Here is a 70,180-nt window from a genome sequence, read left to right as displayed (position 1 = left end):
TGGAGTACTTACCCTCCTAACTCAGTCCAGGCCAGGGCACCATGGTTGCTTCATCCCCTCCTGAGGAGGCCCTCTTCTATATCTTCCCTATCCAGATTCCTCCAGCCCCTGCTCTTTCAGGCCTAGGGGTGCCAACAGCTTCCTCCTCTTACTAGCCCCAGGAGACTGCACCATTTTGCTGTTTTCCCTTGAAGCTGCCCGTACAATTGTAAATGATCCCATTCAGTAAACTCTCCTCAATTTCCCTGTTTTAGTGTGTCATCTGTTTCCTGCTGCACACTGACTGATCCACTCCCCTGTCCTCCCAGGGTTTCTCGCCCTGGCCTCTGCGTAACTCCACCAGCTCAGAAAACTTTTTTGAGCTTTACTTTCTAAGTTATGTTACAAAATCAAAGGTTTGGGTAACATGATTTTTCAGTTACTTGTGGCCCCTCCAAGATCACGGTACCTTCCATCAGAGATGGCTTTCCTCCTTGTCTAAGTTAGTACTATGGTTTGAATGTCCCCTCCAAAACTCACGTGGAAACTTAATCCCCAGTGTGGCAGTATTGGGAGGTGGGGCATTTAAGAAGTGATTGGATCATAGATTAATCCCTTCATGGATTAATAGGCTAATGAATTAATGGGTTTTCATGGGAGTAGAACTGGTGGCTTTATTAGAAAAGGAAGAGAGTCCGGGTGCAGTGGCTCACGCCTGTAATCCCGGCACTTTGGGAGGCCAAGGCAGGTGGATCACCTGAGGTCAGGAGCTCGAGATCATCTTGGCCAACATGGTAAATCCCGTATCTACTAAAAATACAAAATTAGCCAGTCATGGTGGTGCATGCCTGTAGCCCCAGCTACTTGGGAGGCTAAGGCAGGAGAATCACCTGAACCATGGGAGGCAGAGGTTGCAGTGAGCCAAGATCGCACCATTGCACTCCAGCCTGGGTGATAAGAGCAAAACTCCATCTCAAAAAAAAAAAGAGGAAGAAGAAGAAGAAGGAGGAGGAGGAAAGAAGAAAGAAAGAAAGAGAGAGAGAGAGAAAGAAAGAGAGAGAGAGAAAGAAAGAGAGAGAGAGAAAGAAAGAAAGAAAGAAAAGAAAAAAGAAAAGAGAAAAGGAAGAGAGACCTGAACTAGCACATTAGCACGTTCAGCCCCTTGCCATGTGAAACCCTGCACTGCCTTAGAATATTATTCAGCACTAAAAAGAAATGAGCTATCAAACCATGAGAAGACACAGAGGAACCTGAAATGCATATTGCTAAATGCATGCAGCCCTTGGACTTTTCAGCTTCCATAACTATAAGAAATACTTGTATTTTCTTCATAAATTACCTATTTTCAGGTATTCTGTTTAAGCAACAGAAAACAGACTAAGATAATCAGCATCTCCCACACCTGTTGCAGTGTTTCCCACCAGTTCCTAGCAGTTCAGGGAAGCCACACCCAGAATTGCACACACCAGAGTAACTCGCCCTCTTCCACTGTCTCCTAGGCATAACTGTGGTGGTTACCCCTTTGTCCCTCCACCAGAAGCCAGGTCTAAGATGTCTGTGCAACCTGACCTAACCCAGCAAGAGAAGTGCCTTTCCTGCAATACAGGAGCTGACACTCCCCCTCTTCCCAGGGCTAATACACCCATTCTCTACTCTCAAGGCCAATCACACCTTTTCCACTCTGGAATACAGCTCTTATCCCAGGAGATTCACATGGTAATCAAAAGTTCTCCCAGGTCTAAGAAAGGAGGCCAACTACTGGGAATGCCAAGATGGACATGACATGATGCCTGTGCTCCCACGCTCATGGCAGAAGACAGACAATGACTCAGAACAATGGATTCATGGCTTCAATTCAGGCAAAAGAAGTGACACATTTCTATCAGGGGAAGGAAGATGCATTTGAGCTGAGCCTTGAGCTAGGATAAGTTTACAAGTCATGTAAAACAATGCAACCAGGGCTGTGCTTTTGGCTCCCGATGTCCAATATTCAGGCAAGAACAGCAGGAGCAGCATCCTCTAGCCCAACAATGGTTTGCCGGATGAAATAGAGTGCCCAGAAATTTGCAGAAGGAACCCAGGGCCTCAGAGCAGCCAGACTTCAAAGTCTGGTGTCTGCCCTTAGTCGAGGACCCTGGCCCTGCTTTTGCAGGACTTTTCCTTAGTTCAGGTAAAGACAGGGTCCTTGTCCCATGCCCATGAAAAGTTAGGCTTGCAGGTGATTTGAAGGGTGAGAATAATGGGATTTATTAGGCAAAAAGGTACAAAAGGGGAACAGGGACTCTCCGCCAGGCCAGAGTCCCTGCTGGTGCACTTCCTGCCTCGCAGTTTGAATCTCAAGTTCCACACAGAAAGAGGAGGGACCAGGCTCCTCCCCGCTGCAAATGGCACAAATTTCTGTGGCTCCACCCCAGTGTATACTCCTCCCAATGTGCAGGTCGGGGAGAGGCTCTGCCAGGGAGCCCTTCCTGCCTGCCTGTCTCACTGACACCTTTCACAGGCCTTCACAGAGGGAAGTGGGAGAAAGACCTCTGCTTGAATTTCTCTGGGAAACTGGGAAATGAGCAGGCAGGGTCTGGCACCTCTGTAGAAGAGAGCCATGGAGGGCCTGTGGTGGCCTGTCCTGGGTGTCAGAATATGGCAAACAGAACCAGTGGCCTGGACTCTACTCCCGGGACAATCATAAACTTGTGTGAAACCTTGTCCAAGACACTTTACTTGGTGTTGCATCTGTACGATGGATCCTCCATGGAGAGATCTACCTATGAGTTCCTTTTAAGGTTCAACATCCTTGAAATTTCTCCCGATGGTCCATGAGCAAATAAAATCATTTTGTGGAAAAGCTATATATCCAACAAATGTGATTGTAATTCCTGAGGAGTAACTAAATAATACATTAAATAGTATATCGGTAGCTTGCTTATTTCAGCCACCTGTCTGTGCTAGATGACTTTCATTTGCCCTCCAGACCCACTCTACAGATTGCATTCATGTGCTCTGTCAGAAGCATTTAAACCAGAGCAACTCCATCTTCAGTAGGGAGTGGGTAAAATAAGGCTGAAACCTACTGGGTTGCATTCCCAGACGGTTAAGGCATTCTAAGTTACAGGATGAGATAGGAGGTTGGCACAAGATACAGGTCATAAAGAACTTGCTGATAAAACAGGTTGCAGTAAAGAAGCCAGCTAAATCCTACCAAAACCAGATGGCCATGAGAGCGACCTCTGGTCGTCCTCACTGCTACGCTCCCACCAGTGCCATGACAGTTACAGATGCCATGGCAACGTCAGGAAGTTACCCTATATGGTCTAAAAACAAAAGGCATAAATAATCCACCCCTTGTTTAGCATATCGTCAAGAAATAACCATAAAATGAGCAACCAGCAGCCCTTGGGGTTGCTCTGCCTATGAAGTTGCCATTCTTTTATTCCTTTACTTTCCTAATGAACTTGCTTTCACTGTATTCTATGGACCCGCCCTGAATTCTTTCTTGCACAAGATCCAAGAACCCTCTCTTGGGGTGTAGATCGAGACCCCTTCCCTGTAACACTTGCAGATGGGCTTGGCCAGCGGGAAGGACCACAGGAGATGGGTGGAAGGGAATAAGTGAGGGCAGGTGAGTATTTCCAGCTTTCCTCCTGCTGGGTTGTGCCCTCTGCCATAAGTTGGTTGTGTCCCTTCACCAAATGCCATACCCCTTGTCTAGTGTCCCTCTCCATATACTACACTCTCCTCTTCCATAATCTCTTCCATCTCCTGCCCCTCCTGGTCAAGCTGTTCCCAACCTTGAGGCACTGCAGTAGCCCTTGCTGGAGTCCTTAGGCCCTGCGCACAGGTTTCTAAACAGTCTCTTATCAAAGCTTCCTCCAATTACTCAGTTTGAGTGCATCATCTTTTTCCTGCCAGGACCCTGACTAAAGCAAAGCCTAAAAGTTTGTGGATTTACATCACCCAGAAATCTCATCATTGGGGATGTCTTGATGATGCCAGCATTTCTGAATTTCTGTAAGTGAGACAGACAACAGCTGGTGATGTGGTCACACTGCAGTGAGAACATTTGGGCAGGGCAATTAATAGGCCCCAAGACATCTTTCTTTTTGGAAAAATACCCACCCACCCCCTACCACCTCCTCATACTGCTATAGCATTGCTGTAGCAACAAAATGGTAATTCAAAGAGGTATATTTTTATTTTAAAAGGCTCTCTGTCTGGGAAATTTCTACTCTACGAGCCGATGCTTGTGCTGTGAGGCTGAATCTTCCTTAAGAACAAGACAAAACGGCCGGGCACAGTGGCTCACGCCTATAATCCCAGCACTTTGGGAGGCCGAGGCAGGAATCATCTGAGGTCAGGAGTTCAGGAACAGCCTGGCCAACATGGTGAAACCCTGTCTCTACAAAAATACAAAAAATATTAGCTGGGCATGATGGTGCCTGTCTGTAATCCCAGCTACTTAGGAGGCTGAGGCAGGAGAGTCTCTTGAGCCCGGGAGGTGGAGGTTGCTGTGAGCAGAGATCTTGCCATCATTGCACTCCAGCTTGGGCGACAGAGCGAGACTCCATCTCAAAACAAACAAACAAACAAACAAACAAACAAACAAAAGACAAAACAAAAGAGGAACCAACAGTGCCTTGGAGGGAGTCCAATTAAGGAGCATGACCGAAAGGAGGGAGAACAGCCACAGAGAGCTAAGCCAGGCGGGAGCGCATCTGTTCAGGTCCGGGTGCACACAGCAGGTAACAGGGTATCGGTGAAGGTGCCAGGGGTGTCAGTTCCTAGTCACCTCCTCTTGCAGGTGCCGAGGCAGAGTCTGCGCGGTGGGAGAAGGCAGAGCCGGGCTGGAGTGCTTACTTTCCTTCTGTCCTCAGCAGCTGCACGTGGAAGGCGAGCAGGGCTCAAGGTGGATTGGGTGCATGGTGGTGTCCCAGCCGGGTCAGGAGGAACACTCAGCCAGGCTTGCTCCCCCAAATTCACATGGGCTATGCCACGGGAGGCCTCAGACCGCACCTTCGTCTTCCAGCCTCAAGGCGAGGGCCTTGCAGGTGTTGGCAGAGAAGGTGAACATCTCAAAAAAAAAAAAAAAAAATGCAAATATGAGCTGTCAGCTACAAGGGGTTGGGGGTTGTGTACCATCCTGATAAAGAGAGTCTAGATACCAAGACACCAAAAGCTTCACTATAATACCAGAGGTAGTAAATGAAAGTAGCATTTTAAGTCTGTGGAAAGGATGGATATTCCATAAATATTATTGAGACCATTGACTATCCTTTTGAAAAAAGAAAGTTTGGTCTACACCTCACACCTTGAATGAAAACAGGTTCCAAAATGGGTCCAAGATTTACCCACTGTAACAAACAAAAAAAATGACAAATGAACTGTATTACTGTATTAGTTATCTATCTCCGCATAACAAATTAACCCCAGATTTAGCAGCTTTAAACAACAAACATTTATTATCTATGGTTATGGGGGTCAGGAATCCAGGAGCAGCATAACTGGGTTCTGCCTCAGTATCTCTCATCAGGTTGCAGACAAGATATTGGCTCAGGCTGCAGTTTTGTTGTTGTTGTTGTTGTTGTTTTAAGAGACGGGGTCTCACTCTGTTGCCCAGGCTGGAGTGCAGTGGCTATTAACAAGCACAATCATAATGTCATAACTACAGCCTCAAACTCCTGGGCTCAAGTTATCCTCCGGCCTCAGCCTCCTGAGTAACTGGGACTACAGGCATGTGCCACCAACGGGCTGCAGTCATTTGAAGGCTCAACTGGAGGAGGCTCCCATTTCAAGGTCACTCATGTTGTTGTTGGCCAACCTTAATTCCCCGTTGGCTGTTGGACTGAGACCTCATTTCTCACCACTGGTTCATGCCAAGTCCAACCCAGATGTGCCCAGTTAAGCAGCTCTCCTGCAAGCAATGAGTCAGGAATTCAAGCTCTCTATCCAGTAACTCCACTGTCCCCAGGAATCTTGGACTCTTCTCCTGCATCCAGCCAGCTGGTAGGCAAGGGGAGAACATGGATGGTTGCATGAAAAGTTTGAAGAGCCACCCCTGAAAAAGGCACACATCACTTCTCCCCGCATTCCATTGGCCAGAATTCGACATGATGCTAGGGGGCTGGGAAACATAGCTCTCCTGTGTGCCCAGGAGAAAAATAAATCGGTTTGGTGAGCACATGGTATTGTGTCTGCCATGGGCCTGTAGGTAAGGATATCTGCTCTTCACCAGCCAGGGCTTGGCTGTCCAATGGAAGAACTCCTTCTTTTCAGCTCTTCAAATCACAAGTCAAGTGACTCAATGACTGAGTCAATAGGGAGAATTAGTGCACCCCAGCACCTGAACTTTATGAGGTCTCCAACTTGGTTTGGTTTCACTGGCCCCCTCATTCCTTCCTTTCCCAGGGAGGCCCTGACTTGTATCAACAACTGCTGAATTACATTACATGTACAGTGTCAGTGTGTCAATGTTACTAGAAACTTCTAAAATGCTACCCAAGGAGCTTTACTGAATATCCTTCTATTTATTTCCCCAGGTGTACCCTTGCATTTCTCCACCCTGCCCTGTCCCTTGGGAGGCAGATCCAAACACATTGTGTGTCAGTGCCCTGACCCAGGTGCGTTCTGTCAGCAGGAGGCACCAGCGGGTATCTGGAAAGTGGAGTGGGAGTGGGGCTGTCAGGTGCTTATTTCCCTGGCTCCTTCTTGTCAGGTCACCATGGATTGTGGTGTCTTTAACTTTTTTCAAAATGTTGAGATACAATTTAAGCTGGGCAAATTTAGCACTGTCTGTAGTCCCGGCTACTCGGGAAGCTAAGGCAGGAGAGTCGCTTGAGGCCAGGAGTTCAGGACCACCCTGGGTAACATAGCAAGACTGTGTCTCAAAAAACAAAACAAAACAAAACCAAAACAGGCAATGACAAAAAATGAGACAAAATTCACAAGTTGGCTGGGTGCAGTGGCTCATGCCAGTAATCCCAGTACTTTGGGAGGCTGAGGTGGGCAGATCACTTGAGGTCAGGAGGTCAGTGGCCTACACAGTGAAATCCCATCTCTACTAAAAATACAAAAATTAGCTGGGCCTGGTGGCACGTGCTTGTAATCCTAGCTACTTGGGAGGCTAAGGCAGGAGGATAGCTTGAACCCGGGAGGCAGAGGCTGCAGAGAGCCAAGATTGCGCCATTGCAATCCAGCCTGGGCAACAGAGTGAGACTCAATCACAAAAAAAAAAAAAATTCGCAAGTCATAAAATTTACCATTTTAACCATTTTAAAGTGTACAATTTAGAGATTTTTAGTATATTCACAATCTTGTACATTACAGGGGTGTCCAATCTTTTAGCTTCCCTGGGCCACATGGGAAGAATAATTGTCTTGGGCCACACATAAAATACACTAACACTAACGATAGTTGATGAGCTAAAAAGAATCACAAAAAATCTCCTAATGTTTTAAGAAAGTTTACACATTTGTGCCAGACCGCATTCAAAGATGTCCTGGGCCACATGTGGCCTGCGGGCCTCTGGTTGGACAAACTTGTCATAGAACCATCACTGCTATCTAATTCCAGGACGTTTATGTCATCCTCCAATAAACTTTGTATATTTCAACCTCCCTCTGCCCCTTTTCCCTGGCAACCACAACCTCCACGGACTGTTGCATCATGTCCTCTCCTAATGCCATGACTCTGCTGAGTTGTCCTGCCTAGGAAGCTTGCTTTTCCTTTCCCTTGCCTTCCTAGGAAGCTTGCTTTTCCCTTCCCTTCCCTTCCCTTCCCTTCCCTTCCCTTCCCTTCCCTTCCCTTCCCTTCCTTCCCTTCCCTTCCCTTCCCTTCCCTTCCCTTCCCTTCCCTTCCCTTCCCTTCCCTCCCCTCCCCTCCCCTCCCCTCCCCTCCCCTCCCCTCTCCTCCCCTCCCCTCCCCCTCCCTCCCCCTCCCTCCCCCTCCCTCTCCTTCCTTCCCTCCCTCTTTCGTTTTCTTTCTTCTTTCTTTTCCTTTTTCTTTTCTTCTTTCCTTCTTCTCCTTCCTCCCTTCCTTCCTTCTCCCCCTCCCTCTTTTCTTTTCTTTCTTCCTCCTTTTCTTTCTTCTTTCTTTTTCTCTTTCTTTCTTTCCTTTCTTTTTCTCTTTCTTTCTTTCCTTTCTTTTTCTTTATTTCTTTCTTTTTCTTCTTTCTTTCTTTCTTTTCCTTTCTCTCTTTCCCCTCCATCCCTTTCCTTCTTTCATCCTTTTCCTTCATTCCTTCCTTTTCTTTCTTTCTTCCCTTTCTTTCTTTCCTCTCTTTTCTTTTCTTCTTTTTTTGAGACAGAATCTCACTCTGTCACCCAGGCTGGAGTGCAGTGGCATGATCTTGGCTCACTGCAACCTCTGCCTACCAGGTTCAAGCAGTTCTTCTGTCTCAGCCTCCCAAGTAGCTGAGACTACAGGTGCCTACCACCATGCCTGGCTAACTCTTGTATTTTTAGTAGAGATGGGGTTTCACCACATTGGTCAGGCTGGTCTTGAACTCCTAACCTCAGGTGATCCGCCCGCCTCGGCCTGGGCCTCCCAAAGTGCTGGGATTACAGGCATGAGCCACTGTGCCCTGCCCCTCCCATCCCCTCCCCTTCCCTTCCCTTCATCTCACTCTGTCACCCAGGCTGCAGTGCAGTGGTACAATCATAGCTCACTGCAGGCTCGAACTCCTGGGTTCTGGCAATCCTCCCACCTCAGTCTCCCAAATACCAGGGATTATAGGTGTGTACCACCATGAGCAGCTACATTTAAAAAAAATGTTTTGTAGAGATAGGGTCTTGCTATATTGCCCAGGCTGGTCTACAACTCCTGAGCTCAAACAATCTTCCTGCCTCAGCCTCCCAAAGTATTGGGATTGCAGAAGTGTGCCACCACGCCCAGCCACACAGCAGGATTTCAAAGAGCCTTTAGTCTGTGCATGTGCACTGTGGTTCTCTGAAGGAGACGTGATAGGCAGGGGAGCCCAGGGTCACTCATGGAAAAATGCTGTTTAGGGAAGGACTTGGCCAGCATTGCTCCAGAAGCCTGCTGGGCCACCAAGTCCTGACATTGTCCTAGCTGGAGGTCTCTATCCAGGGTGTGGATGCTGAGCTATCAGTGTGCACAGGAGCAGGGCCCTGGGCTGCCCCTCAGGGCCCAGCAGGCCTGTCCCAAGGGCCTGACATCACACCCCATAAACAGGCCCCACTGCCTTCACCTGAGCACAGCCTCTGTCCTGCATGGTACCCCCCAACTTCATGTGCCTTCATTATCCAACGCCCTCTCCTGTCCCTTTAGATCCAAGTTCACCATTGAGCTTCTGGAATTCTCACCACTTCCCTGCTTCCTGCCAGAGGTATACTGTCTGATTTTGACCTTTGGTTTCTGTCCATGACTAAAATTCAGACATTCCCTCCGGTCATGGCACTTTTGGAAAGAGATTGGAGGTAGAGATACCACTGGGAAGATGACATCTGCTGCGTATGGTCTGGTGGTGTTGTCAAGCCTGGGCTCAGGTACTGAGGGAAAGGCCAGCAGAGAGGGTGGGCTAGCTGGTAGAGGTGGGGCAGGTGAGGGCAGTAGGTGTGCTGGGCTCACCAGAGCAGCAGTGGGCCCACTAAGCCTGCCCAACCCAGAGTCCACCAGAGCAGTGACTCAGGGAAGGGCCACTCCCTGCTCCTTGTCTCAAGAAAGATTCATTTGGAAAATCCCCAGTGCCGTAAGGCTGACATCAGGAAAAAGGGCATTTACCTGTGCAGAAGCAAAGGTTATCAAGGGACTTGTGCTTCAACCCAGGGGCCTAGCGCTGGACACTGTGGACACCTAGAGGTGCTGGGTAGGAGCGCAGGGAGCAGTCTCCCAACCCAGCTCCGAGTGGGCATTGACTGACTGCAGGGCATGCTCCCACCTTCCTGCTCAGCTTGAGGTCAGGGGAGGTTCTCAGGGACTGGAGAGTGTACAGAAAAGGGGATCTGAGGAACAGGGTGGTGCCACTCAGACTTAAAGTCCCCTTCAGAGGTCCATGAGCATCTCACAGGGTCCCTTCCCTGCTCCCACTCTCTGTGAAGGGGCATGTGCTTAAATTCCTCCTGCCAGAACCCACAGTCTCTGCGTCCCCAGAAGAGCCCTCTCAGGAAGGGCCGGTAAGGTCTCCAGCTCTGTCATGACTGTCTTCAGTGAGAGCATGCCTCTCCTCCTGAAAACGGTCAGCGTCGGCTGGGTGTGGTGGCTCATGCCTGTAATCCCAGCACTTTGGGAGGCCGAGGCAGGCAGATCAGGAGGTCAGGAGTTCGAGGTTAGCCTGGCCAACATCGTGAAACCCTGTCTCTACTAAAAATATAAAAATTAGCTAGATGTGGTGGCATGTGCCTGTAATCCCAGCTACTTGGGAGGCTGAGACAGAAGAATTGCTTGAAACCAGGAGGCAAAAGCTGCAGTGAGCTGAGATCGCGCCACTGCACTCCAGCCTAGGCAACAGGGCAAGACTGTTGTCTTAAAAAGCAAGCAAACAAACAAACAAAAAACTGGGGAAGGGACGTGCTATGCAGTAGAGAGTGGAGAGACTGCTGAGCACACTGTAAAGCACAGGACAGCCCCCGCAATAAAGCATTATCCAGCCCCACCTGGGAGGAGTGCCAGGGCGGAGAAATCCTAAACAAGACCAACTGCTAGGACGTGGCAACTGCATGATCTGCATGCAGGTCTCCCTCCAGCCCCCAGCCCCTCACCACCTCCCGGGGCATTCCCTAAGCGGTTTTCCAGCCCACAGCTTCCCATGGAGGAAAGGGTACACAGTCTCATAGACAGTGACCAGAAGTGAGATAAGAAGTGACTTGTCCAAGGTCACACAGCCCACAAGTGGCAGTGCTTGGATTCAAAGGTGGCTACCACAATGGGGAAGCATGGGTGGGTGTATATGAGTGATGAGACACAACAGTGTCAACAGTGGTTGCTTTAAGCATTAGATTGTGTGATTTTGCTTTTCTCTATTTTTCAGCTTTTTGACAATGTGATTATGTCATTTGGATAATTTATAAATATTTTTGAAAATTTAAATGAAGGCATCAGAAATGCTACTTTGCATTATTTCTGTGAACTCTGGTGTATTAGTCTGTTCTCACATTGCTAGTAAAGACATACCTGAGACTGGGTAATTTATAAAGGAAAGAGTTTAATGGACTCACAGTTCCACATGGCTGGGGAGGCCTCACAATCATGGTGGAAGGCTAAGGAGGCACAAAGGCATGTCTTACATGGCAGCAGGCAAGAGAGCATGTGCAGGGGAACGGCCCTTTATAAAACCATCAGATCTCATGAAATGTATTCACTTTCATGAGAACAGCAGAGGAAAAACCTGCCCCCATGATTCAATTACTTCCCACCCAATCCCTCCCATGACATGTGGGGATTATGGGAGCTACAATTCAAGATGAGATGTCGGTGGGGACACAGCCAAATCATATCACCTGGTTTCCAGGCAACACTTGGCTTTTCCCTTGCTGGCCCTCTGGAGTGACTGGGCTTTTGCTGGGAAGGAGTCCCACCCGTTTTCATTTTGCAGGGTGTTCACTTCTCTCAGCTAAGCCAATATTCCCAGTGTCTTCTCTCACACACTTAATTTTACTGAAGTCTGAAGACTGTCTAGGGAAAAAAAATTGAGATGGGTCCCAAGGGTAGTCACTCTGTTTTTAGTTATAGAGCCACCTGTCTCCTTCTACTTTGTCCAAGTCAAGCCTCTCCTCTTGCAACTTTAAATAGACATTTTTTTTTGAGACAGAGTTTTGCTCTTGTTGCCCGGGCTGGAGTGCAGTGGCATGATCTCGATCTCACTGCAACCTCCGCCTCCTGGGTTCAAACAATTCTCCTGCCTCAGCCTCCCAAGTAGCTGAAATTACAGCCCACCACCACGCCCAGCTAATTTTTTCTTTTTTTTTTTAGTAGAGACGGGGTTTCACCATGTTGGCCAGGCTGGTCCCAAACTCCTGACCTCAGGTGATCCACCCAACTCGGCCTCACAAAATGCTGGGATTACAGGTGTGAGCCACCGCACCTGGCCATAAAGAGACGTTTTTAACATTTACATTATTTTATATCAAGCTGACCTCTCATTAAGACATTGATATAGTTTGGATATTTGCCCCCCCTTAAAATCTCATGTTGAAATTTGATCCCCAGTGTTGGAGGTCTGGCCTAATGGGAGGTGTTTGGGTCATGGGGGTAGATCTTTCATGAATGGCATGGTGCCATTCTTTTGGGAGTGAGTGAGTCTTCCCTATGAGTCCCTGTGAGAGCTGATTGTTAAAGAGGGCCTGGCCCCTCCTCCTCTCTTGTTCCTTTCTCGTGACACATTCCCCCATGAATGGAAGCAGTCCGAGGCCTTCACCAGATGCAAATGCCAGCACCATGCTTCTTGTATAGCCTGAGAACTGTGAGTCAAAGAAACCTCTTTTCTTTATAAATTACCCAGCCCCAGTGTTCCTTTATAGCAACACAAATGGGCTAAGACAGATATATAAATATAGCCTGTGATGGGGGAAGAGTAGACCAAAAAGAGGATAGATAGTGATGGATTATCTTGCTTCCAAGCTAGGAAAATGCTTCATGATATTCGAATGTGCAAGAATGGCCAGGCGCAGTGGCTCACACCTGTAATCCCAGCACTTTGGGAGGCTGAAGAGGGCAGATCACTTGAGGTCAGAAGTTTGAGACCAACCTGGCCAACATGGTCAAACCCTGTCTCTACTCAAATACAAAATCAGCCAGGCATGGTGGTGGGCGCCTATAATCCCAGTTACTCGGGAGGCTGAGGCAGGAGAATAGCTTGAACCTGGGAGGCAGAGGTTGCAGTGAGTCAAGATCTTTCCACTGCACTCTAGTCTGGGTGACAGAGTGAGACCCTGTCTCAAAAAAAAAAAAAAAAAAGAAATTTGCAAGAATAACACATCCTGATGGGCAACTCTTGGTGCCACACCTAGGATGCCCCAGCAAAACTGCCCAGGACATTGTGGGAAAGGCCCTACCGAATATGCTTGCATCATGCTCTAGGTTCTTCTTGTTCTCCTGGAATAGTCCCTGATGCACCCGAGCTCTTCTAACAAACAAACATCTCCGCTGCTCCAAATTTCAGGTCAAAGTCTTTTTTTTTTTTTTTTTTTTTGAGACAGAGTCTCGCTCTGTCACCTGGGCTGGAGTGCAGTGGTGCGATCTCAGCTCACTGCAAGCTCTGCCTCCCACGTCACGCCATTCTCCTGCCTCAACCTCCCAAGTAGCTGGGACTTCAGGCCCCCGCCACCATGCCCCGCTAACTTTTTTGTATTTTTAGTAGAGACAGGGTTTCACCGTGTTAGCCAGGATGGTCTCTATCGCCTGACCTCGTGATCCACCTGCCTCAGCCTCCCAAAGTGCTGGAATTACAGGCATGAGCCACCGCGCTCGGCCGAAGTCAAAGTCTTCTTCAACACCTTGGCCAGAGTTAGTGTCTCTTTCACTTAAGCTTGTCATGTAACCTTGGCCAAGTCACCACCCACTGAGCCCGGGACCTCATTGGTACACTGGGGATAATAATACCAAACTTAGGAGTATGGTGAGGATGAAAGGAGACAGTAGAAAACAAGTTGATCCCCTAGGATGTTCACAGGCATTCATTATATCTGAATCACAAATGACTTACTAATAAGCTTTTTAATGCGGCTTCATTTGATTCTAGATTGGTTGATCTTAAGCAAAGGTAAATTCTTTAAAATACTTATTTGCCTGTTTACAACAATTATTTATTTTTATTGTAGAAAATTTGGAAAGGGTACAAATAATCAAATAAAGGTGACTAGTCACTCTACACAACCACATTCAAACTCCCCACACAATTCTCCGTCACCGCCATTTTAGTGGCTGCCCAGGATATGGTTCCATGGATCTAGTGTCCTGTCCTATTGCTGATGGCTTAGGTTACTTCCAATTGCTCAGTGTTGCCAAGAATGCTGTGATAAATAGCCTTATAAATAAACTGTGGTGCACATTCAGTGCTATTTCTTTAGGATTCTTAGAATTATTATTATTATTATTAATTATTATTTTGAGACAGGGTCTTGCTCTGTCGCCCAGGCTGGTGTGTAGTGGTGCGATCTTGGCTCATTGCAGCCTCTGTCTCCCAGGTTCAAGTGATTCTCCTGCCTCAGCCTCCCGAATAGCTGGGATTACAGATGTGTACCACCATACCTGGCTTATTTTAGTATTTTTAGTAGAGACAGGGTTTCACCATGTTGGCCAGGCTGGTCTCGAACTTCTGACCTCAAGTGATCCATCTGCCTCAGCCTCCCAAAGTGCTGGGATTACAGGCATGAGCCACTGCGCTCGGCCTCTATTATTTATGCATTTAAAGACCAGGTTTCACTATATTGTCCAGGCTGGTCGCCAACTCCTGGCCTCAAGCAATCCTCCCACCTCAGCCTCTCAAATCATTTGAGATTTACAAGTGTGAGATACCACACCCAGCCAGAAGTAAAATGTCTAAGACAAAGCCCAAGCATCATTATAGAGGGCCACTTCAGAGAGTGATGGGAGTTTGGACCCTAAGGTGTAATCACAGCCTGCCCATCTGCAGACATGGCCTGCCCCCACCATGATCTCCACAAACAGGGCCCACAATAGCTGGCAAGGAGGTCCAGGGCCCTAGTGACAACTCTTTTTTTTTTTTTTTTTTTGAGACAGAGTCTTGCTTTGTTGCCCAGGCTGCAGTGCAATGGCAATATCTCGGCTCACTGCAACCTCTGCCTCCCAGGTTCAAGCGATTATTCTGCCTCAGCCTCCTGAGTAGCTGGGATTACAGGCGTGTGCCATCACGGCCGGCTAATTTTTGTATTTTTAGTAGAGACAGGGTTTCACCACGTTGGTCAGGCTGGTCTCGAACTCCTGACCTCAGGTGATATGCCTGCCTCGGCTTCCCGAAGTGCTGGGATTACAGGCAAGAGCCACAGCGCCCGGCCTATTTTTAGTTATTTATTTATTTTTGAGACAGAGTTTCCCTCTTGTCACCCAGGCTGGAGTGCCGTGGTGCGATCTCGGCTCACTGCAACCTCTGCCTCCCAGGTTCAGGTGATTCTCCGGCCTCAGCCTCCAAAGTAGCTGGGATTACAGGCGCCCATCATCAAGCCCGGCTAATTTTTTGTATTTTTAGTAGAGACGGGGTTTTGCCATGTTGGGCAAGCTGGTCTCAAACTCCTGACCTCAGGTGATCCTCCCGCCTTGACCTCCCAAAGTGCTGGGATTACAGACATGAGCCATCGTCCCCAGCCTCTTCTCGAGATTTAAACCAAGGCTCCTACTGCAACACTCTCTCACTCCAGCTTTTGTGCATCTCTGAGAGAACTGGCTGAGCTTTGTATTTGGTTGTTATTTTTATTAAAATCCTAGATTTATTGAATGTTTCTTTTTATCTTTAAAAGCCTCCCAGCCCCATTTGATATTCTGGCATTCCTCCCGGAGAGCTGGGCCGCCCTCCTCCCCAGGTGAAGAATCACTCCATTTACTCATCTTTGAAGTCACTTCCCTCGCTATTGGGAGCAATGCCACACATTTGTTGGCTGGACACAGGATGCAAATGCTGAAAGCTCACTTTGTGTCCCTGCCACTCTCCCCGCCCACTGTCCATCTCCTCTAGTGTGTAGTGGTGGCCCTATCCCCTTTTGGCACAGCTGGGGCCCCCTTTCTGTTCTCCATCTGAATCCAGGCCTGAGGCATCTCTGCTCCCTGGCATCACCCTGTAATAGACACATCCTTCCTAGGAACACAGGATCCTCTCCTCCCTTCCCCATGCCCCAGGGCTGCTCCTCTGCTCCCAGGCCAACTGCACTCCTTCTCTGGAACACAGCTCTTATCTATCTCCCAGAACAAGGAAGTTTCATCCTGTAACTAAGTCTTGCCAATCCGAGGAAAAGGCTTGAGGGTAGGAATGGTTCAGAGAAGAAAAACTAGGCCATCCTCTGAGATCAGGAGTCCTGAGGTCCCAGGAGGATCAGAGCAGCCTTGTAACAGTCTAGTGCAACTCCTTTGACTTACTAATGGGGAAACTGAGGCCCAGAAAAGGGTGGGACATGCCCACGGCCACACAGTGAGAAAGTGTCAGGCAGGACTGGGATGGAGGTCTTCTCATGCCAGACCCTATGTGCTTCACCCTGACTCCCTCTGCTAAGACCCAATCAAAGGCTGGCTGTTCCTATGCATTGCATAGATGCAGTACTTTTAAGTTTTTGCCACAGACCAGCCTGTGAGGATAAAATGGATCAGACATGCCCCTTGCCTCCAGCAGTGTTGTTCTCTAAGGAATAATAATACAAACTAGGACTGGGCGGGGTGGCTCATGCCTGTAATCCCAGAACTTTGGGAGTCCGAGGTGAGAGGATTGCTTGAGCCCAGGAGTTCAAGACCAGCCTGGGCAACATAGGGATACCTCTGTCTCTACAAAAAAAAAGGACAGGGAGAGAAACCGCATGAGCCTCAAGCAGATACCGCAATACATGGAGCCCACAAAGGCACTGGCTGTGTTTCTCTGCCATTTCAACCCCATTTGGACCTTAGTTGTGGCATGCAGGAGGGCCCTGCCAGGACGGTGACCCCTTACTCGCCTTCAACCCCTGCTGTAAGTAGCCCCCAGCAGGGTGTGGGGCAGAAGAGCCCTCCCCGGAGAGCTCAGTACTGCAATTCTGCCACTGGGTGGCACTGTGGTGCCTCAGGAGGGGGACCACGCCTAAAGGAAACTGCCCAGAGAAGGGGTGGCACGGGAAAAGCGTCACTTGGGCCCTCCTGTGCTGGGCAAGTTGCTTTCCATCTAGGGTTACAAAGAGGTACATGAAATAGGTCCTGCCTTCCAGGAGCCCACAGTGGAACAGTCACATGGACAACAAATTAATTGTTCCAATAATAGATGTAATTAGTTGCTCCAATAGAAGCACAAGAACAACCGGTTCCCGCTGAGGGGCCCGGGGAGGAGGCAGCAATTGAGTCTTGATGTTAGAGTGCTCAGCAGGCCATTCTAGTTCAGGCTGTCTCTCACAGTGCAGGCTCTCAGGGCACTGCGCACTTGGTTTGGGTGGGAGGTAGGGGTGGGGTGTGCCCAGGGAGGTTTGGCCCAGTCCATAGGACAGCGACCTGTAGGGAGCTGGGGGCTGGAAGCCTCTGTCAGCCACCTTCCCCAGCCAGCAGCAGGCTGAGCCTCTGAGGCCAGGGCCTTTGGTGTGGCTATCCTGGGTTGCTCTGTCTCCATTAAAGCACTTAGCTAAGGGACATGGAGGAGAGACACTGGTGTTAGGACAACCAGAACACTGGGAAGTCTTCCAGTGCCAAAGAAAGACAACTGGCCTCCTGTCCTCTTGCTGTGCCTTCTGGCCTCAAGTCCACATGACCTTGGCCTGGGTACGGCAGCCCTCAGGGCTCAGTGACTACATCTGTAAAAAGGGTCTTCTGTCTAAACAAATATATTGAGAAATGAAAAAGTTTAAAGGACCTCTTTTGACTGACCTGAAGGCACACCCTGTGTCCTGCAGGTGTGGGGGACACCTGGGAGAGAAGGACTCTCCTCTGCCGGCTTCAGGTTGTGGCTGGGCCCAGTGGAAAGCCAGAATACATCTCTGTCCTTGGAACACAATTCATCCTCCACAGCTTCTGTAAAATCTGATGGGCTGAGCTTTGCAGCAGGGAAGTGATTTAATACCTAGTAGATACATTTTCATTAAATTTTTGAAGATGGAGCAAAGCCTCTAGTTTTCAAATTTTCTGTGCAGAAGTTAACCCATTATGGTGTTGAAACCCACATCCGCACCGTAAAACTAAAATCTTCTTCTCAAAACAAAGCACAATATATCACCCTGTAATAGACACATCCTTCCTAGGAACACAGGATCCTCTCCTCCCTTCCCCGTGCCCCAGGGCTGCTCCTCTGCTCCCAGGGCTGCTCCTCTGCTCCCAGGCCAACTGCACTCCTTCTCTGGAACACAGCTCTTATCTATCTCCCAGAACAAGGAAGTTTCATCCTGTAACTAAGTCAATCCAACTAAGGAGATGGATTGACTGAGGTTTGCAACTAGGGGCTTCAAGCTTGCCCAGGAGATGAGCAAAGGGTTGGCCGGACCGTTGCTCGCACACCCATCACCAGTAGGGTGCACCTCTTTTCTCCTCCCAGGTCCTCACTGGTGAGGCTGCAAGCCAGGGCTGGGTGTGGCATTTCAAGCAGATACTCTGCACCTCCTTTTGTCATTTACAAGTGATGCTGGTGACAGGTGATTGGGTGTTTGGAAGGCACACAGGGTCTCATGGATCTGAGGGTTTGCTACAGACGGGGAAACTCCTCACATTCCCTCCACCAGTGTCCCACCCCAGAGCTAGGCTTGCCCACCATGGCTGGGGATCCAGGTTACCTTTTAGAGGGATTGCTCCCCTCCAGCCGACCGCCACTCCAGAGGAGGCCTGAGGGGCTTTCCTCCCACCTATATTTAAATAGCACGCACAACCTTTCCATTGAAATCGTGCACAAACTGGAGCTTTCCAAAGACACTTTTATTTACACATTTTACTGCTAAACAACAGAAATTTTATGTAATTATGTATTTGAATACTGATGAGAGGAGGGAAGGAGGATGGCCAGAGGGGAGCTGATGGGGATTAAGGGAGATAAAGATAAAGCCCTTTCTGTCCCCTGCCTTTGCCCCAACTACTTCTTTTTTCTTTTCTTTTCTATATAATTTTTCTAATTTTTTTCTAATTTTTTTACTAAATAAAAAATTAGTACTCCAATGGAAAAATGAGCAAAAGATGTGAAAAATACAATTCACAAAGACTAAGAATGCCCACTGTTAGTGAGGTGAAACTGGCCCTCACCTTCTGTGACTGGACAAGTACTTTTATACGATCTTTCAATTGACGGTAGTTTCAAAATTCTTGAATGTGCATACTCTTTAATCAAGCAATTCTACATCTTGAAATTTACCCTGTAGAAACATCTGCACAACTAACCAAAAATAAATATGCCAGAATGTTCCTTGTATTATTATTTATTATATAGGCTAATTGAAAAATCATAAAAGTTCATCAACAGTAGACTGGTTAAACTATGGTGTAACCAATCATACGATGAAATCATATTTTTTTTTTTTTTTTTTGAGTCAGAGTCTCACTCTGTCGCCCAGGCTGGAGTGCAGTGGCACGATCTTGGCTAGCTGCAACCTCCACCTCCCGGGTTCAAGCAATTCTCCTGCCTCAGCCTTCCAAGTAGCTGGGACCACAGGCACATGCCACCACACCTGGCTGGTTTTTTTGTTTTTTGTTTTTTTTTGTAGAGACGAGGTTTCACTATGTTGGCCAGGCTGGTCTCGAACTCCCGACCTCAGGTGATCCACCGCCTTGGCCTCCCAAAGTGCTGGGATTACAGGCATGAGCCACCACGCCCGGTCATATGTAGTTATTAAAAGTATAAGGTACATGCATATCCTTCAATGTATGCCAATATGCCCTCAGTCTATTGTCAAATAACAAAAAAAAAGCAGATTAAAAATTGTTATGTGGCATGGCGTGGTGGCTCATGCCTGTAATCCCAGCACTTTGGGAGGCTGAGGTGGTTGGATCATCTGAGGTTGGGAGTTCGAGACCAGCCTGACCAACATGGAGAAACCCTGTCTCTATTAAAACAACAACAACAACAAAAAAATCAGCCGGGTGTGGTGGCACACACCTGTAGTCCCAGCTACTCGGGAGGCTGAGGCAGGAGAATTGCTTGAACCCAGGAGGCAGAGGTTGCAGTGAGCCAAGGTCATGCTATTGCATTTGCACTCCAGCCTGGGCAACAAGAGTGAAACTCCATCTCAAAAAAAAAAAAAAAAAAATTATTATGTTCCCTATGGCCCAGATGGCTCACACCTGTAATCCGAGCACTTTGGAAGCCTGGGGCAGGTGGATCACCTGAGGTCAGGAGTTTGAGACCAGCCTGGCCAACATGGTGAAACCCTATCTCTACTAAAAATACAAAAAATTAGCCAGGCATGGTGGCACATGCCTGTAATCCCAGCTACGTGGGAGGCTGAGGCAGGAGAATTGCTTGAATTTGGGAGGCGGAGGTTGCAGTGATCTGAGATCGTGCCATTGCACACCAGCCTGGGCAACAAGAGTGAAACTCCATCCCCCACCCCCCAAAAAACAAAACTATTATGTTTATATGTAAAAATATAAATTTGTATATATACTGAACATCTGGAAAGTTACATTAAACATTTAGACGTGGCTAGCTTTGGGGTGCATTTAGAATTTTCTACTTTCTACAGCTCTGGATTTTAAAAATACCATTTATGGCCAGGTGTGGTGCCTCATGCCTGTAATCCCAACACTTTGGGAGGCCGAGGTGGGCGGATCACTTGAGGTCAGGAGTTCAAGACCAGCCTGGCTAACATGGTGAAACCCCGTCTCTTCTAAAAATACAAGAATTAGCTGGGCATGGTGGTGCACACCTGTAGTCCCAGCTACTGGGGGTAGGCGGGTGAGGCAGGAGAATTGCTTGAATCTGGGAGGTGGAGGTTGCAGTGAGCCGAGATCATGCCACTGCACTCCAGCCTCAGCAACAGAGCAAGACTCCGTCTAAAAACAAACAAAACCCCATTTACAATATAACTTCTTGTTACCAGTAAAAATAATAGAATTTTCTCCCATTTGGGGAGAAAATAAACATTCCAACACTTGAGTGCCTATATCTTTGAACGTCTTTTGAGTCACGTGCCCCTCCCCAGGTCAGGGAGGAGGCCAGCCATATCATTTCAGCCTCACAGATAGGCACCTTGAACCTCTGTGAGTAGAGGGAGGTTGGCCAGGATCACACAGACAGAAATGCACACTCAGACCTCTTCAACTAGATGTTTCCAGAGGATTTTTGCTTTTGTTTTGTTTTGCTTTTTCTGGAAATCATACTCTCCACCCTGAGGATCTTTGGGCACAGCCACTTTGGTATCTGTATTTTCTTGTAGCAGATGCTGTTGGTATCCTGCCTGCACCCTCTTAACCTTTACCATTTCATTGCTTGCTGGCTTGACTTCCAAATGCCAGAACTTGCATCGAATTGCCTGAGAGCATTCTCTCTTCTTCAAAACAGGCCAGAAGTGGCTGGGCATGGTGGCTCATGCTTATAATCCCAGCACTTTGGGAGGCTGAGGTGGGCAGATCACCTGAGGTCAGGAGTTCAAGCCCAGCCTGGTCAACATGGTGAAACCCTGTCTCCACTAAAAATACAAAAAATTAGCCAGGCGTGGTGGTGCACACCTGTAATCCCAGCTACTCGGGAGGCTGAGGCAGGAGAATCACTTGAACCTGGGAGTTGGAGGTTGCAGTGAGCCAAGATCGCACCATTGCACTCAAGCCTGGGTGACAGCAAGACTCTGCCTCAAAAAAGCAAAACAACAACAACAACAACTAAAAAAAAAAAAACAAAACAAAAACATAGGCCAAGAGTGACAGACAATTAATGCCTCCTGGCAGCATCCCTTTACTTAATCACTGGCAGGAGCTGGTTTATAAATATCCCAGCTTCCTCTCTCTTCAGGTGCAATAGCACTGAAGCAGTGTTTCACACTGGCTTCCAGGGCTCCATAGGGGAACAGAGCTCCAGCTGCCCACAGTGGTAACTTGCTTCATGACAAACTCTTCGTTGACTTCCTTCCCTGTCTCATTTCCCCTTTCCCTTACTGAGGTATCAAGGGATCCCTTCTAAAATCACTTGGTTTCACTTAAATCCTTGTCTCAGAGTCAGCTCCTGGGGCTACTCAAACTAAGACACTGTTCTTTGTTAGCAAGTAGGAAATGGGAATCAGCCAGGATGAAAGAGCCAGAAGGGCCATGACCACACCCCAGCTGGCCCCTTCATGCCAGGTTAGGGCTTTGGAACAGCCTAGAAAGAGGAAACTACCAAGCTTCCTTCACAGTTCCAGTTCTCCACAACAGGACTTGGCAAACTTTTTTTGTAAAGGGCCAGATACTAAATATTTTAGGCTTCGCAGGCCTTTTGATCTCTATTACAATTGCCCAGCTCTGCCACTGTGGCATGAAAGCAGTCATAAATTATATGTAAAAGAATGGATGTGACTGTGTTCCAATAATACTTTATTTGCAAAAAGGCAGCAGGCCAGATTTGGCCCACAGGCTGTTGTTTACTGACCCCTGCTCCAAGACAACAAAAAGAGACTGGGCAAGCATCTGCCCAGCATGGGTGCTGGCGGGGAGGCAATGCCAGTTGTGGCCTTAGACTCTGTGGGTTCAGGAGCAGGGCTCTCTGCCTAAGGGTCCCGTGGCTGTGCAACCAGTTCGGGAAATACTCCTACATCTCAGTTGACAGTGGAGCACTCAATGAATAGCTCAGCTTTTAAGCTCAAAACAAGCTTTCGACTTCACTTTTATGCTAATAGGTCATGTTTTTCTAATGGATAGATACAGCTCCACCAGAAAAAAATAATTAAGCCCCCAAAAAGAAAAAGTAAGTTAATATTTTGAAAGACATATAAAATGGTGAATTCAACCGATATTTCAAATAAGATGAGGGATATAAAACTTGATTACCAATAACTTATGGAGCAAAAAATGAAGTCTTCTGGTGGAAACTGAAGGCATAATATTGATAGATGACTGTGAGAAAGCTATTGAAGTACAGGACCAAGTTCACCAAGAGGGAATAGACCCAGAGATGGGTGAAGACTTCAGTAAGACAACTGTTCTAAATTATGCAGGAGCTGGGCATGGTGGCTCATGCCTGTAATTCAAGCTACTCAGGAGGCTGAGGAGGGAGGATTGCTTAAGGCCAGGAGTTTGAGACCAGCTTGGGCAACAGAGGGAGACCCTGTCTTTAAAAATAAATAAATAAATGACATAGGTCTCCTTACCTGATTATTTATGCCTAGTGTTCCATTATAAACAAGCATGTGGGACTTGTTTATATCTTACTTCTTAAGGTCATCGCCACGGTCTCATTGCAAAAATTCAAAAAATTGCAACCTCAGGCATAAATGGGCTAATTACATGGCAGAAAACTTGCAACTAATCCAACAAGACTGTAGCAAATACCCAATCCAAGCCCACTCTAGCCACCCTCTCCCACCGAAGGGGGGAGAAAAAAACTGAGAAGGTCGCGCACACTGGCTCACCCCTATAATCCTAGCACTTTGGGAGGCCAAGGTGGGAGGATTGCTTGAGCCCAGGAGTTCAAGACCAGCCTGAGCAACATAGTGAGACCCTGTCTCTATAAAAAATTTAAAAATTGGCCAGGCGCGGTAGCTCACGCCTGTAATCCCAGCACTTTGGGAGGCTGAGATGGGCTGATCATGAGGTCAGGAGATCGAGACCATCCTGGCCAACATGGTGAACCCCCTGTCTCTACTAAAATGCAAAAAATTAGCCTGAAGTCCCTGGGGAAGCTGAGGCAGGGGAATCGCTTGAACCCGGGAGCAGAGGTTGCAGTGAGCCGAGAGCGTGCCACTGCACTCCAGCCTGGTGACAAGTGAGACTCTGTCTCAAAAATAAATAAAAATTAAAAAATTAGCCAGGCATGGTGGCACACACCTGTAGTCCCTGCTACTCAGAGGCTGAGGCAAGAGGACTGCTTCAGCCCAGGAAGTCGAGGCTGCAGTGAGATGTGTTTGTGCCACTGCACTCCAGCTTGGGTGACAGAGCAAGAACTAGTCTAAAAAAAAAAAAAGAGAGAGAGAGAGAGAAACATCTGAAGTTCCCAGTCCAGAAAAACCAGCTCACTAAAAGACTGAGATGGAAACATAGGACTATAGAATACTTCCCCTCCTTATAAACCTTACCACCACAGGACTAAAGGCCCATTTACAGAAGCTCCTTTCACCTAGTGCATTATGTCTGGCTATTAAGAAAAAAATTACAGGCTGGGCGTGGTGGCTTACGCCTGTAATGCCAGCACTTTGGGAGGCTGAGGAGAGTGGATCACTTGAGGTCAGGAGTTTGAGACCAGCCTGGCCAACATGGCGAAACCTCGTCTCTACTAAAAATACAAAATTAGCCGGGCATCAGGGCGGGCACCTGTAATCCCAGCTACTCAGGAGGCTGAAGCACAAGAATCGCTTGAACTCAGGAGGCGGAGTTTGCAGTAAGCCGAGATTGCACCATTGCACTCCAGCCTGGGCAACAAGAGCGAAACATCATCACAAAAAAAAAAAAAAAAAAAAAAAAAGAGAAAAGAAAAGAAAAAAGAAATGCTTACTTAGATATAACACCGAAAGCATAAGCAAGCAAAGAGAAAAGGAGAAATTGGCCATCATCAAAATTTAAAACTTTTGGAACTTAAAAAACACCATCAAAAATGTGAAAAGTCAAGGGGGCATGGTGGCTCATGCCTATAATTCCAGCAATTTGGGAGGCCGAGGCAGGTGGATCACTTGAGGTCAGGAGTTTGAGACCAGCCTGGCCGATAAAGTGAAACCCCGTCTGTACCAAAAATACAAAAATTAGCTGGGTGTGATGGCACATGCCTATAATCCCACTACTCGAGAAGCTGAGGCACGAGAATCAGTTGAACTGGGAAGGCGGAGGTTGCAGTGAGCCAAGATTGTGCCACTGCACTTCAGCCTGGGCGACAGAACAAGACTCTGACTCAAACAAACAAACAAACAAACAAAGGTGAAAAATCAATCCATAAAATGGGAGAAAATAGTTGCAAATTATATATGTCTGATAAAGACTATTTCCAGAATATATAAAGAATTCTTACAACCTAACAATAAAAAAAAAATGGTTGGGCACAGTGGTTCACTCCTGTAATCCCAGCTCTTTGGGAGGCCAAGGCAGGAGGATCTCTTGACTCAAGGAGTTCAAGACCGGCATGGGCAACATAGTGTGACCCTATCTCTCTCTCTCTCAAAAAAAAAACCCCAAAACCAAAAAACAACAACAAAAAAACAAACAACAACAAAAAAAACACCACCAACAACAAAAGAACCTCTAGAAATTAAGAAGTCAAAGACCACTAGTTTTATAGAAAAATGCAGGGCGGGCACAGTAGCTCACACCTGTCATCCCAGCACTTTGGGAGGCTGAGGCAGGCGGATCACTTGAGGTCAGGAGTTCGAGACCAGCCCAGCCAACATTGCAAAACCCCATCTCTACTAAAAATACAAAAATTAGCTGGGCATAGTGACCTGTAGTCCCAGCTACTCAGGAGGCTGAGGCAGGAGAATCGCTTGGACCCAGGCAGCAGAGGTTGCAATGAGCCAAGATCATTCCACTGCACTCCAGTGGGCAACGGAGGGAGACACCATCTCAAAAAAAAAAAAAGTTTGCATTTCTCTTGTTATGAGTGAAGCTAAACATTTTTTCACAGGTTTAAGGGTAATTTGCGTTGCTTTTTCTAAAAACTATGTGCATGCTTTTTCTTTTTTTTTTTTCTTTTTCTTTTTTTTTTTTGTTGAGGTGGAGTCTTGCTCCATCGCCCAGGCTGGAATGCAATGGAGTGATCTTGGCTCACTGCAACCTCTGCTGCCTGGGTTCAAGCGATTTTCATGCCTCAGCTTCCTGAGTAGCTGGGGCTACAGTCACGTGGCACTGTGCCAGGCCAATTTTTGTATTTTTAGTAGAGACCAGTTTCATCACGTTGGCCAGCCTGGTCTCGAACTCCTGACCTGAAGTGATCTGCCCGCCTTGGCCTCCCAAAGTGCTGGGATTACAGGCATCAGCCGATAAATGCAAATCTAACCCACACTGAAATTAAGTTTCTCACCTATCAGATTGGCAAAAATTCAAAAGGCTGACAGCACACTTTGAGATTGTGGGAAAACAGGCCTCATACATAGCTGGTCTGGGTGCAAACTGGCACCTCCCCCATAGAAGGAAATTTGGCACTATCCACCAAAATGACAATGTACACAGACTTTAACCTTGCAGTCCCACTTCTAAAAATGCATCTGACAGATATTCCTGCATATGGACAAAATAATGTGTATTTACTGTAAGACTGGGTTTTTAAAAAATTTATTTACTTATTATAAGATTATTTACTGTATTACTATATTTACTACAATTTACTATAAGATAAAGTTTACTTATTGCTAAATTGTTTTTAATAGCAAAATACTGGAAACTTCCTAAACGTCCATCTGTTCTGTTTGGTTGAATAAACCATAGTTCATCTATATAGTAGATGAAAGTTTTTTGTGTTTTTTTTCTTTTTTTTTTTTGAGAAGGAGTCCCACTCTATCACCTAGGCTGGAGTGCAGTGGTGCAATCTGGGCTCACTGCAACCTCTGCCTCCCAGGTTCAGGTGATTCTCCTGCCTCAGCCTCCTGAATAGCTGGGATTACAGGCGCATGCCACCAGGCCAGGCTAATTTTTGTATTTTTAGTAGAGATGGGGTTTCACCATGTTGGTCAGGCTGGTCTCAAACTCCTGACCTCAGGTGATCTGCCTACCTCGGCCTCCCAAAGTGCTGGGATTACAGGTGTGAGCCACCACATCCGGCCCAGATGAAAGTACTTTTAAAGTAAAAAAGTAATAAAAGTTTTTTATATATCGATATAAAAATTTATTGGCTGAGCAGAGTGGTTCATGCCTGTAATCCCAGCACTTTGGGAGGCCAAGGCGGGCGGATCACTTGAGCCTAGGAGTTCAAGACCAGCCTGGGCAACATAGTGAGACCCTGCCTTTACAAAAACTACAAAAATCAGCTGGGCATGGTGGTGCACTCCCTGTAGTCCCAGCTACTTGAGAGGCTGAGGTGGGAGGATCATGCAAGCCTGGGAGGCAGTGATTGCAGTGAACCAAGATCATGCCACTGCACTCCACCCTGGCAATAGAGTGAAACCCTTATCCCCCCCAAAAATTTTTTTCTCAAGAAAATGTTGTTAAATGTAAAGGCAGGATGCAGAACAGTAAAAATAACATGCTACCTGTTTTTGTAAGAAAGACAGGGAAATAAGAATACATACTTACTTATATTTTCTTTTATTTGCATAAACAAACACTGGAGAAAACCAGGCCTGTAATCCCAGCACTTTGGGAGGCCAAGGTGGGTGGACTTTGCTTGAGTCTAGGACTTCGAGACCAGCCTGGGCAACATGGCAAAACCCAGTCTCTATAAAAACAAAACAAAACAAAACAAAACAAAACAAAACAAACAAAAATTGGAAAGATTCACAATAAAGTAGTTCTCTACCAAAGGCCAGTAGGGAGGTAATGGGCTGGATGGTGACTTGGGTGCAAGCAAGACTTCTAAGAATGAAAATTTTTATATTGAACCAGGTGAGTATATTGCCTATACAAAAATGTAAATTTAAAATACCAGCTGGGCACAATGGCTCATGCCTGTTCTCTCAGTGATGTGGGAAGTTGAGGCAGGAGAATGACTTGAGCCTGAGAGGCTGAGGCTGCAGTGAGCTATGATCATGCCACTGCATTCCAGCCTGGGCAACAGGGCGAGAGCTTGTCTCTAAAAATAAAAATAACAACCTGAAAAAAATCAATAATAATATCAAATATAGTGAGAATGCCATAAAATTATTACACACACACAAATACACACACATGTGCACACCCTGCCTCCATCCAAGCAAGTGTCTTTCATTGTCAGCATCAGAAATCATTCTTCAGTTGATTTTTTTCTTTAAATCTTCAGGAACTCTGCTGTGCACTACAAGGAAATGTAATGTCTGGGCAGTGATTAGTACAGTAACTCAGGAGGCTGGAGAAAATATCAGTGAAGATGGGTGAAATGGAGTATTGACTTTTAAGGCTGCCTTTTGTTGGGAGACAAGACCTTAATCTTCAACTATAGAAGCCGTAAGACCAGACACTTGCTTTTCCAGCTTTTTTGCACATAGAAAATGGGCATCTATAATACAGCCTTGACCAATCAACTGCATCCTGCCCAGATCTGAACTGGGATCTTGTATTGCAAAGAATCCTTTCTAGGATGATCAACCACAGCAAGGGCACCATCCACGTTGTAGGGCAGTGGAGATGTCCTGGAACAAATGTTAGGGAGTCCAGGGCTGACAGTGGGTCCAGCAGTGATGTCCCGGGTCCCCTGTTGACACCAAGTAGTTGCAGCACTGGCCCTATTTCCTATCACTGGTCTCATTTTATGGCATAATTTTTGCTGTACTCTGGCTGCATAGCTTCCCCTGGACCTATTTCCCAGGCCTGAGTTTCCAGTTTTTTTCGTATTCATTCTATACATTCCATTTCTTAAACCTGTTGGAGTTGGTTCCGGATGCTTTGCTTGCAACTAATAACCCTGGTTGATGCATCTGGATTGTGTCAGGGATTCTCCATCTGGAAATTCAAGCAAACAAAGGAACCCACAAACTATATGGAATCTCCAGACTGATACCACTGGTGGAAAAGAAAGAGAGAAGAGGATACAGGGCCAGGCGTGGTGGCTCACACCTGTAATCCCAGCACTTTGGGAGATCGAGGTGGTCAGATCACTTGAGGTCAGAAGTTCAAGTCCAGCCTGGCCAACATGGTGAAATCCCGTTTCTACAAAAACTACATAACTTAGCCGGGCGTGGTGGCACGCACCTGTAATCCCAGCTCCTTGGGAGGCTGAGGCAGGAGAATCACGTGAACCTGGGAGATGGAGGTTGCAGTGAGCCAAGATCGTGCCAATGCACTCCAGCCTGGGTGACAGAGACAGACTCCGTCTCAAAAAAAAAAAAAAAAAGAGAGAGAGAGAAAAGAGGATACAGCAGTTCCTTCAATCTTACAATAGACTGCTGCTGCTGCTGGTGTGTGTGTGTGTGTGTGTGTGTGTGTGTGTGTGTGAGAGAGAGAGAGAGAGAGAGAGAGAGAGAGACAAGGCGCAGTAGGGGTGGGAGTCAGACACGAGAACACCAGAGGCTTTTCTAAGAAGAGGCTGCTAGACCTGGGTCCTGGCTCAGGCTGCTATCTGAAGCTTGCTGGGAAGCTTTGACAGGTACAAGCCAGTGATGGTTTCAGCCAGTTGGTGACTGCAGGTTGAAATGTAAAGGTGGAAAAAGGATGGAGAATGTGTGAAAGTGATCTTTTTTTCACACAGTTACAATTTGAGATTTTTTTTGGTAACAATCATGAATTCCTATATTGCTTTCGAAATTTGAAAGAAATTCAAAAGACAGGAAAAAGGACTTCAGGGATGAAGGTGTGTGTGATTGCTCTTCTCGTGTGTATGACAAAAGACTGCTGCTGTCTGAGCGCGGTGGCTTACAACTGTAATCCCAAGCACTTTGGGAGACCAAGGTGGGTGGATCACCAGACCAACCTGGCCAACACAGAGAAACCCCATCTCCACCAAAAATACAAAAATTAGCCAGGCGTGGTGATGTGTGCCTGTAATCCCAGCTACTTGGGAGGCCGAGGCAGAAGAATCACTTGAACCCAGAAGACAAATGCTGCAGTGAGCGGAGATTGTGCCATTGCACTCCAGCCTGGGCAACAGAGCAAGACTCCGTCTCAAACAAAACAACAACAAAAAAAGTGAATTAAATATGTGTAGCTAATTTCACTCTTCCCAAATCCCCAAGAAAACTACAAAGAAAGGATTGATATCTTTTTTATTGTGATTAAATATACATAATATGAATTTTATTAATATCATTTAACCATTTTTTTTTTGAGATGGAGTCTTGCTCTGTCGCCCAGGCTGGAGTGCAGTGGTAAGATCTCAGATCACTGCAACCTCTGCCTCCTGGGTTCAAGCGATTCTTCTGCCTCAGCCTCCCGAGTAGTTGGGACTACAGGCCCATGCCATCACACCCGGCTAATTTTTTTTTTATTATACTTTAAGTTTTAGGGTACATGTTCACAACGTGCAGGTTTGTTACATATGTATACACGTGCCATGTTGGTGTGCTGCACCCATTAACTCGTCATTTAGCATTGGGTATATCTCCTAATGCACCAGGCTAATTTTTATTGGAGATTTTTAGTGGAGATGGGGTTTCTCCATGTTGGCCAGGCTGGTCTCGAACTCCTGACCTCAGGTGATCCGCTTGCCTCAGCCTCCCACAGTGCTGGGATTACAGGTGTGAGCCACCATGTCTGGCCTTCATTTTAACCATTTTTAAGTGTACAGTTAAGTGGCATTAAGTACATTCACGATGTTGTTCAACCATCACCACTATCCATTTTCAGAATTTTTTCCTTATTCCAAAAACCCCTCACCCATTAAACAGTAACCCCACATTCCTTCCCTCTAACCCCTGGTAACCTCTATATGCTTGCTTTTTTTTTTTTTTTTTTTTTGAGATGGAGTTTCGCTCTTGTTGCCCAGGCTGGAGCTCAATGGCGCGATCTCGGCTCACTGCAACCTCCGGCTCCTGGGTTGAAGCGATTCTCCTGCCTCAGTCTCCCGAGTAGCTGGGATTACAGGCACCCGCCACGACTCCCAGCTAATTTTTGTATATTTAGTAGAGACGGGGTTTCACTGTGTTGACCAGGCTGGTCTTGAACTTCTGACCTCAGGTGATCCGCCCTCCTCGGCCTCCCAGAGTGCTGGGATTACAGGAGTGAACCACTGCGCCCGGCCTGCTTTCAATTATTTTGAGTTTCTACCCAGAAGTGACTTGCTGAATAATATGGTAATGCTATATTTAACTTTTTAAGAAACTCTCAGCTGGATGCAGTGGCTCATGCCTATAATTCTAGCACTTTGGGAGGCCGAGGCAGGCGGATCACCTTAGGTCGGGAGTTTGAGACCACCCTGACCAACATGGAGAAACCCTGTCTCTACTAAAAATACAAAATTAGCCAGGCGTGGTGGCACATGCCTATAATCCCAGCTACTTGGGAGGCTGAGGCAGGAGAATTGCTTGAACCCGGGAGGCGGAGGTTGCGGTGAGCTGAGATTGTGTCATTACACTCCAGCCTGGGCAACAAGAGCAAAACTTTATCTAAAAAAGAAAACTCATACTATTTTCCATAGCAGCTCATCTTTTTATATCCCCACCTGCTGTGAACCCTGAAAATCTGAGACAGGTCTCAGTTAATTTAGAAAGTTTATTTTGCCAAGGTTGAGGACGTGTGCCCATGACACACCTTCAGGAGATCCTGACGACATGTTCCCAAGGTGGTCAGAGCACAGTTTGGTTTTATACATTCTAGGGAGTCATGAGGCATCAATCAGTATAGGCGAGATGAACATTGGTTCGGTCTGGAAAGGCGGGACAACTGGAAGTAAAGGTGGGACAACTGGAAGTAAAGGTGGGACAACTGGAATCAAAAGTGGGAAAACCAAAGCCAAAGCCAGGAAGCGTGGTTCCAGGTTATAGGTAGATAAGAGACAAATGGGCCGGGCGTGGTGGCTCAAGCCTGTAATCCCAGTACTTTGGGAGGCCTAGGCAGGTGGATCACCTGAGGTCAGGAGCTCGCGACCAGCCTGGCCAACATGGTGAAACCCCGTCTCTACTCCAAATACAAAAAATTAGCCAGGCATGGTGGCGGGCACCTGTAATTCCAGCTACTTGGGAGGCTAAGGCAGGAGAATTGCTTGAACCCAAGAGATGGAGGTTGCAGTGAGCTGAGATCACACCATTGTACTCCAGCCTGGCAACAAGAGCAAAACTCTGTCCCCCCTCCCCCCAAAAAAGAGAGACAAATGGTTGCATTCTTTTGAGTATCTGATTAGTCTCAAGTAGACAGTCAGATATGCATTTATCTCAGTGAGCAGAGGGATGACTTTGAATAGAATGGGAGGCAGGTAGGCCCTAAGCAGTTTCCAGTTTGACTTTTCCCTTTAGCTTAGAGATTTAGGGGCCCCAGGATTTATTTTCCTTTCACACTGCAATGTATGAGAGTTCTAATTTCTCTATTATCTTCACCAACACTTTGTAAAAATAATAACTGTCCTAATGGGGATGAAGAGGTGCAGTGGTTAATGCCTGGAATCTCAGCACTTTGGGAGGCAGAGGTGGGTGGATCACCTGAGGTCAGGAGTTTGAGACCAGCCTGGCCAACATGGTGAAACCTTGTCTCTACTAAAAATACAAAAAATTAGATGGGTGTGGTGGCGGGTGCCTGTAATCCCAGTTACTTGGGAGGCTGAGGCAGGAGAATTGCTTGAACCTGGGAGGTGGAGGTTGCAGTGAGCCAAGGTCACGCCATTGCACTCCAGCCTGGGCAACAAGAGCGAGACTCTTGTCTCAAAAAAAAAAAAAAAAGAAAGAAAGAAAAAGAGGAGGTATCTTATTGTGGTATCATTTTAATGCATGAACCTCACAAAGCATGAGATGCACACCTAAGCCCATCTGACCCTGAGCTTTCCACTCCACATCCTGGCCCTTCCGAGGCCCAAGCACTTTTTTTTTTAAACAAAGCAAAATGTTTCCCCAGCATTGCAGGACTTAGCTTAGATACACAGTCTTTAGTATTGATGACATGTATCTCATTTTCAGGATTTGCCTAATTGCATCCTCTCCTTCCAGAAATGCAAAGTACTCCTGAATCATCTTTCAGCTCAGACCATGGTGTGGAAGAAATCCTTCGCTAGAAGGAGCCTGTGTGACCTGGTCCAGCAGCATTTCCCCCAGACTTGACATCACAGGCCCTTCAGCCATGGAAGTGGTAGGGGGAGAGTGAAACCACCACTGCAAAATTATAACTGAGACAGTGAAAGAGATCTGAACTAACCAACTCCATCTTGCTTCTAACCTCCAATCTGTCCCCCTTCTTTCCTGGGGGTATGCTGAACTAATTCTGGGGAGGAACTTAGTTTATAGTTTAGAGCAAAGATGATTAACAGCCTTTTCCCAAAACAAACTCCCTTCTTGCCTGGGGACTTGCCCTGCCATTGTCATGCAGCTGGAGGCTACTTGACTCTCCAAATTGCTCCTGGGAATAACATCACTATTGTGAAGCCTAAGATCAGTGCTTGAGATATTTTGCAGACCCTGCACTTGATGGATCAGCTGGCACCACCCAGATCTATAAAGTGGCTCATCTAAGGTCCCCACCCAGGAACAGCTTCAACTCCCTATTATTTCATCTCCAACCCAACCAATCAGCACTCCTGACTCACTGGCTGCCCTCCCCTCACCCACCAAATTGTCCTTAAAAACTCTGATCCTCCAATGCTCAGGGAGGCTGATTTGAGTAATAATAAAACTCCAGTCTCCTGCACAGCCCGCTCTGTGTGAATTACTTTTTCTCTATTGCAACTCCCCTGTCTTGATAAATTGGCTCTGTCTAGGCAGTGGGCAAAGTGAACCCATTGGGTGGTTACAAGAGTATCCTCTGTCTGAAGTGACCCAAGCTCCTTAAATGAGACATGCACAGCTGACAAGACAAATCCCAGAACAGAGCAGGCTGGTCAGTGCCAGGATTCCCCAAAGGGAAAGAGAAGGTAGTTGTCTTTGCTTCAATCCTGGCCCACACATCCATATTCTTAGAGGCCTCTGGAGGGATTTCTTTTTGAGCCATGTGGGAAACTTCAGGATTTAAGGGCCTCTGCCAGGTCAGCTCTACCCAAGCACTACACTGGGTGCAGGGTCTTCTCAGGAGCCAGCTCTCAGCACAGGACAGTTGAGGCCAAGGCCAAGCAGAAGTTGAAGGACAGGGCAATCCCTAAATGCAGCTCCCTGAGAGTTCCTGCTCACTCTGACACCAACAGGCACACGCATGACCAGACAAGCACTGCAGCCTGAAGACTAAACTCTGATTTTTTTTTTTATCTTGCCCAGATTCCTTTTTTTTTTTTTTTTTTTGAGACGGAGTCTTTCTCTGTCACCCAGGCTGGAGTGCAGTGGCGTGATCTCGGCTCACTGCAAGCTCCGCCTCCCGGGTTCACGCCATTCTCCTGCCTCAGCCTCCCGAGGAGCTGGGACTACAGGCGCCCGCCACCATGCCCGGCTAATTTTTTGTATTTTTAGTAGAGGCGGGGTTTCACTGTGTTAGCCAGGATGGTCTCGATCTCTTGACCTCATGATCCGCCCGCCTCTGCCTCCCAAAGTGCTGGGATTACAGGCGTGAGCCACCACGCCCGGCTGCCCAGATTCCTATCTAAGGGGCCTGGGGAGTCATGCCCTACAAATCATAAATTTTCATCAGATGGGTTTTATTTAACCCTATATATCATGATTTATTTTCTTTTTTCTTTTTTCTTTTTTTTTGAGACGGAGCCTTGCTCTGTCACCCAGGCTGGAGTGCAGTAGCACGATCTTGGCTCACTGCAGCCTCGACCTCCCAGGTTCAAGTGATTCTCCTGCGTCAGCCTCCCAAGCAGCTGGGATTACAGGCGCCCACCACCACTCCTGTCTAATTTTTGTATTTTTTTGTAGAGACAGGGTTTTACCACGTTGGCCAGGCTGGTCATGAACTTCTGAGCTCAGGTGATCCACCCACCTCGGCCTCCCAGAGTGCTGGGATTACAGGCCTGAAGCACCACACCGGGCCATGATTTACTTTCCAACCTGACTCTGGCATAATATTACAAGAAAAAGAAGAAAATCAAAATATTTTACCCCAAAACATGTTTACTTGCCATATTTTGAAATGGCCCTGCAAAGCCGTTATTTGTAGGGGAAAATTGCCTCTGTAAAGAATCTCTATTAACATAGCTAGACGTTCTTCTTCCAGACCCTCCTAATTCTAAAGACATTAACTGAGATCTGAATAGGAAACATTTGTCATCTATTGTCTCTAAGGGCAGTCACTATAAGACTTAAAAGAACTTTGGTCTCCACAACCTTTTACCTTAACCTGAACATTCCCTTTCCATCAATCCCAGAGGTCTTCAGACAAACTCAACCAATTGTCAACCAGAAAATGTTTAAATTCGGCCGGGCGTGGTGGCTCATGCCTGTAATTTCAGCACTTTGGGAGGTCAAGGTGGGTGGATCACTGGAGATCGGGAGTTCATGACCAGCCTAGCCAACATGGCGAAATCTAAAAATACAAAAATTAGCTGGGCATGGTAATCCCAGCTACTCGGGAAGCTGAGGTGGGAGAATCGCTTGAACCTGGAAAGCAGAGGTTGCAGTAAGCCCAGATCACGCCACTGCATTCCAGCCTGGGCAACAAAGTGAGACTCCGTCTCAAAAAAAAGAAAGAAAATGTTTAAATTCACCTATAGTTTGGAAACCCCCGCTTTGAGTTGTCCCACCTTTCTGGACCAAACCAATGTATTTCTTAAGTGTATTTGATTGATGGCTCATGCCTCTCTAAAATGTGTAAAAGCAAGCTGTGCTTTGACCACCTGGGGCACATGTTCCTAGGACCTCCTGAGGACTGTGTCACGGGCCATGGTTACTCATATTTGGCTCAGAATAAATCTCTTCAAATATTTTACAGTTTGATGCTTTTTGTCGACAATCCCTTCTCAGGGGTTCGTGGGGCCAGGCCCTGAGGAGATGCATGGCTTACTTCTGATGCTTTTTCCTGTCCAAGGACCTCCCCCAGAGATCCTGCAGACTTCCACTTTGGTCAGGACCCAGGAATGAGTCCTGCTCTTGTTTGAGGTTCAGAGGTGCTCAAGGCTCATACCCAGGTGCCTGGATCCCAGCCTCATCAGGTCACTAACTAGGGCCAGAAAACCCATGACAGAGAGAAATGCAGTTCATCCTTCTTCCACAAGGTTGAAAACAAAATACTCAGAAATCCCCAGGCCTGGACTCTCTCACAGGAAAATATCACCTCTGTGCAACAAGTCTAAAGTTCAGAAACCTGAATCCAAGGAAACTGTATGTCAGGCCTCTGAGCTCAAGCTAAGCCATCATATCCCCTGTGACCTGCACGTGTACATCCAGATGGCCTGAAGCAACTGAAGATCCACAAAAGAAGTGAAAATAGCCTTAACTGACGACATTCCACCATTGTGATTTGTTCTTGCCCAACCCCAACTGATATGATATATTCTCCCCGCCCTGCCCTTAAGAAGGTACTTTGTACACATATCCCAAACCTGTAAGAACTAATGATAATTCCACCACCCTTTGCTGACTCTCTTTTCGGACTCAGCCCGCCTGCACCCAGGTGAAATAAACAGCCTTGTTGCTCACACAAAGCCTGTTTGGTGGCCTCTTCACACAGACATGTGTGACATTTGGTGCCAAAGACCCAGGACAGGAGGACTCCTTCGGGAGAACGGTCCCCTGTCCTCGCCCTTACTCTGTGAGGAGATCCACCTATGACCTCGGGTCCTCAGACCAACCAGCCCAAGGAACATCTCACCAATTTCAAATCAGGTAAGCTGTCTTTTCACTCTTCTCCAGCCTCTCGCTACCCTTCAATCTTCCTCTCTCACTACCCTTCAATCTCCCTGTCATTCCAATTCCAGTTCTTTTTCCTCTCTAGTAGAGACAAAGGAGACACATTTTGTCCGCGGACCTACAACTCCGGCGCCAGTCACGGACTTGGGAAAACAGTCTTCCCTTGGTGTTTAATCACTGCGGGGATGCCGGATTATTCACCCACATTTCACTGGTGTCTGATCACTGCAGGGACGCCTGCCTTGGTCATTCACCCACATTCCCTTGGTGGCAAGTCAATTGCAGAGACTCCTGCTTTGGCTGCTCACCCACATTGCAGCCCAGGGCTACTCACCCACCCCCTTCGTGTCTCTACCTTTCTCTTTAAACTTACCTCCTTCACTATGGGCAAACTTCCGCCCTCCATTCCCCCATCTTCTCCCTTAGCCTCTGTTCTCAACAACTTAAACCCTCTTCAACTCGCACCTGACCTAAAACTTAAACGCCTTATTTTCTTCTGCAATACCACTTGGCCCCAATACAAACTCAACAGTAGTTCCAAGTGGCCAGAGAATGGCACTTTGGATTTGTCTGTCCTACAAGATCTAGATAATTTTTGTCGAAAAATGGGCAAATGGTCTGAGGTGCCTGACGTCCAGGCATTCTTTCACACATTGGTCCTTCCCTAGTCTCTGCTCCCAATGAGACTCGTCCCAAATCTTTCTTCTTTCTCTCCTGTCTGTTCCTTCAGTCTCCACCCCAAGCTCTGAGTCCTTTGAATCCTTCTTTTCTACAGACTCATCTGACCTTTCCCCTTCTCCCCAGGCTGCTCCTTGCCAGGCTGAGCCAGGTCCCAATTCTTCCTCAGCCTCTGCTCCCCAACCCTAGAATCTTTCTATCACCTCCCCTCCTCACACCCGGTCTGGCTTACAGTTTCGTTCCTCGACTAGCCCTTCCCCACCTACCCAACAATTTCCTCTTAAAGAGGTGGCTGGAGCTAAAGGCATAATCAAGGTTAATGCTCCTTTTTTCTTTATCTGACCTGTCCCAAATCAGTTAGCATTTAGGCTCTTTTCCATCAGATATAAAAACCCAGCCCAGTTCATGGCCCATTTGGCAACAACCACCCTTAGACATTTTATTGTCCTAGACCCCAGAAGAAGGCTGTCTTATTCTCAATATGCATTTTATTACCCAATCCGCTCCTGACATTAGAAAAAGCTCCAAAAATTAGATTCCGGCCCTCAAACCCCACAACAGGACCTAATTAACCTCGCTTTCAAGGTGTACAATAATAGAATAGAGGCAGCCAAGTAGCAACGTATTTCAGAGTTGCAATTCCTTGCCTCCACTGTGAGAGAAACCCCAGCCACATCTCCAGCACACAAGAACTTCAAAACGTCTGAACTGCAGTGGCCAGGCGTTCCTCCAGGACCATCTCCCCCAGGATATTGCTTCAAGTGCTAGAAATCTGGCCACTGGGCCAAGGAATGCCTGCAGCCTGGGATTGCTCCTAAGCCATGTCCCATCTGTGCGGGACCCCACTGGAAATTGGACTGTCGAACTCACCTGGCAGCCACTCCCAGAGCCCCTGGAACTCCGGCCCAAGGCTCTCTGACTGACTCCTTCCCAGATCTTCTCAGCTTAGCGGCTGAAGACTGACGCTGCCCGATCACCTCAGAAGCCTCCTGGACCATCACGGATGCTTTGGGTAACTCTTATAGTGGAGGGTAAGTCCATCCCCTTCTTAATCAATACGGAGGCTACCCACTCCACATTACCTTCTTTTCAAGGGCCTGTTTCCCTTGCCTCCATAACTGTTGTGGGTATTGATGGCCAGGCTTCTAAACCTCTTAAAACTCCCCAACTCTGGTGCCAATTTGGACAACATTCTTTTATGCACTTCTTTTTATTTATCCCCACCTGCCCAGCTCCCTTATTATGTCGAGACATTTTAACTAAATTATCTGCTTCTCTGACTATTCCTGGGCTACAGCCACACCTCATTGCCGCCTTTTCCCCCAGTTCAAAGCCTCCTTCACATCCTCTCCTTGTATCTCCCCACCTTAATCCACAAGTATAGGACACCTCTACTCCTTCCTTGGTGACGGATGATGTACCCCTTACCACCCCATTAAAACCTAATCACCCTCACCCCGCTCAATGCCAATATCCCATCCCACAGCATGCTTTAAAAGGATTAAAGCCTGTTATCACTTGCCTGTTACAGCATGGCCTTGTAAAGCCTACAAACTCTCCTTAAAATTCCCCCATTTTACCTGTCCAAAAACCAGACAGGTCTTACAAGTTAGTTCAGGATCTGTGCCTTATCAGCCAAATTATCTTGCCTATCCACCCTGTGGTGCCAAACCCATATACTCTCCTATCCTCAATACCTCCCTCCACAACCCATTCTGTTCTAGACAAACCTAGCTGACCCCATAAATCCTAAATCCTTTCCCCACTCCCCTTTCCATTCCCTAAAAAACAGCCCTAAAATCTGCTCCCACGCTAGCTCTCCCTAACTCATCCCAACCCTTTTCATTACACACAGCCAAAGTACAGGGCTCTGCGGTCAGAATTCTTATACAAGAGCGGGGACCACGCCCTGCAGCCTTTCTGTCCAAACAACTTGACCTTACTGTTTTAGCATAGCCCTCATGTCTGCAGGCGGTGGCTGCCACTGCTTTAATACTTTTAGAGGCCCTCAAAATCACAAGCTTTGCTCCACTTACTCTCTACAGTTCCCATAACTTTCAAAATCTATTTTCCTCCTCACACTTGACGCATATACTTTCTGCCCCCCAGCTCCTTCAGCTATACTCAGTCTTTGTTGAGTCTCCCACAATTACCATTGTTCCTGGCCCAGACTTTAATCCGGCCTCCCACATTATTCCAGATACCACACCTGACTCTCATAACTGTGTCTCTCTGATCCACCTGACATTCACTCCATTTCCCCATATTTCTTTCTTTCCTGTTCCTTACCCTGATCACACTTGGTTTATTGATGGCAGTTCCACCAGGACTAATCGCCGCTCACCAGCAAAGGCAGGCTATGCTATAGTATCTTCCACATCTATCATCAAGGCTACCGCTCTGCCCGCCTCCACTACCTCTCCGCAAGCCGAACTCATTGCCTTAACTTGGGCCCTCTCCTTGTATCTCGCAGTATTATAGTGACTCTAAATATGCCTCCCATATCCTGCACCACCATGCTGTTATATGGACAGAAAGAAATTTCCTCACTATGCAAGGGTCCTCCATCATTAATGCCTCTTTAATAAAAACTCTTCTCAAAGCTGCTTTACTTCCAAAGGAAGCTGGAGTCATTCACTGCAGGGGCCATCAAAAGGCATCAGATCCTATCGCTCAGGGCAGCACTTATGCTGATAAGTTAGCTAAAGAAGCAGCTAGCATTTCAACTTCTGTCCCTCATGGCCAGTTTTTCTCCTTCTCATTGATCACTCCTATTTACTCTCCTACTGAAGTTTCCACCTATCAATCTCTTCCCACACAAGGCAAATGGTTCTTGGACTAAGGAAAATATCTCCTTCCAGCCTCACAGGCCCATTCTATTCTGTCATCATTTCATAACCTCTTCCATGTAGGTTACAAGCTGTTAGCCCACCTCTTAAAACCTCTCATTTCCTTTCCATCGTGAATATCTATCCCCAATCCTCCACTCTTGACTCCCTCTTGGAGTGGATAGATGATCTTTGCTGACAGGACACACTCCAACACTTTCACCCAGATGAAGTCTTATTCTTTACTTTTATACTCACTCTTATTCTCATTCCCATTCTTATGCCACCCTCTACCTCTCCCCAGCTATCTCCACCACACTATCAATCTCACTCACTCTCTCCTAGCCATTTCTAATCCTTCTTTAAGAAACAATTGCTGGCTTTGCATTTCTCTTTCCTCCAAAATCGCCTAGGCCTCAATTTACTCATTGCTGAAAAAGGAGGACTCTGTATATTTTTAATGAAGAGTGTTGTTTTTACCTAAATCAATCTGGCCTGGTATATGACAACATAAAAAAACACAAGGATAGAGCCCAAAAACTAACCAACCAAGCAAATAATTATGCTGAGCCCCCTTAGATGTCCTGGGTCCTCCCAATTCTTAGTCCTTTAATACCGGTTTTTCTCCTTCTCTTATTCGGACTTCGTGTCTTCCTTTTAGTTTCTCAATTCATACAAAACCGCATCCAGGCCATCACCAATCATTCTATATGACAAATCCTCCTTCTAACAACCCCACAATACCACCCCTTACTCCAAAATCTTTCTTCAGTTTAATCTCTCCCACTGTAGGTTCCCACACCGCCCCTAATCCCACTCGAAGCAGCCCTGAGAAACATCGCCCATTATTTCTCCATACCACCCCCAAAAATTTTCACTGCCCCAACACTTCACCACTATTTTGTTTTGTTTTTCTTATTAATATATGAAGACAGGAATGTCAGGCCTCTGAGCCCACACTAAGCCATCATATCCCCTGTGGCCTGCAAGTATACATCCAGATGGCCTGAAGCAACTGAAGATCCACAAAAGAAGTGAAAATAGCCTTAACTGATGACATTCCACCATTGTGATTTGTTCCTGCCCCATCCTAACTGATATGATATATTCTCCCCACCCTTAAGAAGGTACTTTGTAATATTCTCCCCCACCCTTAAGGTACTTTGTAATATTCTCCCCACCACCGGCCCCTCCACCCCGCCCCCCCACCCCCCACCCTGAAGAAGATACTTTGTATGCCTATCCGGAACCTATCAGAACTAATGATAATCCCACCACCCTTTGCTGACTCTCTTTTTGGACTCAGCCCGCCTGCACCCAGGTGAAATAAACAGCCTTGTTGCTCACACAAAGCCTGTTTGGTGGTCTCTTCACATGGACGTGCATGACACTGTAGTTCAGGGCTGGGTTGCTGGGCAAAGGGGACTGAAACTCCAATTTTGCTTTTCTTTCTTTTTTTTTGTTTTTTGAGACAGGGTCTTCCTCTGTCGCCCAGGCTGGAGTGCAATGGTATGTGGTGTGATCAAAGCGCACTGCAACCTCTGCCTCCCAGGCTCGAGATCCTCTCACCTCAGCTTCCCAAGTATCAGGGACTACAGGTGCACCACTGTGCCCGGCCATGCATTTTTTGTAGAAGCAGGGTTTTGCCATGTTGCCTAGGCTGGTCTCCATGTCCTGGGCTCAAGTGATCCTCCAACCTCGGCCTGTCAAAGTGCTGGGATTACAGGCATGAGCCACTGCACGTAGCCAATTTTGCTTTTCAATTAGTCCTGGGATTTCAGGGTAGGGTGTTGTGATTAAAAAACTTTTAGGTGTTTGGGCTCTGGGTTCTGTAAAGTCAAATAATATTTTTGTTTGGGGTCCCCTTTGCTCTAATTTGGGCTTTTCCATTCAGTGTTGTCTGAGCCACTGCTGGAGTGCAGCAGTGGCTGTGCTGAGAGGAGGAATCACGCTGCAGTGGGGAGCTGGGGAGGGTGGGGGTGGGAGAGGCCAACCCTTAGAGCAGAGGCCAGATCCCTGACCATCTCACACCCTGAATCCCACTGCAGCCATTCTGGGAAAATAAGCCTCAAGAAGGACTAACTTTGTTGTATAAAAATGTCCTCCTGGGCACAGTGGCTCACGCCTGTAATCCCAGCACTTTGGGAGGCCGAGGCAGGCGGATCACCTGAGGCCAGGAGTTCGAGACCAGCCTGGTCCAACATAGTGAAACCCCATTTCTACTAAAAATACAAAAATTAGCCGGGCGTGGTGGTAGGTGCCTGTAATCCCAGCTACTTGGGAGGCTGAGGCAGGAGAATTGCTTGAACCTGGGAGTTGGAGGTTGCAGTGAGCTGAGATTGCGCCACTGCACTCCAGCCTGGGTGACAGAGTGACAGTCTGTCTCAAAAAAAAACAAAATGTCCATGGTAGGGCACAGTAGCTCAGGTTTATAATCCCAGCACTATGGGAGGCTGAGGTGGGCCCAGGGTCCCCATGCTGTGTGTAGCCTAGGAACTTGGTGCCCTATGTTCCAGCTGCTCCAGCCACCCAGCCATGGCTGAAAGGGGCTAATGTAGAGCTTGGGCCATGGCTTCAGAGGGTGCAAGCTCTAAGCCTTGGCAGCTTCCACATGGTACTGAGCCTGCCAGTGCATAGAAGTCAAGAACTGAGTTTGGGAACCTCCACCTAGATTTCAGAAGATGTATAGAAACACCTGGATGCCCAGGCAGAAGTTTGCTGCAGGGGCAGGGCTTTCGTGGACAGCCTCTGCTAGGACAGTGCAGAAGGGAAATGTGGGGTTCAAGACTGCACACAGAGTCCCTACTGGGGCACCACCTAGTGGAGCTGTGAGAAGAGGGCCACTGTCCTCCACACTCCAGAATGGTAGAGCAACCGACAGCTTGCACCATGTGCCTGGAAAATCTGCAGACACTCAATGCCAGCCCATGAAAGCAGCTGGGAGGGAGGCTATACCTCCAAAGCCACAGAGGTGGAGCTTCCAAAGACCATGGGAATCCCCCTCTTGCATCAGTATAACCTGGATGTGAGACATGGAGTCAAAGGAGATCATTTTGGAGCTGGATTTCAGACTTCCATGGGGTCTGTAGCCCCTTTGTTTTGACCAATTTCTCTCATTTGGAACAGCTGTATTTACCTAACGCCTGTACCCCCATTGTATCCAGGAAGCAACTAACTTGCTTTTGATTTTACAGGCTCACAGGTGGAAGGGACTTGCCTTGTCTCAGATAAGACGTTGGACTGTGGACTTTTGAGTTAATGCTGAAATGAGTTAAGACTTTGGGGGACTGTTGGGAAGCCATGATTGGTTTTGAAATGTGAGGACATGAGATTTGAGAGGGGCCAGCGGCTGAATAATATCGTTTGGCTGTGTCCCTACCCAAATCTCATTTTGAATTCCCATATGTTCAAATTCATACAGAACCCAGACTACAGTCCATATGTGGTGGGAGGGACCAGGTGGGAGGTAATTAATTGAATCATGGGAGCAGGTCTTTTCTATGCTGTTCTTATGATAGTGAATAAGTCTCATGAGATCTGCTAGTTTTAAAAATGGGAGTTTCCCTGCACAAGCTCTCTCTTTGCCTGCTGCCATCTGTGTAAGATGTAACTTGGTCCTCCTTGCCTTCCACCATGATTGTGAGGCCTCCTCAGCCATGTGGAACTGTAAATCCTTTAAACCTCTTTTTCTTCCCAGTCTCAGATATGTCTTTATCAGCAGCATGAAAACTGACTAATACAGATGGCTTGGGGCCAGGAGTTCCAGGCTGCAGTGAGCTATGGTTGCGCCACTGCTCTCCTGCCTGGGTAACAGAGGGAGACCCCAACTCAAAAAATAAATATATATAAATTTTTTTAAAAGTCCATGAGAACTTTTATTTTTCAGCCACTATGCCCGGCTGAAAACTTTTTTTATAAAAGAAAAAAAAATCGGTGGTGGGGGAGAGCAGAATAAATGTACAGTGAGGGAATAACTGATAAATTATAGTATATCTTCTCAATGGATATTACTCAGTGATTAAAGATTCATAATTATGAAGTCTTTGTGGTGTCTTTGTTGAAAAACACAAGTGGAGTAAGTAGTCTATAACTATATAATAATATGAAGTTACAAGAGCAAAGAACAGAAAGCACACTTGCAAAAAAGGAGCTGTTGATGGTGTGGGATTACAAGAGATTTTCTTTTTTAAAAACACCATTTATGTCCTTATATTGTATTTCCAATAAGAAAAGGGAAGGACAGAAGTGAAGCAGACACTTCCTTGAGGTTAGCTGATAGGTGACAACTAAATGTCAGTTCCCATTTTTGTCAGGCAGCATGGCTCACTGCGGTTTTGAAATTTATTCTGAATCCTCTGCTGGCACTTTTTACATGGTTACATCCTCAGATGGGTTCCAAGAAAAGGGTGATTAGGAACGTGGCATCCAGGCCAGGTGTGGTGGCTCACACCTGTAATCCCAGCACTTTGGGAGGCCAAGGCTGGTGGATCACTTGCGGTCAGGAGTTCGAGACCAGGAGGCTGAGGCAGGAGAATCTCTTGAACCCGGTTTCAGTGAGCTGAGATCGCACCACTGTACTCCAGCCTGGGCAACACGGGGAGAGTCCGTCTCAAAAAAAAAAAAAAAAGAAAGAAAGAAAGAAAAAAAGAAAAGAAACGTGGCATCCAAATTCCAGGAGGCCTAGACAAACCTGTCCAATTTGCCTGGAAACCATTACTTGGGTTTGTAACAGTTGATTTCATGGGAATATCTAGAATTCCCATATTTTCCCATGTATTTACCATTGGATGCTGCTCTACGCTGTGGTGTGCCTCCCAAACAGCATACGTTTGCCTTTCCTCCTTCCTGGGGGCAAATTATAAATGTTAACCAAAGTGTTTTGTGTTAAGACACACTTGTGTGCATTTTTTTTTTTTTTCTGAGACAGAGTCTTGCTCTGTTGCCCAGGCTGGAGTGCAATGGCATGATATCTGCTCATTGCAACCTCTGCCTCCCGGGCTCAAACAATTCTCTTGCCTCAGCCTCCCAAGTAGCTGAGATTACAGGCGCACACCACCACGCCCAGCTAATTTTTGTATTTTTGGTAGAGATGGGGTTTCCCCTTGTTGGCCACGCTAGTCTCGGACTCGACCTCAGGTAATCTGCCTGCCTTAGCCTCCCAAAGTGCTAGGATTACAGGCGTGAGCCACCGCTCCCGGCTGACTTGTGTGCATTATTATGCAAAGTAAAGCCCAGCACCTTTTCTACACCGTTACTTGCTCTCTTTATTAAGTAAACATTTGAGCAGGGAGTTGGAGTGTCTTCTCTGGGCCAGGCTGGTTTTATACCTTTTTTCATGTAATCTCTGTGTTGGGTATCTTCTGTCTGCCCCTCCAGATTGGCTCTCCACTCAACCCCTAGAAGCTGAGCCTTTGAGACAGCATCAGCAAGCTCCTTCCTCCTCTGGCTTCCCCTGGCACCAGCAGGAGGTGACAGGCCGCAGGTGAGTGCACGCTCCCTGGTTCCCTCTGCAGAGCCTCCACTGACTGGCTGTGGGCAGCACTGAAGGTCCCATTTCCATACAGGTGTGCCCTGCACACAGTCTCTCTGTCTCCGGGTTCTGAAAACCACTCCCCTCGCTGGCCCCTTTATGCCCAGGGGAGGCAACGGCCCTATTGTTCCTAGTCCCAGAGTACTGCACTATCCCTCATGGTTATTCTACACCTTACCCTCACCTTTGTAAATAGTGTTTTTATTAAACTGTCCTCAAATTACCCAATCGAGGGTGTCATCTGTTTTCTGCAGAACCCTGACTGATAGAATCCTTAAAGAGATAGGGAGTAACTCATCCAAGTTTGAGTGTTAGTAGGTGGCATAACCAGGCTTGGAAACAGGTCTGTCTGCATTCAAAGCTTGTGCTTCTTTTGCCAGATCAGATTGCACTGCCCAAGAAGGAGCCGGCTTGAAGAGCAAGCAAGTTGGGCACCTGAGATGAGATCCAGCACTAGGCGTAGAAAATGAACTCTGCTTGTGCCCCATGCCCTAGACCATGGCATGGCCAGGGTCTGTCCCCATGTCTGTGTTTCCTAAAGTTGGTGTGCACCCTCCTCATTATTCAGCTGTCATTGCATTTGCCTGGGAAGACTTCACTTGCAGAGCCCAGAGCAGCCAGCTTAATAGCTCCTGTGGTGGTTTTTAAAATATGTCCACATGTCCTTGGAGATGCTTTACATCAATTAGTGGAGTCTAAGGCCAGGCGCTGTGGCTCACATCTGAAATCCCAGCACTTTGGGAGGCTGAGGTGGGCGGATCACCTGAGGTTAGGAGTTCGAGACCAACCTGGCCAACATGGTAAAACCCTGTCTCTACTAAAAATACAAAAATTAGCCAGGTGTGGTGGTGGGTGCCTGTAATCCCAGCTACTCGGGTGGCCAAGGCAGGAGAATTGCTTGAACCTGGGAGGCAGAGGTTGCAGTGAGCTCAGATCGTGCCATTGCATTCCAGCCTGGGTGACAAGAGTGAAACTCCATCTCAAAAAAAAGAAAAAGAAAAAAAGAATGGAGTCCAATTTCCCTTCCCTTGAATATGGGCTGCTTCTAGTAATTAGCTTTTAATAAATGGGATACAGAGGAACTGACGCAACATGACTTCTGAGGCCAGGTTATAAGAGCAGATCAGCTGCCACCCAGGCTTTCTCTCCTTGGGACACTCATACATAGATCCAGGTGCTGTGATGCAAGGAAACCTAGGCCACACAGAGAGAGGCATATATAGGTGATCTAGCTGAAACCCCAGCTGTGAGGAAGCCTGCAGGCCCCAACCGTGGCTTGACTACAACTGCCTGAAAGATCCCAGCAAGAATTGCCTCGCTGAGTCCAGTCAACTGCAGGAACAGAGTGAGGTAATAAAATGACTGCTGTTGCTTTAAGTCACTATATTTTGGGATAATGTATGCGGAGCAATAAAAAATTGATAAACTCTCTTTTTCAGAGGACTGGTGGAGCCACCAATATTGATTCTCTTTGGGGTGTCCAATGCCTCCTGTGAGACTGCTATTCTTTAATCCTCTTAAAAATCTCCAAATCACCAATCGATAGCCCCACCATGACCTTGCCCTGGATTTTGTTATTCGACACTTGAAAAGTTGACAACTTCTTGGAATTAAATGTATCTGAATTTAAAAAAATGTTCTAGAACATACTTTTGTCACCTCATAATATATTGTTGACAACTTTCCAAGTGAATGCATAGATATCCTGTTATTAAAACAGCTCCCACTGGGTGCGGTGGCTCACACCTGTAATCCCAGCATTTGGGAAGCCGTGGTGGGTGGATGACTTGAGGTCAGGAATTCAAGACCAGTCTGGCCAACATGGTGAAACCCTGTCTCTACTAAAAATACAAAACTTAGCTGGGCATGGTGGCATGAGCCTGTAATCCCAGCTACTCGGGAGACTGAGGCAAGAGAATCACTTGAACCTGGGAGGCGGAGGTTGCAATGAGCCGAGATCGTGCCACTGCACTCCAGCCTGGGTGACAGAGTGAGATTCTGTCTCAAAAACAAAACCTAAATAAATAAATAAATAAAACAGCTCCCGTTTTTAAGGGATTTCCCAAGCCAAATATGCCACCAGATAACACGCACTTACTACTGGAGATTTTGTTAATTTATTCACTTTTACATTTATCCTTTCACTCACTCATTCAAAAAACCACGATGGGCTGGGTGCAGTGGCTCACGCCTGTAATCTTAGCACTTTGGGAGGGCAAGGTGGGAGGATAGCCTGAGCCCAGGAGTTTGAGACCATCCTGGGCAATATGGCGAGATCTTGTCTCTAAAGAAAACAAACAAACAAACAAACAAAAACCATGATGTATTCACTACATACCTAGTGGTCATTCTTGAGAATATAAAAAGATTCTTAGAATTCTAAGTCTTATTTATTTATTTATTTATTTATTTATTTTTTGAGCTGGAGCCTTGCTCTGTCACCCAGGCTGGAGTGCAGTGGCGTGATCTCGGCTCACTGTAACCTCCACCTCCAGGGTTCAAGAGATTCTTCTGCCTCAGCCTCCTGAGTAACTGGGACTACAGGCATGCACCACCACGCCCAGCTAATTTTTGTATTTTTAGTGGAGACGGTTTTACCATATTGGCCAGGCTGGTCTCGAACTCCTGACCTCATGATCTGCCTGCCTTGGCCTCCCAAACTGCTGGGATTACAGATGTGAGCCACTGTGCCCAGCCTCTAAGTCTAATTTTATAGAGACCATTTTTGCTTAAGTTAAGCAGAATCAGTTTTTAATTTTGTAACCAAGAATCCTACACAGAAAAGCAATTCATACGGAGGTATGAGGTATAAGCAATAGACTCAGGGGAATGGAGAAGACATGCGACTGGTTTTCTACCCTAGATAGGGTTGAAGATTACTGTGGTAGGTTGCCCTTAAGATGGCTCACCATAAATTAGCCGGGTGTGGTGGTGCATGCCTGTAATCCCAGTTACTTGGGATGCTGAGGCAGGAGAATTACTTGAACCCGGGAGGCAGAGGAGCCGAGATCATGCCACTGCACTCCAGCTTGGGCAACAGAGCAAGATTCTCTCTCAAAAAAAAAAAAAAGATGGCTCGCCAAGATTCCTGCCTCCTGGTGTTCACCCATGTAATCCAGACCCAATGATTTGCTTCTAACAAAAAGAATATGGCAGAAGTGATGGGATATGACTTTCATGATTAGGTTATCAAAGACTGTGACTTCTGTCTTTCTCTACGCTTTCTGTGTCTGCATGCATTGATGAAGCTAGCTGACATGCTGGACAGCTCCAGATGGCAAGAAATTGAGGTTGATCCCTGCCAACAGTTTGTAAGAAACTGAATCCCGTCAACAAGCAGGTGAGTGAGCTTGAACATAGATCCATCCCCAGTCTTCAGATGAGAACGCAGCCTCAATTGACACCTTGACTGCCACCTTGTGAGAGCTGGCACAGAGGACACAAACTGTGCCCAGATTCCTGACCCACCAACACTGTGAGATCGCAAGTGTGTGTTGTTTTAAGTCTCTAAACTGTGGGGTAATGTATTACGCATCAAGAGATAACTAATACAATAATCATTTAGGGATGGGAACTTGTAAGTTAGGGCACGAGGTGATGAAAGAAGCGATGCAACTGTTGTTTAGGGTTGCCTTTAATGAAGTACTCACTGAGGCAAGGCTCTGAGGGATCCAGGGGCTGCCACCCAAAACAGCATACAGGAAATGAGTAATTCAAGGACTATGGGTGTCACCATTGATTTGAACTCTGCTGGGCAATTTAAGGAAAGAGGTTGATAAGCAATCCTTCCCTTCTTTTATCTTCTTTGTTTCCCGAAAAGTTTAATCCTAAGGGCATTAGGTAAGACATAGCAAGAAAGGCATTTGTGCCCGGAGAGGAGGGAGCTATGGAGGCACGGAGCGGGATGCTGGAGGCTTGTGGGGTAAGGAAGGCATTACGATAGGAGGGCTGCATGGCCTTCAGAGTCAGGACTTGAGCTGGATGAGGAGGGTGTTTACATAGGAGGGTGATCTAGCATGAGAAGGATGAGAAGGGCATCGCTGCAGAGGAGTAGCTTGGTGAGAGTATGAGAGCCTGTCTTAGTCTGTTTTGCACTGCTGTAACAGAATATCTGAAACTGGATAATTTATAAAAAACAGAAATTTTTTTCTCACAGTTCTAGAGGGTGGGAAGCCCAAGATCAAGGTACTGGCATTGTGCAAAGGGCCTTCTTGCTGTGTCTTCACATGGTGGAAGGTGGAAGGGTAAGAGGGAAGGAACCCCCATCCCAAGTCCTTTTACAGAGGCATTAATCCACTCATAAGGGTGGAGCCCCCATGATCTGAACACCTCCAAGAAGGCCTCACCTCTTAACACTGTTGCACTAGAGATTAAGTTTCTGACACACGAATCCTGGGGGAACATTCAGACCATAACAGATTCTGAGCAGGGTAATGAAAGTGTATTAGTTATTTCTTACTGCATAAGAAATTATACTAGGCCAGGCACGGTGGCTCATGCCTGTAATCCCAGCACTTTGGGAGGCCAAGGTGGGCAGATCACAAGGTCAGGAGTTCGAGACCAGCCTGGCCATCATTGTGAAACCCTGTCTCTACTAAAAATACAAAAAATTTAGCTGGGCCTGGTGGTGCTCACCTATAACCCCAGCTACTCGGGAGGCTGAGATAGGAGAATCACTTGCCCTGGGAGGTGGAGGTTGCAGTGAGCGGAGATTGCACTACTGCACTCCAGCCTGGGCAACAGAGCGAGACTCTGTTTCAATTAAAAAAAAAAAAAGAAAGAAATTACACCAAAACTTAGAAGGTCAAAATGGCAATAATCTTTCACTGTCTCACAGTTCCTGTGGGTCAAGAATTCAGAGAGGGCACAGCAGGAATGTTTGTCTCTGTTCTGCAGTGTCTGGGGTCCTGGCTGGCAGATTAAATGATTGAAGGCTGAAATTCTCTTAAGTCTTGACTGAGAGGCTGGAGGATCTTCTTCCAAGGTGGTTTATTTCATACATACCTGTAAAGTTGCTGCTAGCAAGTCAGTTTCTTTCCACATGCGGTCTTTCTACATGTGGCCCCCTCCACAGGACTGTTGAGTATCCTCACAACATGGCAACTAGTTTCTTCTAGAGTGAGCATGTCTAGAGAGTGAGACAAAAGAAGTTATCCGTTTTACAATCTAGCCTAGAGGGTCATATAGTATCATTTCCATCATATTGTATTCATTAAAAGTCAGTTGCTAAATCCAGCCCACAATGAATGGGAGGGGAAGTAGGCTGCACCTTTTGAAGAGTGATGTATCAAATAATTTTAAGACTGCTATGGAGAGCATTCATGTGGAGAGGCAGGCTGGTATGTGGTCTCAAAGCCTGAGCAGAGTAAGGAGGACATACACAGAGCTGGGAAACCGGGCATAGATGTTCAGAGCCCGAGCAGGATAAAGAAGGCATCCATGTGGGAGAGACAGGCTGGCTTGAGGAGTTGAAGCCCAAGTGTGTCTGAGGAGGGTGTCTGTGCTTATATGGGGGTGGCAGCAGTATTGGAAGATGGGTGACATACAGGAGAATGATCATACAAATAAATGCATTAAGAATAATTAGGGCCAGGCACAGTGGCTCATGCCTGTAATGTCAGCACTTTGGGAGGCCGAGGCAGGCGGATCACCTGAGGTCAAGAGTTCGAGACCAGTCTGACCAACATGGAGAAACCCCATCTCTACTAAAAAGACAAAATTAGCCGGGCATGGTGGGGCATGCCTGTAATCCCAGCTACTCCGGAGGCTGAGGCAGGAGAATTGCTTGAACCTGGGAGGCAGCATTGCAGTGAGCCAAGATCACGTAATTACACTCCAGCCTGGGCAACAAGAGTGAAACTCTGTCTCAACAACGGCAACAACAACAAAAAGAATAATTGGACCAGGTGTGGTGGCTCACGCCTGCAATCCCAGAACTTTGGGAGGCCAAGGTGTTTAAGGACCAGGAGTTTAAGGCCAGGAGTTTAAGACCAGCCTGGCCAACATGGCAAAACCTTGTCTCTACTAAAAACACAAAAATTAGCCAGGCATGATGGTGCATGCCTGTAATCTACTCAGGTGGCTGAGGCAAGAGAATCACTTGAACCCAGGAGGTGGAGGCTGCAGTGAGCTGAGATTGTGCCACTGTACTCCAGCCTAGGTGACAGAGCAAGACTCTGTCTCAAAAATAAATAAATAAAAATAAATAGATAAATAAATAAGTACATTAGAACCCAGACCAATTAAATCAAAATTTTTGGGGATAGGATCCAGTGTTTTTTAAGCCTTCCAGGTGACTCCAATGTGCAGCTGAAATTGAGAACCACAGTTCTAGTAGTAGGTCTGGATTCAGCACTGGGTGGGGATGTACAGAATTCAACTCCTCTGGCAGGTCATTCCTCTAGTGAGGTCTCTAAGAACTCTTCAGGCAAGGTGACTCCTCAGACAACCAAGGCTCAGTGCAGTACTGTAAGCCTCAGTGCACTTTTGAGAATCCTTCTATTTACTCATCATTGCCTTTACTTCAACCTAAGGAACTTGGTGAGGCTATGAATTCAACCGATACTGTCATTTATCAAACTATTGCTCAAATTTCAGGTCTAATTTTTGGCTACCTCAGCCCTGTAGCTATTCTTTTAACACAATCACAGAGAGTCACTGGACCATGCTTTAGATTGAGAATTTATAGCATATTCTTTGTCTTTCTTTTTTTTTTTTAGACTTGAAATAATCTCAGATTCCCCCCGCCTCCCAACCAAGAAGCATCTGAGAGTAAGTTGCTGTTGTGATTATCCCCTAATACTTTAGTGCAACCTTTCTCAACCAGGGTTCCTCATGTGAATGACAGAATGAAAATGATTTGAATTAAAAAAAAAAAAATCACCTCACCAGGAACTGAATTAGCCAGAACCTTGATCTTGGACTTCCCAGCCTCCAGAACTCTGAGAGTTAAATTTCTGTTGTTTAAGCCACCCAATCTATCATATTTTGTTTTAGCAGCCCAAGTTGATTAACACAAGGCCTCCTAAGGAAAGGCTTGGAGGAAATGCTACACTGTATACTCAGAAAGTTATTGTAGGCTCTTTCCTTCAGGGTGCATTTATTCAAGGGGCTCTGGACCTGAGAGCTGACTCGGGCTTGGAAATTGGGACAAAAACTGTTTCTTTTTATCATGATGGCTTGAGTCAAGCCTCTGTTTGCCAGACTTCGAGTTTTTCAGTTATACCTGAACCTGTAGAAACATGATGGGCTGTACATCTCTCTCTTCCTGACTTGTTGATGGCTGCTTTCTTGCTACACCCTCACATGGCCGAGGTGCATGTATGTGAAGAGAGAGATCTCCTTCTCTTCCTCTTCTTATAAGGCCAATAATCCCATCATGACAGCCCCATCCTTATGACCTAAACTAACCCTAATTACTTTCCAAAGACCACATCTCTAAATACTATCATATTGGGGGTTTGGGTTTCAACATATGAATTTTGGGGAGAACACATTCAGTTTATAGTATTATGCCCCTGGCACCCTAAAAGTGCACTGAGGTTTACCGTAGCTCAAACTGTATTTTTCATTCATTCATCCCATCCCACCAGTCCCAAAAGTCTTAATTTAGTCCAGCACCAGCTCTAAAGTCTAAAGTCCAAAGTTTCATCTAGACTAGTATGGGTGAGACTTGAGGTGTTCTTCATCCTAAGGCAAAATTCCTCTCCAGTGTTCAACCTGTGAAACCAGACAAATACAATGATGGGAAAGTCATAGGATAAACATTACAACTTCCAAAAGGAAGAAATAGGAGGCTAGGTGCAGTGGCTCACACCTGTAATCCCAGCACTTTGGGAGGCCGAGGCAGGTGGCTCACCTGAGGTCAGGAGTTCGAGACCAGCCTGGTCAACATGGTGAAACCCTGTCTCTACTGAAAATACAAAATTAGCTGGGCATGGTGGCACATGCCTGTAATCTCAGCTACCAGGGAGGCTGAGGCAGGAGAATTGCTTGAACCCAGGGGGTGGAGGTTGCAGTGAGCCGAGATTGTGCCACTGCACTCCAGCACAAGAGCGAAACTCTGTCTCAAAAAAAAAAAAAAAAAAAAGAAAGAAATAGGAAAGAAGGACAGGGTGATGCGACCTAAGCAAGTCCAAAACTTAGCAAGGTGTGTTCCATTTGATCTTAAGTCTGAGAATAATCCTCTTTGGTTTGATGCTGTGCTGTGTAGACCCACTGGGGTGCTGGTCCATCTTGAGGGCTCACTGGGACAGTGGTCTTGCCTCTGCAGCTCTGCCAGGCAGGGTGTGACCTCCAAGGCTCTGGGCAGCCTAGTCTGAAGGCTTTGCATGATGATTCCATCCCCAAGACTTTAAGTGGTGGCCATCTAGCCAGTTGAAATTGAGGCAGGTCTCTGAATCACCATTGGGGTTCTCAAGGTCATTTTTCCAACTTTTTGAAGAAAAACACACATTTTGCAGCCAAATAGCTCCATTGTCCTGTCTTACAGAATCTAAGAAGTCCCACAGTTTTTCTTCATTTCATCCCATATCTGTCCCTTTTTATTCAAACTGGCAAAGTTATAGTCTGGTCACACCCTTAGTGTTCCTTCAGAACAAGCTTTCTCATTTTTTGCAATACAAACAGGCTGAAGACCATCCAAATCTTCAAGTTCTGGTGTTTTTTGCTTAACAATTCCTTTTTCAAGTCATCTCTCTCTTCTTACACTTTACTGTAAGCAATGAGGAGGAACCAAGCCACTCCTTCAACACTTTGCTTAGAAATCTCCTCAGCTAAATATCCAGTTTTATCACCCACAAGTTCTGTCTTCCACAAAACACAGGAAAATTGAAATTCAGCCAAGTTCTTTGCCATTTTATTATGAGGATCATCATTCCTTCAGTTTCCAATAACACGTTCCTTATTTCTGCCTGTGACTTCAACAGGATTTCCCTTAATGCCCATATTTCTAATACTTACCTCAAAACTCTTGTAGCCTCTCCCCACTGTCGAGTTCCAAAGGTGCCTCCATATGTTTAGGTATTTGTTACAGCAACACCCCACTTCTTAGTACTGAAATCTGTATTAATGTGGGTTCCCCAAGTAAAAAGAACCATAAATAAATAAATATATATATATATATGGTGTGTGTATATATAACATATATGTGTATATATACATATATACATACATATACATATATACGTTTATATATATACATATATATACATTTGTGTGTACACACACATAGAGATTTATTTATTTTGAGACAAGATCTGGCTCTATCACCCAGTCTGGAGTGCAGTGGTGCAATCTCAGCTTACTACAACCTCTGCCTTCTGGGCTCAAGCCATCCTGCCACCCTCAGCCTCCCTAGTAGCTGGGACTACAGGCACAAACCACCATGCCCTGCTAATTTTTGTACTTTTTGTAGAGAGGAGGTTTCACTGTTTAGCTCAGGATGCTCATGAACTCAAGCGATCTGCCCATGTCAGCCTCCCAAAGTGCTGAGATTGCAGGCATGAGCTATCATGCCCAGCAAGAGATTTATTAAAAGGAATTTGCTCACATGAGTATAGAGGCTGAGAAGTCCCAAGACCTGTAGTCAGCAAGCTGGAGCCCGAGGAAAGTTGATGGTGTAAGTTCTAGTTCATGACTCAGTCCAAAGACAGGAGAAGACTGATGTCCCAGGTCACAGACAGTCAAGTAGAAACAGTAAAGTTTATGGATAAGTTCCACTCACATTGGAGAGGGCCATCTGCTTTACTAAGTCTACTGGTTCAAATACTAATCTCATCTGGAAACACTCTCACAGACATACCCAGAATAAAGTTTTTGTTTTGTTTTGTTTTGTTTTGTTTTTTTGAGATGGAGTCTTGCTCTGTTGCCCAGGTTGGAGTGCAGTGGCATGATCTCGGCTCACCACAACTTCTGCCTCCTGGGTTCAAGCGATTCTCCTGCCTCAGTCTCCCAAGTAGCTGGGACTACAGGTGTGCGTCACCATGCCCGGCTAATTTTTGTATTTTTAATAGAGATGGGGTTTCACTATGTTGGCCAGGCTCATCTCAAACTCCTGACCTCCTGATCCGCCTGTCTTGGTCTCCCAAAGTGCTGGGATTACAGGTGTGAGCCACCGTGCCAGGCCCCCAGAATAATGTTTAACTAAATATCTAGGCAACCCACGGCTTAGTCAAGTTGACACATATAATTAACCACTACAGGCCTACAAGCTTTTTCCAGATTAACTGTGCAGTGGAGGAAAAAAATAATTTTATCTGAGATTATGGGACACTATAATGAGCTCTAACTCTATTTTCTGGGGATCCAGAACACCTCTTTGATCCACTGGTAGAAATTGAGTTTATGGTGATCAGGTGACAAATGGTGTTTTAGCTTGATTCTGAGGCACTATAGGCTTTCCCTGTCCCAATGACATCAGGCCTGGAGATACGCCAGATATCAGAGACCAGAAAGGCCAATTGTGATATAATGTGTTACTGCCCTGTGGAAAAACCACACATCCATCCTCCATAGAGGGCAGACTTACTTTGGTCAATGCAATGTGAGCATCAGTGACATGTCACTTCTGAGCAGAAGGTTTAAGGCAGTGTGTGGTTTGCCATCTCTCTTTTTCCTCTGGCAACATCTAGATTGGGCCTACTGTCAGCCTGGGTACGCAAATAAAGATGGCCTGAAGCAGAGCTGAAGTTACTCCAAGATGGACATACAGTACGAGAAAGAAAAATTTTCATTGTAAGCTTCTGACATTTGGGTCATTTGTTACTTCAGTATAACTTAGCCTAAGCTGACTGATACATGCTCAAAACCATTCTGGAGTTATTCCCACTTTCCTGAATAGCCATATATAGCTATTGTGAGAATCACAATACCCCCTTAGTTCATGCAATGAAGACATCCAAGTGGAAACCCCTGGAGCTAATTATCTATGCCAAAATTGTAAATCAAAATCAATACTGAATTGCTGGGAGAATCACGAAGATTCATGGTGGTTATTTGTGTCACAACCCATTCTATTCATGTTTGATCATTGTCAATATAGGCTGGACACAGTGGCTCAAGCCTGTAATCCCAGCACTTTGGGAGGCCGCAGCGGGAGGATCACCTGAGGTCAGAAGTTCAAGACCAGCCTGGCCAACATGGTGAAACCCTGCCTCTACCAAAAATACAAAAATTAGCTGGACATGGTGGCACGTTCCTGTAGTCCCAGCTACTCGGGAGTCTGAGGCAGGATAATCACTTGAACACGGGAGATGCAGGTTGCAGTGAAATGAGATCATGCCATTGCACTGCAGCCTGGATGACAAGAGTGAAACTCCATATCAAAATAAATAAATAAATAATTGTCAATATATTTATGTCTCATTTCCCTAACTGTATTATTTTGTTCACTATTCCATATATATTTTGGAGTAGGAATCACGCATCAGGTGCTGTGCAGGGTCCTGAGGGTCACAGAAAGAATAAAGCCAGATTATCCCGCCCTTGAGTAACTCAATCTAGGTAGCACTTGCCTGGATGTGTATTGTATAGTGAGCTAGATGAATATTGTTTATATAGTGAGCAGTGTTTAAATAAAGTTAGAATTAGTTGGCAACATTTAAAAATCAGGAGACTTCACATGAAAAGCTAGATTAATCATTTCTTTTGAAATATGGAAAGATCTGGCAGTTCTGGGTCCTCTCTGTCCCACGGCTATTGTCAGCTGGAGGGGAGCATCTGTCATCCCTTTTGGCAGGGCCTGAGTTTGCCCAGTTCCCTGCAGGCCCCACCACCCCCTCCACCACAGAGAGAGAAGGCACACCTTGGCACAGGACCAGTTCCTGCCCTTCCAAACCACATGGGTGGCTTTGCCTTTACATGGTTGTTGCAAACAAAACAAACAGTCCTAACTGCCAGTCATTTAAAAAGGAATAGTATCCCTCGCCGGATTATTAGGGGGGCATGGTGGCAGGCGCCTGTAATGCCAGCTGCTCAGGAGGCTGAAGCATAAGAATCGCTTGAACCCAGGAGGCAGAGATTGCAGTGAGCCGAGATCGCACCACTGCACTCCAGCCTGGGCAACACAGTGAGACCCTGTCTGGAAAAAAAAAATAGGATAATATTCCTCTTTCTATGTCAGGAATACTGGATGCACTAACAGAGGTGGATGCTCTGAGGCTCTGAGGCTTCAGTCTGCAGGACCTCCCCTCAGCCCATCTTCTTGCCAGGTACTAGGTAGTTCATATTAAAACAGATGTAGCTTTTAGGCTAAGTGTGGTGGCTCATGCCTGTAATCCCAACATTTTGGGAGGCTGAGGTGAGTGGATTGCTTGAGTCCAGGAGTTTGATACCAGCCTGGGCAACATAGTGAGACCCCTGTCTCTACAGAAAACAGAAAAAAATAGCCAGCCAGCCTGGGCAACACAGTGAGACCCATCTCTACAAAAAAAAAATATAAAAATTAGCTGGGCATGGTGGTGCATGCCTGTAGTCCCTGCTACTTGGGAGGCTGAGGCAGGAGGATTGATTGAGCCCAGGTGGTGAAGGCTACAGTAAGCCATGATTGTGCAACTACACTCCAGCCTAGGTGACAGAGCAAGACTCCGTCTCAAAAATCAAACCCAAACAAACAGATGTAATTTTAAAAATAACAGACTTAATTAGCTGGGTGTGGTGGCACGTGCCTGTAGTCCCAGCTACTCGGGAGGTTGAGGCAAGAGAATCGCTTGAATCTGGGAGGCGGAGGTTGCAGTGAGCAGAGATTGTGCCACTGCACTCCAGCCTGGGTGACAGAGTGAGACTCTGTCTCTAAATAAATAAATAAATAAACCGACTTTATTTTTAGAACAGTTTTAGATTTACAGAAAAATTGGCCGAGCATGGTGACTCATGCCTGTAATCCCAGCACTCTGGGAGGCTGAGGCCGGCAGATTACTTGAGGTCAGGAGTTTGAGACCAGCCAGGCCAACATGGTAAAACCTCGTTTTTACTAAAAATACAAAAACTAGCCGGGCATGGTGGTGGGCGCCTGTAATCCCAGATACTCGGGAGGTGGAGGTTGCAGTGAGCTGGGAGCCGAGCTCACGCCACTGCACTCCAGGCTCGGGGACAGAGCGAAACTCCATCTAAAAAAAAAAAAAAAAGATTTGCAGAAAAATTGACAAAATAGTACAGAAAATTTCCATATACCTTACATCCAGTTTCCCCTATTATTAATATCTTACCTTAGTATGGTATACTTGTTAAAATTAATGAACAAATATGGATATAATATCACTAACTAAAGTCCATACTTTATTCAGCTTTTCTTGATTTTTACCTAATAGCCTTCTCATGTGGCAGGAGCCCATCCAGGATACCATATTACATTTACTTGTCACGTCCCCTTAAGCTGCTCTTAGCTGGGACAGTTTGTCTGACTTTCCTTATTTTAATGACTGTGACAATTTTTTTTTTGAGACAGGGTCTGGCTGTCACCCAGCCTGGTGTACAGTGGACTGATCTTGGCCCATTGCAACCTCCACCTCCCGGGCTCAAGCCATCCTCCCACCTCAGCCTCTTGAGTAGCTGGGACTACATGTGTGCACCACTACACTGGCTAATTTTTTTGTATTTTTTGTAGAGATGGGGTTTCACCATGTTCCCCACGCTGGTCTTGAACTTCTGAGCTCAAACTATCCACCTGCCTCAGCCTCCCACAGTGCTGGAATGACAGGTATGACCCCACTGCACCTGGCCGACCATGACAATTTTAAGGGGTACTTTAAGTTCAGTGTTTTTGTTGTTGTTGTTGTGTTGTGTTTTGTTTTTTTTCTTTTTTGAGACAGAGTCTTGCTCTGTCACCCAGGCTGGAGTGCAGTGGCGTGATCTCAGCTCACTACAACCTCCACCTCCCAGGTTCAAGTGATTCTCCTGTCTCAGCCTTCTGAGTAGCTGGGATTACAGGCGTCCACCACCATGCACAGCTAATTTTTTTGTATTTTTAGTAGAGACAGGGTTTCACCAGTTGGCCAGGCTGGTTTTGAACTCCTGACCTCAAGTGATCTGCCCACCTTGGCCTCCCAAAGTGCTAGGATTACAGGCGTGAGCCACTGCACCCGGCCAAGTTCAGTGTTTTGTAGTATATCTAATAGAATTTATTTGGTGTTTTTCTCATGGTTGAACTAAGGGTGTGGATTTTTAGGAGTAGAACCACAAGGTAAAGTCCCATTTTCTTCTTCTTTTTTTTTAGATGGAGTCTTGCTCTGTCGCCCAGGGTGGAGTACAGTGGCGTGATCTCGACTCACTGCAACTTCTGCCTCCCAGGTTCAAGCAATTCTTCCTGCCTCAACCTCCCGAGTAGCTGGGACTACAGGCATGCACCACCACACTCAGCTAACTTATGTATTTTTAGTAGACACGGGGTTTCACCATATTGGCCAGGCTGGTCTTGAACTCCTGACCTCGTGATCCACCAGCCTGAGTCTCCCAAAGAGCTGGGATTACAGGTGTGAGCCCCCATGCCCGACCAAAGTCCCAAAGTCCCATTTTCATCACATCATATCAAGGGTACATACTCTCCCCTTTTTTTTTTTTTTTTTTTTTTTTTTTTGAGACGGAGTCTCTCTGTTGCCCAGGCTGCAGTGCAGTGGTGCGATCTTGATCTCTCTCGGCTCACTGCTACCTCCACCTCCCAGGCTCAAGTGATTCTCCTGCCTCAGCCTCCATAGTAGCTGGCATTACAGGTGCCCACTGCCACCCCCGGCTAATTTTTGTATTTTAGGGTATATACTCTCAAAATGACCTATCAATATGACATATCAATGACTTGATCACTTGGCTGAGGTAGTATTTGTCAGATTTCTCCATGCAGTTTTTTTTTCTCTTTTTCTATATGTACTCTTTGGAAGGAAGTCACTAAGTACAACCTACACTGAAGGAGTGTGGAGTAATGTTCCCTTCCCTGAGGGCACAGTAGCCATATTAATTATTTGGTATTCTTCTGCATGGGAGATTTATCTGTAATTCTCCTTTTATCTATTCAATCATGTATTTATATTGGTACAGACTCACAGATATTTATTTTATACTTTGGTTCATAATCCAATATTATTGATTTTGTTTCTTAAATTGTTCCTGCTTTGGCCACTGGGAGCTCTTTTCCATTTGTCTTTGTTTTTGCTGTTTTTGAGACAGGGTCTCATTCTGTTGCCAAGGCTGGAGTGCAGGGGTGCGATCTTGGTTCATTGCAGCCTCAACCTCCTGGACTGAAGTGATCCTTCTACTTTAGCCTCCTGAGTAACAGTGACTACAGACAGGCACCACAGACATGTGCCACTATGCCTGGCTAATTTTTGTAGTTTTTGTAGAAATGAGGTTTCACCATGCTGCCCATGTTGGCCTTGAACTTCTGAGCTCAAGCAATCCACCCGCCTCAGCCTCCCAAAGGTGCTGGGATTACAGGCGTGTGCTATTGCGCCTGGCTCATTCGTTTTTTTGACATAGCCTCAGCATTGGATTTTTAGGTTTTTGTTTTTTAGTACTCCCTTACTTTCTGACACTACAAGGTACTCCAGGATCATCTTATGTATTTCCTACCCCCAGTCCTAGAATCAGCAGTTTCTCCTAGGGGCCCTAGTTCCTTTTATTAGAGAATGGTATTAGAATGAAGATCTGAGAGATAGCTAGGTATAATTTTTATTTTTTATATTTTGCTACACTAAAGAACAAAAATGATCGTTAAAAAATTATTATTATTATTATTTTGAGACGGAGTCTTGCACTGTCGCCCAGGCTGGAGTGTAGTGGCGCCATCTCGGCTCACTGCAACCTCCGCCTCCCGGGTTCAAGCAATTCTCCTGCCTCAGCCTCCCAAGTAGCTGAGATTACAGGCGCCTGCCACCACGCTTGGCTAATTTTTTGTATTTTTTTAGTAGAGGTGGGGTTTCACTATGTTGGTCAGGCTGATCTTGAACTCCTGACCTCGTGATCCGCCCACCTTGGCCTCCCAAAGTGTTGGGATTACAGGCATGAGCCACTGTGCCCAGCCTTTTTTTTTTTTTTTAATTTAAAAACTGTTGAAGGCCGGGCACGGTGGCTCACGCCTGTAATTCCAGCACCTTGGGAGATCAAGGCAGGTGGATCACTTGAGGCCAGGAGTTTGAGACCAGCCTGGCCAACATGGTGAAAGCCTGTTTCTACCAAAAATACAAAAAAATTAGCTGGGCGTGGTGGCACACGCCTGTAATCCCAGCTACTTGGGAGGCTGAGGCAGGAGAATCACTTGAACCCAGAGTCGGAGGTTGCAGTGAGCCGAGATGGTGCCGTTACACTCCAGCCTGGGTGACAAAGCAAGACTCCATCTCAAACAAACAAACAAACAAACAAACAAACAAACAAACTGTTGCGGGCCAGGCGTGGTGGTTCATGCCTGTAATCCCAGCACTTTGGGAAGCCGAGTCAGAAGGATCACAAGGTCAGGAGTTCGAGACCAGTCTGACCAACATGGTGAAACCCTGTCTCTACTAAAGATACAAAAATAAGCTGGGTGTGGTGGCATACCTGTAATCCCAGCTACTTAGGAGGCTGAGGCAGGAGACTCGCTTGAACCCGGGATGTGGAGGTTGCAGTGAGCTGATACAGCGCCATTGCAGTCCAACCTGGGCGACAGAGCGCGACTCTGTCTCAAACAACAACAAAAAACTGTTGCGTCCCTAGGGCCAAGCACCTCAGATTGGCCTGTGTCCAACCTCAGAATCCCTGTCCTGCCTTTCCTTTGGCAGTCAGGCTTAGATGCTGTTTGGCGGCCTTCCTTCAGGTGGGTACCAGCCTGGCTCAGGTGGGTACCAGCCTGGCTCAGGTGGGCACTGATGAAACAAGTGCACAAAGGAAGGAGAAGCTAATGTTGTGGGAGGGGCCGAAAGAAATCTTAAACCTTTAGAGCGGCTCAGGAAGAGCAGGAAGTGCTTCTGAAAAACAGACACTATGGCTGCCAGCTGTTTTAGATTCCCCAGCCCCAACTTGCTCTGGAGACCTCCAGCCCCCAACCTGCTGCCTGGTACACGAAAGGCCTCCATCAGCATCTGCTGAGCGTCTCACTCCATTGCTGTGGAGCAGCCCACAGGATATAAGCAGAGCCCTCAACGTGGGAAGCCCCAAAGTAGTTCTCCAGCCTTACCACTCATTTTATGTGGAAGAATCCTGCAAGGTTTTTGAGTCCTAGGATTTATTATGCATGCCTTCCAATGTCTGGAGATTTCTTGGTGGCATCTCCAGTCAAAAGAACATTTGGCGGATTACCTTGGAAGTGAAGTCATCACAGGTGTCCTGGAGCACTGCCCAGTCAGCAAGGTAATGCTATGAATTGTGAGAATCCACTGGCCTAACGGGGTAGAGGGAAGGATATAAAGTGAAGTCAAGGCCCTGCCCCAGGAGTGTGTCAGCCATGGGGACGCAGACAACCCCTAGGCAGTGGGCCCCACATCAGAAGGCTCACCCAGTTGCTGGTGAGGCTGGGAGGTGAGGACCCCTGGCTGCCGCGGAGGAAGGGTGAAAGAAATAATTTGGGTCGGGATGGGTGTAGAGAAAGGGGATACTCCCACAGCCAAGCTCACTGCTAGTAAGAAACTAGCTGTACAGCCCAAGCCGCCTGCTGGGGAACAGCAAGTGGGCCAGCAAGGGGCACAAGCAGGGAAGTGGGTATCAGGAAGATGCTGAACAAGATTCCTAAACCTGGGCTTGGGCAAACTTCATGGGGGAGCCTGAAACAAGGTGCACACAAAACCAGAAGGACATGCACATTTTTCAGGTGACAGAGACTTAACAAAACATGTCTTGACCGGGCGCAGTGGCTCACACCTGTAATCCCAGCACTCTGGAAGGCCGAGGTGGGCGGATCATGAGATCAGGACTTCAAGACCAGCTTGGCCAACATGGTGAAACCCCGTCTCTACTAAAAATACAAAAATTAGCCAGGTGTGGTGGCGCATGCCTGTAATCCCAGCTACTCCAGAGACTGAGGCAGGAGAATTGCTTAAACCCGGGCGGGGGCGGAGGTTGTAGTGAGCCGAGATCGTGCCACTGCACTCCAGCCTAGGCGACAGAGCAAGATTCCGTCTCGTTAAAAAATAATAATAAAATAAAATAAACATATCTGTTTCTCAAAGGTTGAGGCTGTTAGCACCAGGGAATGTAGGCACCAAAGTCTGTAAGTGGTGGCAAATCCTTGCCTCCTCAGAAAAAAGAATTCCACCAAGTGGCATAAGATGGGGAGGGAGAGAGGCAAGTTTTGGAGCAGAAGTGAAAGTTTTATTAAAGTTTTAGAGCAAGAATGAAAGTAAAAGCACATGGCCGGGTGCGGTGGCTCATGCCTGTAATCCCAGTGAGAAGTGAAGCCAGCTGGACTTCCTGGGTCGAGTGAGGACTTGGGGAACTTTCCTGTCTTACAAGAGGATGATAAAACGCACCAATTAGAAACTTTCCTGTCTTACAAGAGGATTGTAAAACGCACCAATCAGCACTCTGTAAAACGCACCAATCAGCAGGATTCTAAAAGTAGCCAATCTGCGGGGAGGATTGAAAAAAGGACACTCTGATAGGACAGAAACGGAACATGGAGCAGGGGGAGTGGGGGAGAGTGGGGGGTGGGGCATGGGGGCGTGGGTGGGGGCGTGGGTGGGGGTGGGGGTGGGGGGCGTGGGTGGGGTGGGGACAATAAGGGAATAAAAGCTGGCCACCCCCAGCCAGCAGTGGCAACCCGCTTGGGTCTCCTTCCACGCTGTGGCAGCTTTGTCCTTTTGCTCTTCACAAGAAACCTTGCTACTACTCACTCTTTGGGTCCATGCCATCTTCAGGAGCAGTAACACTCACCTGCCAAGGTCCCCGGCTGCATTCTTGAAGTCAGCGAGACCACAAACCAACTCTGGACACACCAGCACTTTGGGAGGCCGAGGCAGGTGGATCATCTGAAGTCAGGAGTTCAAGACCAGCCTGGCCAAAGTGGTGAAAACCCATGGCTACTAAAAATACAAAAATTAGCTGGGCGCGGTGGTGCACGCCTGTAATCCCAGCTACTTGGGAGGCTAAGGCAGGGGAATCACTGGAACCTGGGAGGTGGTGGTTGCAGTGAGTGGAGGTCGCACCACTGCACTGCAGCTTGGGTGATAAAGACTCTCACACGAAAAATAATAAAAATAAAATAAAAAGTTTTAGAGCAGGAACAAAATTAAAAGTACACTTGGAAGAGGGCCAAGTGGGCGACTTGAGAGATTCAAGTGCACGGTTTGGCCTTTGACTTGGAATCTTATAAGTTGGCATGCTTGGTGGGTGTGTGGGGTGGTTGCATCCCTTCTCCCCTGATTCTTCCTTTGAGGTGGCCTGCCACTACTTGGGAGGGGCCTCTGGCACAGTGTGTTTACTGAAGTGGTGTGCATGCTCACGAGGTGTTTTTCTCTTACCAGCTGAGTGTTCCCAGAGAGAACTCATATGCCAGTTCAACTCCACCATTTTGTCTCTTAGTTCACATGCTTGAGCCTACTCGCCCAACTCCTGAGATCTAATTAGGAAGCTGATCACCAGTTTTGGGTTTTTCTATCTATTGGGGAGACTGCCTTTCTCTGGCGCTGGATGAGATCAATTACTATTTTAGACAGCTTAACAGCCTCCTGACGATCACGTGATGGTCTTCTGATATTCCTAGGGTTGGAGGTGGGGCTCTCCTGCCCTGCTTATGTCTGCCGCTACCCACTGTAACAACACTGCCACGCAGGCTCTGCATCAGGAGACCCACTGCGGCTTCTGGACAACACGAGATGAAACCCAGGTTGCCCAGGACCTTCTGCTTGCCAACTGGTCAGGAGTCGTGTGGCTATCTCACTTGTGCCTCCTAAATCCCTCTCTCGGAAGGGGAGGTGGAGGGGTGCTGGTATTGTCCTCATTTTACCAAACCTCACGCCTAGTTCCCTTTCCACCATCCCTGGGGCCTTCCAGAAGAATCTCTGTGCTTGGAGAAAGGAGTACACAGCCTGAGGCTGGGTACGGGATGCAAACATCCATTCATTCAACTATTTCTTGGGAACTGGGGCTGCGCAGGACAGGGAGACCCGGGACACTGTCCTAACGGAAGCCAAGACCTGGGGAAGCCCAAGTTGGACTCAGCTAATTATAATTGCAATTATAACTTCGTACTCGAGTGCTTTCAAGGGTTGCCGAGGAGGCGAGGAGGGAAGGAAGGGGCCACAGGTCTGTGGCTGTCGGGTTTGCTGTGCCAGTTTCTGCCGGATGGAGGCCGCGAGCATGGGAGAAAGGGCGCAGCGAGGATGGCAGGAACCGTGTAGCCGGCGGGCCTTGCTCCCCACCTCAGGTTTGCGCCCACACCCTCTTCCTGGGGCTGCGCAGGCCTCACCTCGAAGGTACTTCTCAGGGGGAGGCTCAGAGGTGCGGATGTTCACGTCGTTGGGGCTGCCATGGCTGCGGTTGCTAAGCCCTTTTGGACTCACAAGTCTCAGATAAGATCAAAGCCCAGGTTGGGGCGGGCGGCCTAATCCGCCGCGGCTCCCGGGTCCCGGGAGGCCCCAGCACCGCGCGGACAACGACTGAAAGCAGAGACGATGCGATCTCGAGCGGGCCCTGGCTCAGCGCTGGCGCCCGCTTTCGGAGCCAGGACTGTCCCTCAGAGCAGCCGGGACACTGGCCCGGCCGGGAAGGTCACCTGCGCAACAAAGGCGGCCCAGGCAGCCCCAAGGTAATGCCCAGGGTGACCCCAGTGCAAAGGGGAGTCCTGGGGGAGAAGCAGCCTAAGGCACCCCGCCCCCAAATCCGGGGGCATTTATTTGAAATGTTAATGTTTTGGCCGGGCGCGGTGGCTCACCCCTGTAATCCCAGCGCTTTGGGAGGCCGAGGCGGGCGGATCACGAGGTCAGGAGATCGAGACCATCCTAACACAGTGAAACCCCGTCTCTACGAAAAATACAAAAAATTAGCCGGGCGTGGTGGCAGGTGCCTGTAGTCCCAGCTACTCGGGGGGCTGAGGCAGGAGAATGGCGTGAACCCAGGAGGCGGAGCTTGCAGTGAGCCGAGATCGCGCCACTGCACTCCAGCCTGGGCGACAGAGCGAGACTCCGTCTCAAAAAAAAAAAAAAAAGAAAGAAAGAAAGAAAAAAGAAATGTTAATGTTTTGAAGCCTCCCCTCGGCCCAGATCCGTCTCCTAGAAAACGGGCAGAAGCGTCTGTGGGATTACTAAACAAACCGACTCTGGCTTGGGTGCGAACCCAGTAAACATGTGTTGGTGTAAGCTAGAGAGGCCGGTGTACACGGACGAACCGGGTAAATGATTACACAGCCCCGACCCCTCGCCTTAAAGTATCCTTGGTGCACCGATTTCAGGACTTGAAGTTTTCCTGGGCCACAGACCTTTATTTGCGCGTGTCCTTTACGCCCTCCACCCCCGCGCAGGAACCGCGGAATCCAGGTCACAGGTGGGGGCGGGGAGGCCCGGGCAGGGCGGCTGCGGCGCAGCTCTGGCAGAGCCCAACCCTGGCCCCGCCCAGGTCGCAGGCCTCGCCCAGGTCCCGCTGGGCCGCAGCCCGGCCTGCACTCAGCCGCCAAAGTCTCCGCCACGCCTCGGGACGTCCTTGGGTAGCCCGGACCACGCGGGGTCGGGTGTCCCTGGCCAGGAGGCCGCCACGCCCGGGGAGGACACAGAGAGTGTCACAGCGGGAGCTTTTTAGAAACCTTGGCATGCGTTTCCCTGTCCACATTGGATAGTTGTCGAGTTATTGCCAAAATTATCTAGTCAGATCCTTTTCCCAGCTCAGCTACTGGCAATGGTAATCATACCTGCACACACTTTGGGTGCGCTGAGACACTGCCGGGCGCTGTTCCAAGCTCTTCTCATGGATTAACCTGTGATAAGGCGACCAAAGTTAGTCATCTGGCTTCTTTCGAGAACTGGCAGGTCACCTGCCCTCCACTCACCTGGTGGGGTGAGAGTAAATTGGGGCGTGCTCCCCTTTTGGATATGGGGTCCAAGCTGCGCAGACATGATTGCCAAGGGCCCGGGGCTCCTGTGTGCTGGAGAGGGGCTAGGTAGGGCATCAGGCACCGTCTTGATTCTGGAACATTTTTTAGGCCCCTCTACAGTTCTCCAACTTCAACATTCTGTAATCCACGAAATCCTCCAAGCTTCCTGAGCTTCCAAAAGGTTTCGCCTCAAGCTGGGAGAACCCAATAGAGTGATCATTTTTCAACCAAGGGAGCCAACATTCATACATAATAAAGCCAGTTACACAAAGGCCAGAATTCTTTCCCACTCTCCAGAGAGAGGCCCCTCAGCTCAGGGAATCTGCAGGGCTGCCCAAACAACCCAAACTATGGGCCAGGCTAGGGGCGCATCAGAGGAATGGGGGCAAGCCGGAGAGCTCCTCTGCCCACTCAGATGCTGGAGTTCCTAACACGAAGAAACCCTCATCAGGTTATTCCTGAGCACTTCTCAGAAAGCACAGTTCCTCCCTTTTCTTTGCCCCAAGGGCCAGTTGCAGAGCCCATGGCCCAGCCGTGGGATGCTGTGAAGGGAGGAAGAGCCGCTTATGGTGGAGGAGCTCCCTCCAGGCCCCAGCAATACATCTGGATGCTGTGAAGAACCAAGTGGGCAGGGCAAAAAGAGACATGGCCTGGTTAAGACAAGGCACTGTGACCTTGACTTCAATAACCTGGCCTGGTAGATGTCTGTCTGCCACCCTACCTTTGCTGCTCACAAATACCTGATCTCTCCCCAGGCCAAAGCATCTCCACCTACCGTTCCTCACTCCTCCTTGAACTTGGCTTCTTCCTCTAAACAGCTTTGAGTTCTCGATCTTGATCCTCACTCCTCCAGGCTTGAGCCTCTAGCTTGAAATGACAACAGAAGGATGGGGTTCCTCTACCTGGCTTGATATTCAGGGCCCAGGACAGCACATGCTTCATGCCTGGAACCTTTGGAGAAAGATAGTTTTGGTTTAAAACTCTGGCTCTGTCACATTAATCAGCTGGGTAACTTTAGGCAAGTCATTTACCATTGTACAGTATTCCTTAAGATTCTTATCAGAGAAGTGGTAGGATGATGCAGCTCTGTTAAGGAGACAAGACATCAATGACAATGTAAATAACAATGTAAATTACAATGCAGGGAAATATGCATTGTGGCTGGCAAAGAATAGGGCTCAGTAAATGGTAGCCTTCTCCCTAGGTAAGAATAAAGCAACTCAGCACCTAGGAGGCTGCTTGCCTTTGTTCTTTCATTAAAATTTTTTTTTTAGAGACAGGGCCTTGCTCTGTAACTCAGGTGGGAGTGCAGTGGCATGATCATAGCTCACTGTAACTTTGAACTCATGGGCTCACGAGATCCTCCTGCCTCAGCCTCCTGAGTAGCTGGAGCTTGCCTTTGTTCTCACACTCTCTTCTGAGGCTCCACAGTTTGGAGGTAGAGACCGCAACATCGGTAATGTTGCTGCCAACTCCACCTCCACTCAGTCATGCCCTGGAAGTTAAATACCTGAAACTGTATGGCCATGGCATCCTTGCTTGGGCAAGCAGCATTCAGAAGCAGATTGGCTTTCAGAGCAGGTGACACCCCAGAGGCTTCTCTCCTGATGTCATTATGGGCAAGCAGTCAGCAGTCAGTGAGCAGGGCCTCACTGCTGGGATCTTGTTCCTAACTGGGTGTCCTGCTGCCTCTCACCTAGAAAGTGAGCCCAAGCAGATTTTCCCTGACATTCAATAGCCTTGTTCTGCTTCCACTGTTTCCATCTCAAGGTTATTAATTCTTTGCCCACTCATGGCTATCAGAATTCTTTTTCAACATTTCCAAGATTAATATATAGAATATACAGACCCTCTTTTTTTTTCTTTTTCTTTTTTTTTTTTGAGATAGAATTTCACTCTTGTTGCCCAGGCTGGAGTACAGTGAAGCCATCTCTGCTCACTGCAACCTCCGCCTCCCAGGTTCAAGCGATTCTCCTGCCTCAGCCTCCCGAGTATCTGGAATTACAGGCGCCAGCCACCACACCCAGCTAATTTTTGTATTTTTAGTAGAGACAAGGTTTCGCCATGTTGGCCAGGCTGGTCTCAAACTCCTGACCTCAGGTGATCCGCCCGCCTTGGCCTCCCGAAGTGTTGGGATTACAGGTGTGAGCCACTGTGCCTGGCCCATATCCATCTTCTAAATTCTTACTAGAAAGAAGCACAAAAATGACCAAAACGTATGTTTGCTTTGCTGTATCTTTTTATTTTTTTAAACCTTTTTCAAGATGGATAGGGTCTAGCTCTGTTGCCCAGGCTGGAGTGCAGTGGCACAATCATAGCTCACTGTAACCTTCAACTCCTAGGCTCAAGTGATCTCCCACTACAGCATCCCAAGTAGCTGGTGTTAACAGAAATATGTTAACAGTGGAGGGTGTCCGTGTTCTTGGTGTCTTGAACAAATAATTAGACAAAACGCACAAACAAAGCAAGGAAGGAATGAAGGGATTTATTGAAAATCAAAGTACAGTCCACGGTGTGGGAGTTGGCCAGAGCACGAGGCTCAAAGACCCCATTACAGAATTTCTGGGAGTTTAAATACCCCCAGAGGATTCCACTGGTTACTTCGGGTACACCCTATGTAAATGGAGAGGATGAAGTAAAGTTACAAAGTCATTTATGGCGTATGCCCTATGGAGAGGATATTTCCTGTTATAGCTAAAGTGTGAATTGGCCTTCTGTTCCCTGCCTCCAGACCATATTTTCCTGCCTCACTGGGACTACAGGAACATGCCACCACACCTGGCTAATTTTTTGGTTTTGTTTTTTTTTGAGATGGAGTCTCACTCTGTTGCCCAGGCTGAAGTGCAGTGCCACAATCTCAGCTCACTGCAACCTCTGTCTCCCGGGTTCAAGCGATTCTCCCGCCTCAGCCCTCTAAGTAGCTAGGACTATAGGCGTGCACTACCATACCCGGCTAATTTTTTTGCATTTTTGTAGAGATGGGGTTTTACCATGTTGG

At 47.2% G+C, this 70,180-nt stretch overlaps 3 long non-coding RNA genes across 6 annotated transcripts, besides 7 other annotated features; 2 read left to right on the top strand and 1 right to left on the bottom strand.

Moving 5' to 3' along the window:
• Window positions 2,219-2,268: an enhancer, noted in NCBI's record as "active region_3693". NCBI's record gives its function as "activates an Ori minimal core promoter by ATAC-STARR-seq in GM12878 lymphoblastoid cells {active_cell/tissue: GM12878}" and the evidence as "EXISTENCE:reporter gene assay evidence [ECO:0000049][PMID:35858748]".
• Window positions 4,331-4,831: an enhancer, noted in NCBI's record as "H3K4me1 hESC enhancer chr10:88357227-88357727 (GRCh37/hg19 assembly coordinates)". NCBI's record gives its function as "activates a minimal SCP1, AML or CMV promoter by ChIP-STARR-seq in naive H9 embryonic stem cells {active_cell/tissue: H9 hESC(naive)}" and the evidence as "EXISTENCE:reporter gene assay evidence [ECO:0000049][PMID:30033119]".
• Window positions 16,769-16,828: an enhancer, noted in NCBI's record as "active region_3692". NCBI's record gives its function as "activates an Ori minimal core promoter by ATAC-STARR-seq in GM12878 lymphoblastoid cells {active_cell/tissue: GM12878}" and the evidence as "EXISTENCE:reporter gene assay evidence [ECO:0000049][PMID:35858748]".
• Window positions 17,070-17,571: an enhancer, noted in NCBI's record as "H3K4me1 hESC enhancer chr10:88344487-88344988 (GRCh37/hg19 assembly coordinates)". NCBI's record gives its function as "activates a minimal SCP1, AML or CMV promoter by ChIP-STARR-seq in primed H9 embryonic stem cells {active_cell/tissue: H9 hESC(primed)}" and the evidence as "EXISTENCE:reporter gene assay evidence [ECO:0000049][PMID:30033119]".
• Window positions 29,238-29,407: an enhancer, noted in NCBI's record as "experimental_17874 CRE fragment used in MPRA reporter constructs". NCBI's record gives its function as "activates a minimal promoter by MPRAs in K562 erythroleukemia cells, with activity observed for the non-introgressed 10:88332736 variant allele {active_cell/tissue: K562}" and the evidence as "EXISTENCE:reporter gene assay evidence [ECO:0000049][PMID:34662402]".
• LOC105378406 (uncharacterized) lies at window positions 35,899-45,973 on the top strand. Of its 2 annotated transcripts, none has more exons than XR_946160.1 (3): window positions 35,899-36,143; window positions 45,050-45,155; window positions 45,589-45,973. It is a non-coding gene; the product is annotated as an uncharacterized LOC105378406 (long non-coding RNA). The 2 variants fall into 2 exon arrangements; XR_946159.1 differs by having other exon boundaries at window positions 45,584-45,973.
• Window positions 45,974-46,146: 173 nt separating this feature from the next.
• LOC105378407 (uncharacterized) lies at window positions 46,147-56,274 on the top strand. The gene is made up of 4 exons (XR_946161.1): window positions 46,147-46,553; window positions 48,452-48,543; window positions 51,923-51,974; window positions 56,245-56,274. It is a non-coding gene; the product is annotated as an uncharacterized LOC105378407 (long non-coding RNA).
• Window positions 49,935-68,466, bottom strand: LOC105378408 (uncharacterized). 3 transcript variants are annotated; one of them, XR_946163.3, is made up of 4 exons: window positions 67,958-68,466; window positions 67,138-67,376; window positions 67,000-67,065; window positions 49,935-50,331 (listed from the first exon to the last, which is right to left on the bottom strand). It is a non-coding gene; the product is annotated as an uncharacterized LOC105378408 (long non-coding RNA). The 3 variants fall into 3 exon arrangements; XR_001747525.2 differs by lacking the exon at window positions 49,935-50,331 and having other exon boundaries at window positions 66,556-67,065; window positions 67,958-68,133; window positions 68,214-68,466; XR_001747524.2 differs by lacking the exon at window positions 49,935-50,331 and having other exon boundaries at window positions 66,556-67,065.
• Window positions 65,696-66,245: an enhancer, noted in NCBI's record as "H3K4me1 hESC enhancer chr10:88295813-88296362 (GRCh37/hg19 assembly coordinates)". NCBI's record gives its function as "activates a minimal SCP1, AML or CMV promoter by ChIP-STARR-seq in naive H9 embryonic stem cells {active_cell/tissue: H9 hESC(naive)}" and the evidence as "EXISTENCE:reporter gene assay evidence [ECO:0000049][PMID:30033119]".
• Window positions 66,480-66,719: a silencer, noted in NCBI's record as "silent region_2571". NCBI's record gives its function as "represses an Ori minimal core promoter by ATAC-STARR-seq in GM12878 lymphoblastoid cells {active_cell/tissue: GM12878}" and the evidence as "EXISTENCE:reporter gene assay evidence [ECO:0000049][PMID:35858748]".
• Window positions 68,467-70,180: the final 1,714 nt, after the last annotated feature.

This window comes from Homo sapiens, chromosome 10 (genome assembly GCF_000001405.40).
Source record: "Homo sapiens chromosome 10, GRCh38.p14 Primary Assembly".
NCBI lineage: Eukaryota > Metazoa > Chordata > Mammalia > Primates > Hominidae > Homo > Homo sapiens.
This window is presented reverse-complemented; position numbering and strand designations above follow the sequence as displayed.